The sequence below is a fragment of the Aquila chrysaetos genome, chromosome 5 (genome assembly GCF_900496995.4).
Source record: "Aquila chrysaetos chrysaetos chromosome 5, bAquChr1.4, whole genome shotgun sequence".
Taxonomy (NCBI): domain Eukaryota; kingdom Metazoa; phylum Chordata; class Aves; order Accipitriformes; family Accipitridae; genus Aquila; species Aquila chrysaetos.
This window is the reverse complement of record NC_044008.1, coordinates 34666743-34738831: the sequence shown is the minus strand read 5'-3', so window position 1 is coordinate 34738831 and position 72089 is coordinate 34666743. Positions and strand designations below refer to the sequence as shown.

General features: G+C 41.9%; 2 long non-coding RNA genes across 3 annotated transcripts; both read right to left on the bottom strand.

Annotated features, from left to right (window-relative positions):
- Nucleotides 1–36106: 36106 nt before the first annotated feature.
- LOC121233346 lies at nt 36107–45321 on the bottom strand. The gene is made up of 4 exons (XR_005932524.1): nt 45208–45321; nt 41755–42219; nt 38403–38519; nt 36107–37325 (listed from the first exon to the last, which is right to left on the bottom strand). It is a non-coding gene; the product is annotated as an uncharacterized LOC121233346 (long non-coding RNA).
- Nucleotides 45322–50639: 5318 nt separating this feature from the next.
- Nucleotides 50640–71267, bottom strand: LOC115341609. 2 transcript variants are annotated; one of them, XR_005932525.1, is made up of 3 exons: nt 55253–55769; nt 53873–54165; nt 50640–50697 (listed from the first exon to the last, which is right to left on the bottom strand). It is a non-coding gene; the product is annotated as an uncharacterized LOC115341609 (long non-coding RNA). The 2 variants fall into 2 exon arrangements; XR_003923454.2 differs by lacking the exon at nt 50640–50697 and adding an exon at nt 71217–71267 and having other exon boundaries at nt 51426–54165; nt 55253–55713.
- Between the last annotated feature and the right edge of the window lie 822 nt (nt 71268–72089).

Sequence of the window (72089 nt, the reverse complement as noted above, 5' to 3'; positions counted from 1 at the left end):
TGTAGCAAGGATCCCTGCTAGTTCCCTCTTGTACTAACCCTTCAACAGAAAAGGGATGAAAAGCACACCAAACCAGTGCCTGGCCAAAGCTCAGTTCACTTTTCCAGCCCCAGTTTTCACTCCAGACAGCTAAGGGGAGACTTCAGTTATGAAGCAACACACACAGGCTGCCTGTGAACAGAGCACAGCTAGCAAAAAAGTTGCCACACAGCGGGTTCCTAAAAGCCACAAGAATAATGTGGCACAAGAGGAAAGCAAGAGAGATTGAGGTCATCACTGCTCCCTATAACAGCAGAAAACGTGCTATGTCCTGTCCCCAGAGGGCTTCCATGTCAGGAGGGTCTGGGTTGTGTTGGGGACAGCTGGGATGGAGATGGACATACACTCAAGAACGCAAGGAAGGACCCTACTGGGAAGGGCTCCCCTGGCATACTACATCATCATTGTTATGCACAACTAATACTTCCCCCATGTAATTAATAAGCATTCATTAGTAATGTATATAACATGATATTTCCATTATAATAATCAACAGTATTAATAATTAAACTTTATTGGAATTCCTATTTAATGTAAATAGTACAGACAAGGTTACTCAATTGAGATTTTTGCATGCCTGGATAGTTGTACCCAGGACAACCCTACAACTATCTTGGTTCAAACTGGGCACGAATGCAATTATTTTTAAAAAATAACCATTGTGTTACTTGAAGGGACATAGCTGTAAAAACAGATTAAGGCAATCCTGGGTCTAGAACACATGGGGTGACTTGGCCCTCTGGTCTTCGTGCAAGACCTTACCCTGCATTATAAATACACAACTCCTGTTGCAAATAGCAGAGTTAAACAAGTTCTTTGCAAACTCTGCAGCAGCTGGACTGCGGAAAGGTCAAGCATGTGTGCAGTGGGTCTTACTGAAAGGTTACAAGAGATGCAAATACGAATCACCTTTAGCGTGGTCCACACCACTTCTCCCTTTGGAAAATGAGCACTAAGTCCCTCTGGCCAAACGTCTCCCTCTCCACACCGAGTGCAGCGAGAGCAGGAGGAGCGGTCAGTGCACTTCGCTGGTGGCTTTCCCTGTAGGACAGTGCTCTAAGAGGTGTCTCCTGCCAGGACAGGCTGTAGGGAGGGTAGCACAGCACAGCCAGGTCATTTTGGGTCCCCAAATATGTTACAGGAGTAGGCAGTGTATCTTCCTTAATCCTTTTCTGTTTTTCTTCAGATATTTCTATTGCTTACTTTTTAATTTGAAATGTGCATGCTACCTATATTCCCCGAGTTCTGAAAGACAAATACCTTCATGCACATCAATATGGAAAGATAGGGGGTTCACACTTACTGTACTTTACCTCATACCCTGCAGTTAATCATGTACCTAAATCTAGAATCTAACATGTGGGTTTAAGAGTAGAAATAATAAACACATAGGTAACTGCTTCAGGATTGGGACTCAGTTTGTTGCTGTCCATTGACCCTATTTTTTCAAACATGCAAGAATGCCCCCAAGCACTGTGCATCAGTGTATAAATAATAAAAAGACAAAATCAAAATAAATTAAAGAATATTTTTTCAAATATTATTTCAATTGATGAATTCCAGGAAATTGCATTTTGCTGTTAGAGTTCAGTACCCTACCTTTTAGGATGGGAGCTATAGGATTACCTGGCCAACAGGCTACTGAAGTCAGACCTTCCACTCTATTTAAGCAAAATTACTTGGAATTAATGGCAAATGATTTGAGGGTCATCCAGCCAAGCAGTTTATGTTGTGTAAACACCTGCTGAACCAGAGCTGAGCCTAGATGTCTGTATGGTCGGGTGACCCAGGGCACCACGCGCCGCAGTCCCAGCTGGACCCTGGCCGTGGCTGGAGGCACCATCTCCGCACAGCCATGGCTCAGGGCCGCTCTCCCCGGGACATTCTCCCAGCAAAGCTGTGCTAACCCTACGGTCAGACATCACCTTCTCCTCCTGTTCTGCCTGGTGGAAACACCACTCACCGTGCCAATTTTATTGTCCCTCCTGCCTGGCGATCGCCACCTCCGCAGCTCTGCCGGAGCAGCTCATGTGAAGCACTTCTTATTCCAGGCATTTCTTAATCCATTTCTTTGCTCCAGGGGAGGTCTGTCAGGCCAAGTCAAACCACCCTTTAGAAACGCTGAAGCTCAGTGGAACAGAGCAGGGAATACTCACGCAAATGGCACCGCTGGTGGGAACGAGTAGGTCAGGCATCTGCATCGCCAAACAACACAGCTCCGCGCTGATGGGAGACCCTGACAAAAGCCCAGAGTGGGAAAGGGTAACATCTAGGAAGGTCTTCTGTTACTGAGAGCACTCTTTACTTTGCAAAGTATCTTCCCTGTTTGTTTTACTGGAAATACTTGGTGAGAGAAAGTGCCTTTGAAAGCAGCTGATGCTTTCGGGTCTATTTAATCCTGCTCAGTGCTCTGTAAGTAGCTTTCTACCGAGCCAATTGTTTGTGCACCTATTTGAAGCTTAAACTCTATATGAATAATTGTGAACTGACTTCCTTTTTCAGGTAGACAGAATTAAATAAAATATCTAGGTATATATTGCACCATAGTATATATAAAATAAAACAGAATGGTTGCATTGAATCATAGTAAGTTATAAAAATAGACAAAAAATCAGCCCCACCCTGTTAATTAAAGAACATCACCAATAAACCAAGAAGGCAAAAAACCACATATGTATCAAATTTGTTTAAATCTCAACAAGCAACAATGTACAACAGACAAATTTATCATATTTCCAAGGAGAATATTTTCCAGCCTAGCTGTTGATCTATTCCCTAAGGCAGGGCGCTTGAGAGATTGGAAGGAAAAGGCTTCTTTTCCCTGCGGATGTAGTGGAACATTTTGAGCCTCCTCAAGGCCGGAGGCTGGGCAGAAGGCAGCTGAACTGGAGGTGATCCTTTGCCCTTCCTTCCCAGCACGGGAGCGGTGGTGACTTCAGCCATGGCTCTGCACCTCGGTTCCCATGGCAGAAGAGCCGTTTGCCCTGAGGGTCCACGCTCAGCCGACAACCACGCAGCCACCACACATGGCTCAGAAGTCAGCTGGACACGGATTTTAATTTCATGGCACTAGGTGGAAACCCAAGCTATTGCTGTGAGCTCTTTTCAGCAGCAGAGAGAGCCACCGCACATTCAATCACAGCTAGATAAATTTTTTATTGAATAAGACCCTCAAAGATAAACAACTTTGCTATAAGTGCAGTGCAATGAAAATAAAATCGATGGCAGATGGTTGCCAATGTGTCTTGTTCAGACACTTCAGATAAACATGGGGAATGGCAGAGAGACACAACAAGTGTAAAGCAAAAATCGGTGGAAATGAACAATGTTGTAGATTTGCCACTCTCTTACAGACTACTTTAACTATGGGAAAGCCAAGGGAGTTGGACATTTATCCCTTTCTGCTTCCTCCACTCTAAAAATTTTGTTGAAATGTATACAACCACCTTTACGTACAAAATAAAAAAACTTGAATAAAGTAAAAAATTTGAATATAGAAGTCTAGAAACATGAAATGGAAGTATAACATAATATGCCTCCTGCACAGAAAAGGAAATAACAGAGAAAAGTCTATTGTTGTTGTAAGAGTTTATTATTGTCATCTAAAACACTAGGGATGTGGTTTTGAGTCATGTTGTCTGATTGTATGGACATATATTTTAAGTAACAGGCCTGAAATTAGAGCAGAACAGAAAAATAACTATTTTTGCAAGCATCTCACACAAACGAAGACTAGCTCCATTGAAGGGCAGCATCTTTTATTGATTTATTTTATATTTCATTGAAAGCAAAATCCACTTACCAGTGTTAATAAGGAGATCATAAAAGACAAGAATATATGATTTAATATCCGTGTGTGTGCCTATGCACATTTAAGTGCTGATTTTATTTCAGCATTTTACCATCAGCTGTCTCAGTATTCCAGCAAGTCATGGTCAGCCCAGCCAAAAGCTGCCTGTGATAGGAATTGCAAGGAGTTCCAGGCTAACAGCATGCTGTGTAACAACACATTTTCTTTTATCACTTTTAAAATGGCTTGTTTTCAATTTCACAGTAAGTTGCCTCGTTCTTCTACTACAGAGTTGAATAGAAGTGCTATTCTTGTACCACGCGTTACATAATTTTGTCAAATCCCTTCTTTAGACTAGATCGGTCCTACTCTTTTCAGAATCTACTACCTTCATTTTCAGCTTTAATTGCATCTGTCAAACAAGTTTCTAGCTATTGATCAAAGATCTCTTCAAACAGCTTTTCTTCCTGTATCTCCAGCTTCCAGCACCGAAGAGAGGAAAAGCAAACAAGGAGATCTAGGAGTACTGCTCCTTTATTTCCCTCTTCATCACCCCGCCTAGCTTTGTGGGGGGAAATCCCATTGAAATATCCGAGTTACTCCACTGCCCTATATTTTTATGAGGACAGAGCAAGACTTAGAGGGACAGTCCTTGCACCGCTGCGGTCTGACATCTGTACAGTGCCATCCGCAGAGGTGGCACTCTGGGGATGCTATCAGCCCTAGGCTGTGGCAGAGAACATCACAACCCACTTCTAGCTTCAGACCCCCCCCCACCATGGAAAAGGATGGGGCAAGATGAGGATCTGTTGTCAAGAGATGAGCCAGAAATTTGTGGCAAGTGGTATGTTCGATCGTACGTCAATGATAATGATAAAACAATGAAGGAATGAGAATGCAAGACAGATAATTAGGTGTACAAAAAAGACAAGACACGTATTGTGAAAATTAAAAAAAAAAAATCATTACAGAGAACTGCTTATTTCTCACAAAGCACTCTGCATTCTTACCATCATTCTTTCATTAAAATCTACTCAGGTGATACAGACCCCCAGACCACCTGCAAACAACATGTGATGCTTTGCAGATGCCAGTTGTCTTGAGGACTTAACTTGGGGAGCATCAGAGCAGGGTCAGTGCCACCGTTCACTGAAACAGGGACTCTGCTGGTTGAGTTTCTACTCCATGGTTGAATAAAGGGCAGGAGTGCCTGCAAGTCCCCAGTACACCAAAAGGTACTAGTGCAATTCCCCAAACCAGAACAATGCTCTAGATGGAAGAAACCTGTTGGAAAAAAATGCATATCTTTCAGGAAGAGTTTCATAAATTTTTTTTTTCCATAAAATTTTGAGGATTTTTTTTTCCCATCCCCGTGCTACCTCAAATCCTGCAAAAGCTGGAAAAGAAGGACTGACTCTGTCCTTCCTCTCCCAGTGATGCTTTTCTTATCCCATGGGATTTTCTTTTTTTATTTTTTTACCACTGCTAAAACAAATGAGTCTAATTAAGCCAAAACTTCAAGATAAAATTGCTAATCACCTTGTTAGGGAAAGTTAGCAATTACCGGTAAAAATTTCTCTTTTTTTTTTCCCCTCAAAGAAGACAGGACTGCTTATGTTACAGCTAGTATCAGTGAATCATTACTATCTCCCTTTTGTTTATGCTACCTTCAAAATCAGTGCAACTGTTTTTCCTACCACACACTTGATTACTAGCAGGGTTTATACTGAAATTTTCTGTGACATTTCCCCTTCCCAGTTATTAGCCCGAGTGTAGCCTGTTTTATTCTTCATGATGATATCAAGTGCTATGACCTAACATGAGCAGCTAAAATAGCATATTGTACTTTTTTAATTCATTAGCACCTACAAAATGTAGTATTTTCTGGCCAGGTTCAAAACTGAAACTTTTGAAAATGTTGCAGAATCAAGGGGCTGAATTATTTCTAGCTGACCAGGATATTTTTTTTTTTTTTTTTTTTTCAGAAACATCATAAATCAGTGTGCTTTCAGTGCTGTCCATTTAAAATGATGTAGTGATTTTGATGAAATCAAAGGAGAGAAAAATCTTTTTAGTTTGCAAAGTGAAGCATTTTACTTTAAAGAATGTTGAAATTAACAATTGTAACAAATGGGTTTGATTATTGTTTCAAATCTGCAAAATAACAAAAGCTCACAAAATATCTCAGTATCTTTTTAGTTTCACTTTTTTTCCCAAGCCATTTTTCTGCATTTTTCACTCAAAACATACCCTATAACTCTATTTCTGTATTCTTATCCACGCAAATGCTTATTTTTCCAGACCCATTCTTTAGCTCCTGGCTGTTGAGAGAAGCAGAGTAGATATGGACACCAAATCAAGAGCATGGGCTCAATAATCTGATTGAAAAAACTAATTAAAATTGTTTTCTAACCTTCACCCAACACTGGTTTTTGTAAGACAGTGATAAAAGAAATCAAAATTAAGCTGATGCTTGTCCCAAATATGTTTTTATGCTAGAGCACTGATATCATCAGTTCCTGCAAGTGAGGTGACTGTGGTTTGAAAAGCCCATGGTCTGTGACAGAAGCTTTTTGGTTTTTCTGTTCTAGAAGTATTTTTGCCCAATGCCTCATTCTTCAAACTACCAAAAAAAATGATATTATGCTTTTTTTCCTCAAGTTATAAGTGTATTACAGTTGACATTCTGCCAGAGAGAACTTTAAACCCCATACATCTTAAATATAGCTCAAACCCTTTACCTTTCTCAAACAATTTTCTCTCTGTTGGACTATCAAGTCTATTTGTCTTTTGCTTTCCTAGATGATCTTGCATCTATATTGCCAGGCCTCATAACAAGGGGTCAGAGCAGACACTAAGAAGTTCTACTTAAAATTTAGACTTTCTGCCATGAAGCCCGTCCTGCTGTTGTACCCACAGAATGCAAACTTTGCAAACTGCCGTAGGAGCCTGTTTCAAGAAATGCCCCGAAACAGCATTTTCTAAGGAGCTTGGGAATAACCCTGTAGGCTCCACACAGCAGGCTTGGAAGGTGATTTCAGAGATCACAGCAAAGCATAATCAAGGACATCTGAAAGAGGTCTGTAAAAGCAAATGCCTGCATTAGAACATTTTTTATTATTATTCTGCACCTGGTTACAACAGCGATATCCTATTAAAATCAATGGAGTTTAACAAAAGAATTAGACACAGCATTTTGAATAAAATAGTGCATACTTCAGTAATATGTGAGAGAAATTGAAAGCATCAGTACATTTCTGAACAGATAAATGTGTGCTCTACTTTTAACAGACTACACTTTGCATTTAAATTATTTTATCCACTTCAGTACTTTGGGCCTGATTCATCTTTTGTCTGTTTTTATTCAATGAGATCACTTGAATAAAAATACAGATTCGGTGACACTGGAAAGTATTGTGAATTTCTATTCATTTTGCAGAATTTTGATGTCAGAACACACCTTAGCTTATTTTCAAGGTGTTTTCAAAGTGAAGCGACTGAGAAAAAACCCTTTCTAAGACTTTAGGAAGAGCAGACTTGTTCCTTGTTACTCCCCAGAGCAGCAACTTCTTTGTGATTGCAAATTCTTACCGGTTTTCTTGGTTTATTGTCTATAGCCCTATTATCTTTACAGAAGCTACAGATTTCATTAACTCGGCATATAAGACTTATCTCCTCTTATTTTTTTAAGTTGTCTGTCTGTAAATATTGCTGTCCCTGGGGGAGAGTGGAATTGCTTGGGTTGAATTTAGTGCATCCATAACACCTTCAGCTTTGTATTGGAACAAATATGGAAGTAAAATTCATCTTTCAAGGCCTTTACTGCCTGACCGGGCTGGGAGGAGAGGGCATGGGGAAGGGGGGGATCTTCCTCACATAATTTTTCCTCTGCTCTCTTTTTTTCCTATATTTGTCCATTTGCTTTCTCCTACTTTCTTCAGGCAGCGGGTAGGTTTTGGAGGCAAAGGTTCACCTGGTGCTCTGAGGTAGCAAAGAAAATGTCTCGAGTGCTCGGCTAGTGCAGTTTCTTCCCTGATCAGGGCTGAGAAGGGCATGACTTTGGAGACTGTGGGGCTTCCCAACGCTCCGCAACCTTGGTTCACCTCACTACGTCCTCCGGGCGAGGGCATTTCAGCCATGCAGGAGGGGCTGATGCTGGCCCAGGAAGATGTCCCCCAAGATCTGGGAACACGGCTGAGTGCCTGGAGGAGACAGCTCTTCCCCGTGGTCCCAGTGTAAGGAAGGGAGGAAGACAGGCTCCTTCACATGGGAAGGTGTCAAAGCATCTCAGCTGGGAACCTGCAGTGAACTGCTGTCCCAAGGCTCAGTACCGCCGGACGAAGCGAGGAGCCCAGGGACACCGGGGACTGGACACCCAGAGCCACACTCTTTCATTTGGGTACATGCATTTTGACCTAACCACTGCTTTTAGTCTTGATATGGTGTTCCAGAAGCCTCCAAGTGGGTTTGCCAGCTCATTTGTTTCAGTCCATGCCACACGTAACACCAGGGGCTGTTTTTAAGGGTCAGTCTTAAGAGCGCTGGATACATCGTTTGGTAGCACTTAGACTAGGCAGATAACCTACAGGCATGTTGCACTCTTTGGATGCAAAGTCCTCAGTGATGTTCTTCTGTGTCTTTAGTGAGAACAGGTTGAAGGAATTGGACGGGTTGCTCAGCCTGGAGAAGACAAGACTGCGGAGGCAATAGCAGCGGTCTTGCAAAGTGTGCAATACCCCTGAGAGGAAAAGTGAATAAACTCTGCTCGGTGACCACTGCGGTGAGAAGACACATTAACAGGATTCTAGGGCCAACTGTCGCTGAAGTTTTGCTTAGATATCAAGAAACTCTTTCTAATAGTAAGGATCATTAACCACTGGACATGTTGCCAGGAACAACTTAGGTACAGTTAAGTCTGCCTAGGGACAAAGAGACAGAGTACACAACCTCTGAAGATCCTATTTTACTCTGAAGTCATTTGGACTAGGCATTATGGCTTTTAACGTACAGGGGTTCAGACCAGATGTCTCTTCTGACCATTCTGGTCTTTGGCTCTATTTAACTGTGGAAATGAAGAAATCTCTTTCTCAGTCTGTAATGAGACATAAAACCTGCTTCAAAACCTCATGTCTGCACATAAACTACAGCAGCACCAAGGCTGCTCAGCCAGAGCTCCAGTGCTGGAGACGGTGGCAATGAAAGAAATAATCAAAAGAAATGTAAAGAGGATCTGAAGTTCAAGGAGAGACTAATTTGTATGAGGCTGCCACAAGTGTCCTGCTTACTGCATGGGATCAATCAACAAGATTTAGCTGTGATGATATCATGTTTCTAAAGATACCTTTCGCCAGCTGAATGTGTTATCATTCATTAGCCTGAAGGAGAGTGAGATAAACTTAACTGCTGTTTCAGAAAACTTTCTCTTTTCTGAGAATGCAATTATTTTTTTTAATTATTTTTTTATTAAATGGGCTTCCTATTTTTTCCTAAACTTCCCAGGGGCATCATTAAGAAAAAACCAAACTAAACAGAAGCCCTTTACTTGAAAGGAAATCTTGCTCCTCATCCAATATTGAATGAACCATACAATCAGCCACTAAACCACAGTATCTGGCCCAGGGATATTTTATGTTGTATATAACACCTCACTGCAAGAACACCTTCCTCTTCCCCATCCTATTAACACACTAGATGTCCACAGAGATTTTTTAGGAGTTTGTAAACCACTTACAACTGAAATGACAGAATGAGTTCCTAAATAATGAGAGCTGGTTGCAAAAGAATACACAACAGTTCCTAAAGAACAGGAAGAGGATCCCAAAAGCATATAGGAACTTACAGGAAGCAAGTCCTTCAGACAATCCCTTTTTTAAATTAGGCAGGAATGTTTAATTTTCTTACAAGGATAAGACATTTTTCATGCTGTCAACCCAACATATGAGCTATAAAAATAATAGATATTCTGTCATCCTATCTGGCTATGCCCCAAAACAAGGGTTTTAAGAAGAAAGGTACTTGGAACTAAACCACATGTTTGATATGAGCATCCCTCAAGACCCAAAATATGCTTATGAAAGAAATCCAGAAGGAATTAAAATACTATAGAGCATTTTATAATTCCATTTCTGCCCTCTTAAAAAAGAAAAAAAGTTCTGAATTACTGCTAATTCAAACCACTCCTTAACAGAAAAGCTTTATTATTTTGAGAAAGGAACATTCACCCATAAAACAAATAAAACATCTGCAGCAGGGGACTAACCAAGACAGCAGACAGCAGATTAAGCTACTCCCTGAAGAGTGATAGTGTATTTGAAATTATTTACCAGAGCCCTCTCTCTCCATCCTTCCATTCTGCTCCTGTGTCATCCCCCTCGCATGCCCTGTGTCCCAGCTCAGGCAGCTGGGCAGAGCACACTCACCACTCCCGGAGGGATGCTGGCGGATGGGATTGAGAAGGGCCCCAAGAGGCAACCCGCGAAGGTGCTCAGGACACGGACGCGTGTTCCCCGTGACCCAAAGCCCTCCAGACAAGCTTTCCTCAGGCAGCAGCTTGGCTACGCCTGCTCGCACAGTTCCTCCAGAGATCCCCTAGCTGCAGAAGGGTAACGTGCTCCTGCGTCTCCGCAGAGTCCCAAGCTGGGAAAGGGATCTCCTTTGGAATAACTGAACTCTACCCAATCGTTCCTGGGAGCTGCAGTTTCTCTCAAGCCCCTGTTTGCGTTGGTAGCTGCCTGCTGTGTATGCTTTTCTCTCCCAAGTGCTGCAGCTCCCACAGAGACTGTACTTGGCAATTTAGCACAAACAAATGTGAGATTTGCATGACCACATCGACAGGGCAGGTGGGATTCGTCTTGCCAAAAGCTAGATATATATAATATACGACCTCTGCAGTCATCTAGACTTCTTTTGTAATTAGAGGAATGTATACTTCTCAGACATGAGCTACATAATGTATTTTAGTCATCTACATTAAGATGAAGTGAATAATTTCTTAGAAGTCCCTTTTTCTCCTTTACTTAGCATAGAAAGAGTCCAGGTGACTAAGTCAGATGCTAAGAAGTTATCTGAGATTAATCCCATTCGTTCTATCTCGCTGGAGAGTTAACAAGTCTTTGTATACAATAAACACGGTGGCTACTTACATATACATTAATATCTTCCATATCACTCCTAGTGAGGAAAAGATTTGCTTAAGAAAAACAGGAGGGGCCGTTCGTTCTTTAGCATTCATTCATCCATTATCACTAAACACAATCACTAGCCTGGCAGCCATACATTTGTCTGAAACATTATTTCTTATGCAAATGTGTAATACGTTTCTGGAAGGGCAAAATTAACCCTGAGGGAAAACACATAGTTTATGCTTCATTTGTATCCAGTGACAGCCCTCCAAAAGACGGGGCTGTGTAAACACAGTGCGTTAAGTGGATAGGAGAGGTCACTTTGAAGAGCTACTCTCTACTCCGGGATGAAAGGGCCACTGGTATTATGCAGGTCATTTCAAGCAAATGCCAGTAGAGCCAGTCTACACTGCAGTATGTTTCCTTATATGTCACAGGCAAAGTATTTTAGGAAGGTTTCTGGCATTTTTAGCATTTTATTATTGGAACCCATTTTGCCCTCTTTGGATTGTGGAGTCAGCTGCTCTAGCTACCATCCATCAAATGATACAGGTTTTCAGCAAAAAAATCACGGTGACATTTTTATATTTCATTGCCCAATATTTCAGACTCTTCCAGGACAGGAGTGAGTCCTCGTTGGTTCCAATGACATACTCTCTCTTCATATGATCTAGCTTTCAGTTTCAGTCCTGAAAGGGCTGCCAAAAATTTAACATCGTTTTACACCTTTCTATCTAAACGTCTCAGACCAAGACTATGGCGTGTGAGATAGCAGGCCTATTTAATAAAAGGGTTGGGAAAAGGAAATGGGGAGAGGAACAAAAAGGAAAATTTTCTAGAGTTATTTTTAAACTTTGCATGTTTCTGAACACATTCAAAGTCTGGGTGTTACCCTGGACCGCAAGGAGATAGAACACAAGGATGCGCTCTTCTGGCAGGATGACTGAAGCCACAGAAATTCTCTGCTCAGACACATCCACAAATACAGAGCAGAACAGCGTGCCCACCCACTGCATTCAACTCTACAGGGAGAAAGAAACATTGCTCTAAAGGAGCCTTGTCTTGTTTCTTAAAGTATTCACCCTGCCCATACCTCACACTCAACAGCAAGGGGAACCGAGCTACTTCACTCCTCCACAACCAATAGACAAACTATGGAGGTAAGGCTTAATATAAGGCAAACACCTTCATTGGGAGTGGTATGAAATCACAAGCCTCTTATGCACACACAGGGAGTCTGCTACCTATATGTCTGACATAAAATAGAAAGGACATGGGTGAAATCCGGGTGCTGCCGAAGAGATACCACCACCACCAAACTCCAGAAAGCCATGCTCTTCCCTAGGGCGTGGAAGTCACTTGGTGACGCTACTCTTCAAGGTGTCTTCTTCCCCACATCCTTATTTTCTTGTGATTGTGTTCACCCTACCCATTTCATTGGCAATAGCATACCCAGAAGGTGCAAGAATTCTGGAAAACTCATTCACTTCTGTTTATAGTCTTTTCAAAAACACCCACTGGCCAACCCAACCTGTTCTGGCGGACTTTAGGGCCCTCTAGTGGCTTCGGAGAGCGGACATGATGAAAGAGGACTGACAACTCTTTTCAAAAACTCAGCAACGTTTCCTACCGCTTCCGAACAAAAACACAAAGCATAAGCAGAGTTCCTCCACCACTTCCAGTAGAAACAAAAGTCTTCATTAGCCCGTGTCCCTGCTTTGCTCTTCCACTCAACTTTTCTTTTGTGAAGTAGGACTAAACTGGACGTTCTACATTGCCATCATTTTTCTGGAGCCAAAGGCCGGTTGTGGTCCAAACATAAATCCTGAACTCCTCCCATCAAGGGGAAAGACATTCCCAGGCTGTCACGGATACGGCAGTCTGTAAATTGTACAACCTGTCAAAGTTTGTGCACCAGGAGTGGGACACAAAATTGGCTTCCATCTTATTCTGCTTAAGTACAGTGACTGTTTTTGCAGGGTACTAATTTACAGCACAGCTTTTCTAGTTCCTGTCTTATTCTATAACTCCAGTACCTGGGAAACAGGTCAGTGGGCAGTTTGAACCTCTTAGTCCCATGCATGAAAATGTCCCATCATGTGAATGGAGCCGTAAGGCTGCACGACAGCCAGGGAAGCAACACTCTTTATCACCTCAGCCCTGGGGGGATGCTGCAGCGGGCCAGCACTGTGTCCCCTCAGGTGTCACGGCCTGAGGGCTGTCTCAGACTTTGCAAAAAAGGCTGCAGCTGGACCCCAAAACCATATTCAGCGGTAAAGATGTCACTCAAGTGTTTTCTCTTAAAAACGCTGTGCTGTTTTGCGAGAAATTTGGATAGCTGGCTGTTCATCCAAAAATTTTGGAAGCCAGATTAGAGATTTTTGAAATCTCTTTAAACACCTGAAACTGTTGTAAAACAGTAGGAAGAAGACTTAAAAATACTTAGTGAGCCTGAGGTAGTTCCCATAGAGGCAATTTCAGTATTGCTAACCCAGAATGTTTGAAATTTGGGGCAAATGCCTTCTACTGCATAATCATAAGATATTTGTTAAAACGTTGACAGTGTAGGAAAGGCAGTCTGAGTTTCTTTTTGCTTAACTTCTGGTCTTCAACCTTCTGTATAGCATTTCCTGTACACAATTTTCTTTAGATCCCAGCTAGAAACCTATTTTTATGTAAAATTAAGATTTCCACCTCTTAGAGCCCCAGAGAAAAGCAGCTTCTAGGCAGGACTTGCAATAAAATCACAGCTGGCAGCAGAGCAATTTAGTGCGGCTGTCTTATAAACATCTACTGCGGATAATCTCAGGTCTTTTTTTAATAAAGGAAAATTTCATGCCATATTATTGTCCAGTTTCAGAAGAGATTTTAGAGCACACACAGGCTGAGAGACAAACAAGAGGTCATGGTTGTGCTGCAGCTTAGTTTATGGGCTGTACCTGGGCTGCTTTCGGCAAGTGTGCCAAGATCTAAGGGCCAGGTACTTGAGGAGACCCCAAAAGCCCTGCTGTGGACACTGCAAAGGGGAAGGGTTAGGTATGAACAGAGAAATATCGTCAGCTGACCAGTGCTGTGATTGTTCTGTAATCATTATAGGCTCTTGAGACCTAAATATTTGGTAGACATGACCCCATTTAAAGTCGGTGCCCTCTCTCGTGAAAGCCTGATTTCATGACTTGGCGATCCTGCAGAGAGGATGCTGACTTTAGCAAGCTGCAGATGACGGCAGAAAGTACATCTATACAACACAACAGCATGTCAGGCAAAGATACCTCGTCCCTGGAAGCAGTCTAGCTGCACGAGCACAGTGTTTTGTTGTGTTCAGTAGCCCAGAGGAGGCGAGCCCTGTGGCAGGACAGCAATACTGCCTCTGGTAACACTTACCTATGCCAAGCACTGCATCTTGCTGGTCCTCACACCCGACGTGTGAATCAGCAGCTCAGGTCTCCCACTAGAATAAAACAACTGTTTCTTTAAATGAATCTCCTGGTCAAAGCCTAGTTTCCTTTTTGTCTTGGGTTGTTGGGGTTTTTTTTTTTTACTTCTCTTTGCTGATTTCACACCAATTATCACCTTTACATACATAATAAAGCATTAGGGCTAGTCCAGACTTGAAAGTTAAAGCAGATTTATGTTGAGTGTGAATTGGCACTACCACAATAGCTACTACTGAATAATTTTCTGCATAGACAGGCCCACTGCTATTATAGAGTACAGGGAGCAATCCCCAAATCTCTCTTGAGCATCGCCTCGGACTGCAGTTAAACCAACTCGGTCTACCTCTTGTGGGCACTCAGGGAAGGAGTCTCCAAGTGCCCCAGCCGCCTTTCTTGCACGAGACATGGCTGAGAAAAAAGGGCAGTGGCCAGACCACTGAAAATGCCTGAAATATTGGCTGGACATCTCAGGACTGCAGTTCCCCAGTGCCTTCAGCACCAATGGTGGTAGCTGTTCTCCCCCTTCCATCACACTCCACTCCTCTCCTGAGCAAAACCTGAACAAAGCAGAAGATGTAACCTTACATATCTTATATTTGGCCTGCAATCTGAATGCGCTTTTCCTCCCACATGCTGTCATACTGTATTAACAATTCATCCGTAAGTTCATTTTCCCTTGTACTCTGGTAGAACATTGTTTCTAAATGACCAAGCTGGAATAGAATGTACAATGAAGAGCCCAAAAGGATCAAATTAGCGGAGAGTGGATTATATGTGCAACATTTTCCATTTCTCTAACACTCACAGGGGAAGAAATGAATCTGTGGGATATTAGGAAATGTTGCACTAATTGACATTTCAACCTGCCTGTGACATTTTCTTTTGAAGTCATCCATTAAATCACAACGTGCCTGGTCAGTACATGTAGCAATGTATTGTTATTGTCACAGTGCTTCAAGTACTTCATCCGGAGTATGCTACAAGGAAAATTACTCCATCTGCTTACAATCTTATTCTGTATTGTTTCATATTTTTTCCAAGAGCCTAGTTTCCTTAGTTTCGCAAAAAAGATGCTGTGGTAATTATTCTAATTGGAGACCTACAAAAGTTACGGTTTTATCTTGCACTTCTCAAAGCTGATTGTGCCATTTAAAACTAAAACTCTTCAAGTGCTAAATCAAAGTAAAGGGAAAACTTAGGAAGTAGGAGAAATTATTACTAGATAATTGGTATATTTTTTTAATAATATCCGCTCTGTGTTTGAGTTTCTGGTTCAGAGGCCATTGAAGTAAATGGAAATTCTCCCTTTGACTTTCTGTTTCTTTTCTCTTCTTCAAGAGTCCTTGTCCAAAATATCTAGTAATATCCGTTGTCAGAGAGAACATATCTGGTCAATGGTCCGGTGTTTTTAAAGATTCCTTTGTTTCTAAAAGTGAAGTCATTTGTATTCTGCTAAGCTCACTACACAGCTTCTTCAGATGTGGTTTCCTGGTAGTTTCCGAGCTTCAGCACATCTGCAACACTCTGCTGGAACCCTTAGCCCACAGTGCAGTTGCAATGGAAACACAAGAATGGTAAGGGAATAAAATGGAAAATAACTCCAAAATATATTTGTGTGCCACTGTGCATTCCTTGGACTAGCATTTCTGCAACACTGGGCGAATGTCTGTCAACCTCACCTTGGTAAGAAGTTACTGGTTATACCTGAAGTGTGGAGAGGCACTATAAGAGGAATCAAAGACAAAAAAAGATGTCTGCGGGAGGGTAAAATGAAGCAACTGTGAGAGCTTTCTTCAGAAAGAATTTAACTGAGGCATTAAAAATAAGCAAGAGTCAGACAAAAAGTGAACCAGACTTTCCTGCTTGCTCTTATTTATAATATAAAGGCTTGGGGAACTCCAGTGGAATGCTACAATTTACAACGGACAAAGAGAAGTATTTTTTTTTATTTATGCACTGTTTAGTGCTAGAATTCTTTGTCAAAGGCCTATAGCTTCCTTAGCAGATTGGGGAGGGGGAAGGATTAGCTAATGGTTCTGGTAATGAGAACTTCCCAAGATACTTGTGACAGGTTATTAATAAAGGGATAAAAGGGCTTATGTCTCAGGACATAAAGCAACTGATGATTTGTGTGGAAAGAACAGCTACCTTAATGGGAAGTTTTTTTCTTTATTATGCAGTGTTGTGCTCCTTGTTATAAAGGATGTGGCATGAGCCAGCACCAGGGCCAGAATTCTGGTGGAGATGGCCACGCTGCGGTCTTCTGACAGGGAATGACAACCCCTACACCTTCAGGACTGAGGTCCTCACACAAGCGCAAGGTAATCACGAGTGTGTATCTTCACATTGCCTCTCTGAAGCCCAAAGACTGACTTGACAAAACTACCAAAATACCTTTTGCAGAGCGTTGAAAGTCTGTCTCACAGCTCAGGTCCTCAGAGCCCAGTCTCCTGGTTCCTCTCTGTCCGCTGCCCAGAGCAGAGGCAGTAGCTGCAGAAAATCTGAACGTCATTGTGCTCCACGGGAGGACTTACACTCCCCTACTCACCCGGACCGGGGACCTCTGTATCCCTTCTTTGTCCATGCATCCATGTTTCCTTTCTGTGCCACCAGGTAAATCCAGCAAGTGCACCAGCAACCCAGGAATTGGGAAGCCCAGTCACATCCCTGGGGAATAAGCTCTGGATCACTTGCGACACAGAGTCGTTTGCACATGCGCAATACAGCTGACGCACTGGATTTACATTGTGAATTTGGAATACAGGGGGCCAGGACCTTCCCGCTTTCTTAAAGCAGTCCTGGAGCAGGAATCTGGCCTGGACTTCTCAACTGCTAAATTAATGTCTCTGTTGTTGGAATATCTGTTTCCTACTGTTTCTTAAATAGGTGGTTGTTCTCAGCGTGGAAATAGTTTCACCAAAATGAGCATGGGGCAATGCAAACACTCAAGAACTGTGAATGTAAGCTGTGTTTCTCCTGTGGTTACATTTTCTTTACTCAGTGAAAATACTTGTTTTCTTTCACTCCACATCTAGTTAACTGATTTGATTTACTGTTCCCTTATTCTGCACCACAAAAACACAAATAAGAGCTTCACCTGGGATGGCTTTTTCTCCCTTTGGTCATCTGTCAATCACTCTCAGACTTAGGCTTCTCCTCCAAACCCTCATAAATAAGTCATGAACATGGTAAGGTGAAAAGAAAATAACCTGGTCTGTGTTTAAAAAGTACTTACCATTATACCTTGCCCAGTGGTGTTTCAGCTCAGGTTTCTCTTTCCTCTCATTTCTCCATCTTATGGTGTTTTCCTGACAGCTGTCTAGGAACTATATGACTCACAATACATGAATAGAAACTTTTGAAGATTTAAGAGAAATAGGAAATGTCTTACTGCAGACACGTGGTTTTTAAATCACTTCCCCAAAGTTAAGAAAAAAGCTCGAAATACAGGCACATGCACACACAAGCATAATTTAAAATTTTTGAACAAACAACAAGTTTTATGTTTTGTGCCAGGAATGTAGACTGGAGCAGAGAGATTACAAACTTGAATGTGTGACTAAAAAATATACGTACAGATGGGAGGGTATTAGAATCTATGTTGCTTATTTGCGAACAGATGGAGACTATGCTGTATTAGAACTAATATTTTGGGAAAATACTAAGCTGTCCAAATCCCAAATTAAATTGTAAGTACAACAAAGCAGGCAGCATTTTTTGTGTCAGTAATGAGATGCTTTTAGAGGCAACATGTTTAAAAAAAAAAAAAAAAGAGAGAGGGGCAAAAAAGCAGCTAAACCACATAAATAGTTCTGTTGCTTTCTCACAGGTGCTTAAGCTTTGGCAAAACAAGGACCTTAATCACCAGTTCACTCCTTGTAATTAATAAGAGAGTCTAATCTACTTTTTCCTTTCAAAACCACTGTTCCCTGACTCAGAGCTTTCCTATTAGCATTACATTGTGATTTTAGGGCACTCAGACCGATATGATTACGTTAAGGTGGAAAAAAATGACAAATAATTATTTGGCCAAATGTCAGGAAAAAACTTCCTGGTAATGAACTCTTTGTTGATTATAAAATAATGCCTCATTGGAAGAAGTGGGAACAGCATCTCTTGGGACTAATTTGTCATGAGGCTAAGAAATAAATGATGTCATAGGTTATTGCTCCCTCTAATTTCTGTGACTCAGCAGCTGCAATTTCAAACTGAGTTTCAGTGCAGAGTGCTGTAGAAGTATTTGAACTCTCTAAAGATTTTATAACAATCTCTGAAAGAAACCAAGCTATAGCAGAATGAAGAGCACAGATTTGTTTTGGCTTAAATCAGTATAAAAGCCTCTTTGAGCCAAGGCCAACAATTTAAGCGGGGCGAGTTCTGGTGTTTGTCACTCAGGGGTAAAAGGGTCTCATGGAGGCGTTAAGAATAAGTAGCTCAAGTTGCTTGTCTACCTGTCTTCTTGGGAAGAGTAACTCAGATTTCCAAACTACCTAAAGCAACTGAATGTAATGGGAAAATCTGACAAAATTAGTGGAGGATTTCCAAGGTTCCTCTCAAAGAAAGAACTGATGTAGTTTCCATTTTCATCCGCCATCTCTCCCTCCAGCCAGGTGACTCCGACCACCTGTGTGGTCACATCTTTTCTCTCCTGCCAATAACAGTACTTAGCTCTGAGCCACTACGAGGTCAGAAGACACAGCTCAAGGATGTACTAGCCCACAAGATTTCTTTGCTTTCTGTCCTTCTGCTTTTCTCCCTCTATAAGAGAGACAGAGATGTAGTCAATATTTTGGTAGTGATTCCAGAGTTTTGGTGTCACAACATAAGCAGTTGGTTGGGAATGTGCTCTGTTAAAACAGACAGTATTTGACTTGTATTCAGTCAGCTCACAGAGTAATGCCAGCAGCTCGGAAAGATCCTCCGGAACTGATGCACTGCGGCCTTCTGCTGCAAGATGAGAAGGAATGTAAGAAGACAATGGCGAACATAATTCAGGATAGACACAGTGAATTAGACAGCTCCCTGGCCATTTTTAACTGAGATAAGATAGTTAATGATGACTAAGTTATATTATAAAGGTAATTCTTCTCTCTTAAAGTCTTCTGGCTAGCATACACTAGCTTCACATTGAATACATTTCCAGTCTTTAAGTTTCATACCATACAGACTTCAAAGGTTATACAATCTTCTACCTTATTCTCCACTTAAATTTTTGCCTCTGTACCCCAATAAACTGAAAATGGTGGTAGGTTTGGTTGCTGTCGTAGTTAGTGGGAACTTTGTTTTCTCCCAGTGGGTAATGCAGGACAGCCCACCCCACGCAGGTTCACTCGGTTACCAACCAACAGGTATTTAGTACCACAGAGGTCATCCCCGGCTCTAGCTGTGGTTGTGTGTCAGTTCCTTGCAGGTAATGGGTACAGCAGTTCTGTTTTACTGTGTTGTCTTCACCAAACCATGGCTGTTACCACAATAACCTCTGGGGACACTAAGCTCTCATCCACCAGACTGAATGTGGATACCTTGGAAGTATAAAGTGTCTTGTTCTTCCATTTTTTGCAGTTTCAGTGGCATGGACAGCTGTCTGAGACATCTCCATTATCCAGGGCTAGATAAAGGTTCATTCATTAATCAAATACTCTGTAAAATATATGTGATCCAACAATTACTGTGCAACACAGAAGATTTTTCAGAAGCAAATGAAGAATGCTAGTGGCCAACCAGAGGAAGACAATGCAAAGGAGCAATAGCAAAGGAAGCATCTTAACAGTAACTAATCAACATATCAAATAAAAGCTAATAGGTACATGTCAACCTTAAACATTGAAAACCCTTCCTGTTTTACAAATACTTTTTAGTTAAAACAAATGTGCTTTGGTTATTTAATATGTTGCTATTATTGGCATTATTAAAAAAAAATTGTGCTTGAAAACATTGAATATACTTAGTCCGTAGCTTTTTTTATATGACTGATATTGAAGTGTCAGTATTGATAGGTCAGCTTAGTCATGTACTGGAAATATCTTTAAAATTTAATAAACTTCAACCAGAGCAATAATCTGAAAATGTACCAAAAGAAATTATATGGCTCAAAGGAAATATTTTCTTTTTATTCTAATTTCCATAGAACTATTTTCTATCAGGTGGAATAAAACTCAGATAAAACTTACAAAGGCCAAACTTTCACTTGTTACCTTCCAATTTCCATCCTCTGTGAGTGTCTTACAATTTGCAAATCTCAGAAGCATTTTATGAACAGTATAGTAGGCCGTTATTAACAGTTCAATGCAAAAATTAAACACGATTATTTGAATTTCTAAGAAAACTTCCAAGTCTTCCACTCCACTGGCTTGAAATTAAAACAAATCCAAGACAGCAGAGTCAAGTCAGTCTGTGAAGAGGGACTATTTACACATTTTCTGAGTTTCATAGGGTGGGACCCAGTCCTGTTTTATCAATCTGTCTGCTGCTATATCTAAACTCAGGTAAATACCTTGCCAAATGGAGCTTTCAGAGCAGAGCTGGAAGGACAGATCTCCATATCCCTGCTCCAAGGCTGAGCGATACAAGCCCTCATGTCTCCAAAGGAAACAACCGTTGACCCATTCTCATCTTAATAAGGAGCTTGATGACTTGCTCAAATATCACTGCATATACATTTCTACATATTTGCTATATAAGGAGGCCAATATATTGATTCCCATTTGTTGGGAGAGATATTTATGTGACATACGGCAGCTGAATTTGCTACCACTTCTTGTTGTCGCCAGCTCTTCTACCTGTGCTTTGTCAGGATCTTGCTGAAGGGATCTACCTTAGATTTTGACACAGCTTACTGTCTCATTAGTGCCGCCTTTTGTAAATTAAGGTCTTTCTGGTGGTGCTACATCAGTGCCACAAGCAAAGACTTTATTTTCCATCAATAACCACACTCCTTGTATTGCTTCCAGGAAGAAATCATGCCTGTGTTGAAACCTTTCCCCTGCCCCATATAATGTTTTGTGCAGTGTATTTATCCTGTTTTTTCTCCCTGCAGGAACTTCCCAGTACCCAAGAAATGATTTGGACTGAAAAGTACCAAAGGGGATCATACCACAGCTACTCTTCTGTTAATGCAAGGTCTGCAAGCCTGGGCTGTCAGCTCTGCAGCTAAGTATGCTACAGTACACATCAGCTAAAGTCCTATCTACTTTGCCTACATTACTATCCAACAAATTTAAACTGTCAGCAATATTTCTGAAAGATTCTTGTCCTTCGGAATGGTTCGGGGTCCTCAGAAATAGGTCCTCATTCTGCTGTTGACATTGTCACTTGCTGTTCCGGCCTTTCTCACTCACCATTTAATTGCCCCTTTTAAAAGCACACTAAAACTAGCGAGGTGAACAGTTTCACATAAAAACCTGCAGAGTAAATGAACTGCCTGTATGAACTGAGTTTGCCACAGAAATGAAATTTTCCCCATCCCTTTACAGTGCCTCTTTCCCAAAATGGCTCTCCCAGTTTCTCTTTTTCCCATCCTGCTCCTTAGCGAGTGCGTGATGGAAGTAGTTTCATACAACAGATCACAGGTATTTAGCATCCTTTTCTATTCCCAGGCTCAGTTCTACTATTTGTGAAGCCAGTCTCCTACTCCAGCCACTGCTGGAGTCAGGGTGAGCAAATTAAGTTCTGCAGCTGATGGAAATGGTACATTCCTTCTGGGTACAAAGAGATAAAAACAAGTGTTTCTCCCCAGTTTTCCTTTCCCTGTGGAGTTTCACACCTGAGACCTTTCTCAAAGCCAAATTTTCCCAAAGCAAGGTTCTTTTCTTCTTTCTTGTCATTTGTTCCTTCTTTAGTTAAATCAGAAATGACTAGCTGATCAAAATTGCTTGAAGTCTTTCATGGCCTGTGTGGCTGAGCATGCTGCCAGCATAGCTATTGAAACTCTGGGGACTTTAAATTAACTGATGACAAAGGCTTCAGAGAGTGACTGGCTGGCTGTGCTGGGACTCTGGGCTCCATGTGACAGTAGTTTGTCTCTTCCCAACAACCAGTAAATAGTACCCAAGTGATTACTATCTGTAGCAATAGTCCGTGTACCTAGCATATTTAAAGGAATAAAGGGCATGCGAGCTATTATAGAAGGGAAAATTATTCTTAGCTATGCTCTTATGCTAGAGTGAAACAAAACCCCGACATTACATACAAGTGTCACCCATGCCCTGAAATGCTTTTTCACTGCTTTCTCAACTCCTATAACTGCCCTAACCCAGCTCTCCTCCCTGGACATTTTAACATTCTTCAGACTGATCAGTTGAAGCCCTTGGCTGGGATGAGGTTCCAGTCCCACGGCAGCTCAGTGGGGAGGTGATAAGCTGTCCCTCAGCACCACTCCCAGGCTTTGCAGGGAAGTGAATGTTCCCTTTGCAGTGTTGCCCCCAGCAGTCTACGGATCAGTGCATTACAGGGCAACTGCCGTGACCCTGGCAGCCCACCTGTGCTGCCCAAAGAGGTTTCTGAAATCCTGAGAACCGGAAAGTTTTGTGGAACAGACTGAACAAACATCTGCCGGGAGCTCTTGAGGTTTCATTGATCCTCCGTTGACGTGCGTGCTCACCGAAGGCCCATTGTCATATAGACAATGCCCTCTGAAGTGCCATTCAGGTTCCACTTTTTGAGATTCCCTGATACTTGGATAAAAATAGATAGTTTTGTTCTCCTAGCCTCACAAAAGGCCAGGCTAACACTGAAAGCAATAAAGCCTAAGGTGGTGAGCCGCAACTGAATCTATACAGCAGTTCTCCTGTGGTGTCCCAAAAGTTGTCCGCACCCTGAGCCAGCCTCTGCTCCTGGAGAACCAAGTGCAAAGTCTAAGAATTAATGATCATGGAGCAGAGGGTAATGGACTGTCTTCTTCTACTAGATTACTAAAATCAGCTAGCAGAAAAATTAGCTTGTGTTTGTATTCTGGAGGCATCTTTCCACTGAAATTATGAAATACGATTTAAAATTAGTTTTTTGGTATACCACTAGATGGCAAACTAGCAGTGTGATACACATCAGACTTCCTATCATGGCAACCTCTGATTAGGCATATTGTAAAAAACGCAGGCTATCTGTATGCAAATAAACAGAGGCTTGATGTGGCGCATGCTGACAGAGAACAAAGAATACTTCAGCTTTCATGTTTCAAATTAATTTGTGATGTTTTAAGGCCGGACAATACGGATCTTGTTGGAATCACAAAAGATTTCTAGGGCAAAGGTTTCACACGGCCTTTGCTTTCCCTCTTGATTGCCCACAGCCACGCACCTACAGCTCCCTTGCCTGGGGCTGAGCAGACCTGAATGTCAAACAACGCTGTAGTGCCTTCCTCTGGAAATAAGTGGGGGACTTTGAACAAGACTATCACGAGGCCCTTGAAGAGGGGCTCTAACACCGGACTGAGACGGGGAAATCAGAGGAGTGCAGTCAGGGTCTTTCCAGTGTATACATTTTGTAGGGGCCTCATCATTAATATAAGCACAAGGATCTTCTAGAAGCCAGCACAGCACTCAATCAGAATACACTTTGCTCCTTTAGATAACATTATGAACGTACAAACATTTATTTCAAATCTAACAGCCCCGGGAGCAGCGAAACAGCGAGGAAGCTGCAGGGGAAAAGCCATCATTCAACATTTCATTTCCTCTCCACCATACACCAGCGACCACTTGTTATCAAAGCTGCAGGAGAGTCATTTAAATTGGCCTTTTTATCCCTGCAAAGGATTTTTCACAATAAAACCAGGAAGATGTCTTCTTGGTACCTCTGGCCAGGACGATGGCGTGGCTGGAGGGGCAGCTGCCCCGCATGCCTTTGGGAGCAGGGGCAGCTATGGGGACAAGCATGACAGGTTTCACAGCCTGCTGCCGTTAAAGCTGCTGCTGCCGCCGTGGCCACTTTCCTGGGAAGGTCTGCAGGGGCAGAGCAATTAGAAAAAGTCCACTAAAGAGAGGGGAAAGGCACCAAAAAGTCTCCCAAGTGCTCCCAGTCATTTCCTCCGTTGCTAAAAAGAAGTCAGCTACAGGCATAATTGCTAACAGTTGGTTTTCCAGCTCTGAAAATCTCCAGAATAAGCACTGGAAGTGCAGAATGCTCCATAACCCTACTAAAATGTATGGAAAACTGGGAGGCGAGAATGTGCTCACTTAAGCCAAAATGCAACCACATAGTGACTCAAGGACCAAACAGAAGTGTACGCTGGGAGAGAAGCAAGTCATTTTACTTGTTCGTACATATTTAGTCCCTAGCATTTGTTTTATATCAGGATAAGATGACGATGGAATCGGGTATTTCCTCGGACACAAGTGAGGATCTGCAAAGTATGGACAGAGCAACTTTACTTTGCTGTGCACCAGCGAGTCAAAACCCAAGAGAGAGCACTCCTCTTGTCACAGCTCCCAGCCTGCTTTTTCCATAACCAGCAGGCCCAAACGTTTCCTGAGCTTTCTCAGGGCCATAGCTACGAACAAATCCCTTTTGGGCTCTCTGCCTGACACCAGTTCACAGACACAGCAGTTAATCCCCAACTCTTATTTTAGTTACAAGCTCCCACAAGAACCCCAGTACCCACGTGTCTCAGCATCTGTCTGGGCTTTTGTACAGTGCTGTTTTTAGGGACTGATTTCCATTATTTCAGCTGTCACCAAACATACATTGAATCAAGACCTCCTTTTGCAGAACAGGGTTTGGGCAGGCTTCCTGTTTGTCTTGGACAAAAGCGTCCTACCCCCAGCATTCAGAAATTGCCCTATGGCTCTCTTCATAACAGCAAAATTATAAAATATTGTATTATGGTTGTTGATATTATTAGTAGTAGTAGTCTTGGAAGTGTTTATTTCTGTTTTCTTTTTATTCACATGTGGAGGATCAAGGGAAAAGCGGTAGACATGTACACAAGTTTTGGGGTATGCACTTTTTTTTTTAATGTATTGCAGTGTTTGGACTGCAAGAAAACTGCTCAGAAGTAAGCTACAGCATTTGCTTGCGATGCATTTTTTATGCTTAGCCTGTGTATTTAAGTCTTAATTCATCAAGACTAGGTCTTACACTGCAGAATAAATGCGCTTTTTTATGAACTAGGCTCTCTATTGTGTTTAATAAGTACCTAAAGAGCTGAATTAGGCAGGTATGGAAGGCTGTTGGGGGCAGTTTCCACTGCCTATTTTACCTAAGCCCAAGCTCTGGAAAGCTGGGAGTCCTGGGGTTACCTGGGGCGACGGGCAGAGGTTAGGCAGACAACGCCGTGGTCCACCTCCGCCTCCAGCCAGCGGAAGCAGTAGCTGCAGCAATCTTAGCTCTCCATTTTCCACCAGTTCTCAGCCCTCTGTTTTGCTCCTGTCCCTTTCTTTTCAGTAACAGAAGCACCTTAGGCCCTGCCAGGCTCCCGTCCCTCACCTTTGAGGCAGTAAAATCGTTGGTTTACATATTTTACAGAGAGCACTCAAGCTAACTCAAGTTGTCACATACACATAAATAGCAGGCTACATTAACTGAGCTTCAGCTGCATTTCTGAAAGCAATGTGATTATAACAGCTTTAAAAGACAGGACAGTCTGTAATTAGCGGAGGGTTTTTTCCTGGTAATTACATTAACCTTTAGTTGAATGTTACTCAACCCATCACGATGTTATTTTTATGGTCCCCTACCAAAGGATGCCTCTATAGGATTGCAAACCTGTCTTGGTCAGTGGAAAATTCCACGTCCTTGCATAAATCCTACAAGTGCCTTGCTCTGGTCGAGTGCCACCCTGTGCTGTGCCTGGTAAGGTTTTGCAAACAATGGCCTTGCTGGCTGGAGGGAATCCAGCCGTGCTAGTAGCGTTTTCAGTCATTCTTTCCCTGCACAATGAATGAAGAATGAAAAATGCAGCTATTCACAGAAGCAGTTTTGTCAGATAGTAATGACCTGGGTACTAATGTAACACAGTTTGTCACACGATATGTTCTGTATATTGTTATTTTCCATAGGGTTTGTTTGCCTCCATGTTTTCCAGGCACAGAACTATATATAGTGCTCAACAGAGTTCTAGATGTACAGAGAAAATAGGGGCCATAGCAGAAAAGAATTAAGCTGGATAAATATGCAAACATTCCTCATAAAAATCCAATGAAGAGATTAACTGCACAAATACACAAAAGTTCATGAGAGGTGGTCTGGCACCACAGATTCTTCCTTTGCTCATTTAATCTGATTAAGTTAATTCCATATAACTGTAGTCTACGATGCAGTAAAAGTACCACTGTAACTTAGCTTAGTTCAAGTACCAGTAAAAATTTCATGAGTGGGGTTAGGACAACAGAATAAGACCTTGGAACAAGCTGAGTGGGTAAGGCATGAGAAAAGTTATTTTTATTAAAAATAAAATTATAAGAAGTAAAACTTTGTACAGTTTTGCCTAGTTTTCTTTCAGAATCCTTAAAATTATGATCCTGATGCGGATCTGTGAGTAAGAGAAAGAAATATCAACTGAAATTATCCTGTAAGCTGCTGAGAGTGGAAGTAACCCTTGGTGACTCAGTTCACCAAGCTTTGGGGACATTGTCTAGTTTACCTTGGCCACAGTTCCCTCCCAGCTAAATGGGCATATGTCTTCCTTTCCCCCAGCTTACTTTTGTGTTGAGACCAAAATGTTCTTGGGGCAGAAGCTTAGTCTGCTGTAGACCTCTGAGTTGGGGTCTTGGCAGGACTTCCAGGTGCCACCATACCCCTGTGATAGCTGTGCCAAAGTAAAAAGGGAGTTTCTCCATAACGTTCATACCAGCATCCTTCTCTTGCTGTTTTCTCTTTCTTTTACAAAGGCATACATTTGCGAAGTCTCCCACTCTAGGTGTCTAACATGGTCCTGCTTCAAGGCCAGGTGGCCCAGTCCAGGCACCCAGAGCTGAGTATGCAGGTTCGAATGCTGCCAAAGGAGGGATGATGGGCAGCTGCCCACCAAATTGGGGTTTCCTCTGAAAATTAGGATACAGGGACTCTGCAAAGCGATGCGCCTGGTCACTTACCTGCTTCATTTCTCAGCACAACCAAAAGACTTTTGTCACACAGTCCCTTGGTCCATGAATACAAATGCCACTTTCGATGAACGGATTTCGGTAGTGATAGTATTCCTTCTCTACTAATCTTTGTTTCTCCACTGATTCATTCTCTGGCATACCATCAACTTTTTCTTCAACTGAACAGATACTTTAACCATATTTCCCTCTTTCAGGAATATTCTTCACCTATTTTTTGCCCTGTAATGTGAAGTCTTCCTGGATGAGCTTGCATTACAAATCATTCCTATTTCCTCCATTCAATGCTTAACATCTTTCAAAGTGGCAGAAATATGGTAATGAAGGGAGTAGTATCTCCATCTCCCATAGCAAGGTATGCTGAAGTTAAAAGAGAACCTGATAACTCCCAAGTGGAAATTATATCACCTAATACCAGACCTTGAAGTTAGGTGTCTAAATTCATGTTATACTTACTGGGGAGAACTGGACACTTCTGGAGGATGACTCAAGTCTCTTATATTGAACCTCTACACTAAGATTAGATGAACTGCATCCTAGAAGTACTTATTCACACTTTAATGACTATAAAAGGAGTCTGGATGAGTAGCTCACTTACTGCCATCTTCATCATGGGCATCCAAAGTTGATTAACGTGAATCCCATGCTGAATGTCTTAACTTCTGGAAACTTCAGGAACTCCTGGAGTGTGGGAAGACTTACAATCCAATACAAACATCTCAGGTTATTCAGCAGCTTTTTGAAAATAGTTTTGTTATTAACAAGTCACAAACTCATAGTCTTCTGCTTCAAACTTATGAGCTCAACACTTGAAAGCTGCAGTATGGCAGTTCTCGTTCCTCCTGTGTAGTCGCACTCCTTGAGATGGAAAGGACCTCATACTGCTTCACTTTCTGAGACAAAAAAGGCTGTTCTGTGTTATGATGACTATGTGGTACAAGAGTGAAAAGCTGTGGGGGTTTCCCATGCTGTGGTACAGCTGGGGCATGGGATGACAGCTTCCATCTGGAGCACTTCTTATATCCTACCTTTCTGCAAACTGTTTTCTCCACCAGACTGGCTATGTACAAGGGTGTTCTCTGAGGTTAATTTTAGCTCCAGATGAAACTCCTTCCAGAGCCATCAGAAGGAGGTAGACTTCTGCAGGGACCAAGTCAAACCATCTAAATTACAGTCCCTTCTGGGGCCCTAAATTGGGCTTGCCCAGACCATGGATGTGGCCCAGAACCCATGGAGGGTAAAGAGATTGGCTTCATGAGGCTGAAGGTGGTTTCTCACCTCTGTGAAAAAAGGCCTTTGAAGCAGGAGTAGCCTTTGTTCAATTTATCAGCATTGTGCCTACCAAACCAGAGCCCCAGAGCTCTGTAGCCCTGAACCCAGCTGTTGGTTAGGGCAAAAGAGCAGCAGGGTGAGCTGTCATCAACACCTCTGAGCAGAACCAGTATGAGCAGTAACTTCTTCCCCAAATCTTCCATGGCTAAAGAAATGGTATCCACTCTGACGAACCATAGGGGACCTCTTCTTGCATTTCCAGAAGGCTGAACTATTTTGGAAGGGTTTTGGTAAATGTGTATTTCTCACCACCGTACTTAATCAGATCCTTTTTAAAAGTTAAAAAGACCCCAAATCAGCTAAAGATCAGCTAAGATAGCTAGATAAAGTACCTTCACTTCTCATGAATGCTTTCTCAGAAGAAGAACAAACTTGAATCCACAGCATTTAGATTAAAATCTGGAAACTTCCAAAGCAAATACAAATCAGTCTGTGGTGTGGCTGAGCTTCCACAGGACATCTGGCTGCCCCAAATTATCTACTTAATGTTCTTACAGAATTTGCTACGGCGGTTTATCTTTGGTTTCTATCTTTATGTGAAAATGGTAAATCTTCACCCAAAGCTACATCAGAGAAAGCCTTCAAAAGACCATGAGGTTTGCAGAGTTTGTATACAATACTTTAGGATACGCACTGCTACAGCAACATCCATTGCAAGACTGGAGTCATGGTGTTATGGTATCCTTTATTTTCCATCTCTACAAAAGTTTTATTGTGACTGTAAAGGGCATTGGACGTCATGGTTTATATATAATGCCATGCATAATTAACATCAAGGCTAGAAAAGGGCAGCCATGGGATAAATTTGGGCTTGACAGGACAACAGAAAAGTGCATTTCAGATACACCTGGCTGATAATAATAGATCTTCACATAAGGTTCATATGAGGCCTGTTCTTGTCTTTCCCTTCATCTTTTCTAGAAGCAAGAAAATATCATGTTCTAACTCTCTTAACACTTCCTGGGGTAAATGCAGTTCTAACATAAATGCTTAGCTCCCTTTTGTGCTCAGTTTTTAGTTTTCTTTATACTTCAAAATAGTGTGGAAGGAGTCCCACAACACCTCAGCTTCACCTAAAGCTGTTTTCATAAAAAAACCTTTTTAGACAGTTTGTCACTCAGGAAATTTACATCAAGATCATAAAATAAATGTCGTTATTTCACTTAACAACCACAAGGATACAAACTTCATCTTCTCCAATGATGTGTTTTACTTCTGGCCAAAAAGTTTAAAAACCTTTTCCTATAGGTCTTAAGTTGTTCAAGCCATACCAGGGAGCACTACAATTTTACAGCCTTGTTTAAAATACAGCATCACTACTCTCTCTGGTTAATCTTCAAAATCTAATCACCATCTGATATGACTACAAAAGACACAGTAAAAATATTCTTTAAATTTTTTCCAAACCTCCTAACAGATCAGCGTTAGGTGGTATATTTGCTTGTGTTGCCAAAATACTGAACTTCACTGCTAAAATAAATGCTTTGAAATAGAACACGGGAACTCTTACTGCCTGTGGAAAGAAATGCTTATTTGATTGTCAGTAGATTTTTAAACACAGTTACTGACATCCTCTTTAACGCATCACACAACCCTCATATACTTGTGATGGCTCTCCACCTTTCTGTTTGGTGCTCTATTGTCCATGTGCAAACACGCCTGACTCTTTGCATTTGAGCAAGAGCCCACTCGGATGGCTCTGTGTCATCTCCTTGTCCGGCTCCAGGGTCGGAGCCCTCAACTCGGTCTTGCAGCTCCTTACAGTTTCAGTGCCAAAGCTGTCTGGCTGCCTTGGAGCAGGGGGAAGCCAAACCCACAACTGTCTCTGCTCACACCAACGTAGCTGTAGCCTCATCTGTAGCTGGGTTTCCAAAGAGAAATTCGTATGAAAAACATATTTATCAAAAACTATCTGTAAAAAGCACAACTTGAGTGATTTTTTTTCCCCAGGATATTTCTTATTTAGCATTATTATCTTCAACATTTACTAAAAATAAAGATTCAATTTTGGTGTGCCTAGTTAGATATTTAATATTAGTATCTTTCTCAATAACATACTTTTTCAACAAAGTCAAAACTTACCACTGAAAATGTTAGTGAAAAAAAGATTATTGAATTGTTTTTATATTTTTGAATATATTTTTATAGTTTTAAGAAAGAAAGAAACATATTTTTTCCACAGAAGACAATCATAATCGTGGTGATCTTCATTAAAGGAACAATGAAAATCCAGAAAGCACAGCAAAAAATGAGTAGGGATCAACTTTGAACATCCTTGAGATAGCACTGACTAAGAAATTAGTTAAAACAGTCATTTTCCTGTTTCATACTGAGCCTTATTTACAGCCCAGCCCTTGCTAGGCAATGCCAAAGTTCTCCCAGTTTTGTCCACTTTTGCTACCAATCCCGTGTTTATGAGTGTGGTCATTGTCGACACCGATACGGCAGGTATTGCACACCTCCTGAGGGACCACCGAAGTAGGAAGGAATCGTCAGGACCTCCGAGGCAGCAGAGCAAGAAATGCGGCCGTGGGAAGAAGGGCTGCAGAGCTTCTGCATAGACTCCCAGGGTTGGGAACATCACCAATGCAGCTGCCAAGCTGTAGCTGCCCACACAAGCACATGCTAAAGGGATCCTTATCTCTCCATTCTACCAGGAACAATTATTTGTTTTCTCTTTATCTGTATTTTTATCTCCACCCTAGGACTCATTCAGCTCTTTTACAAAGACAATCCTTGGACAGGGTTCAGATTCAAGCTTCTCTCTTTTTTTTTTTTTCCTCCAGACAAAGCCTTTTTATAATTGTGCAGGCATTACACAAGATTCCTTTTTTTCTAAATTTTCACTCAAGCCAAATCTCTTTGTATTGTATAATTAGGCAGCATCTGCACTTCAGACAAACTCTGAGAGTATAACTCCCTAGCACCCAAAAGTGAGAGCAGGATGCTACCATCACTTATGGAGAATCAGATCACAATTATACCTTAGGTCTTGAATGTATATTCCAGCTGAATTAGATAAACAGCTTTAGATAAATAATCAACGTTGGCCAGGATCTGCTGAGTAAGATGTGCAGTCTCAGGTAAAAGAAGGTAAGCAGAGATTAACCATTTCTAATTTGGATTATCCAAAATTTACACATTTTCACTTCCCACGTCTGTATGGTGGGAAACCGAGTTCAGTCCATCATATGTCATCCCATTCCTGGTTTGGGGGTTGGTACAGAATGGACTAGTAAGCATCTGCATTGAATTTACTTGATCTTGCTGCATTTTCTCTTTCGAGATGGACCCTCTCAGAAACCTGAGGGTAGCAAGGGGTACGAAGAGGCCTAAAATGCATCATTATAAAAATGATGTCTCCCAGCAATAGGCCCTTTCCCTGATCGTGTACCCTACTGCATGTTAGAATGGCAGCAGCAGGAAAGGCAAACGTCAGAAGAGCCCAAAAGCCACCTCTGCGCCCCTGCGTGCCCCCTTGGTGTGGGGCTGCTGTTCTGGTGCTCAGCGTGCAACACTAGCCTAACAACCAATGTATCCGTGAAGTGTAGCACTCAGCAAATAAAGCTTTGAAACATCACTTTTTTTTTTCTTTTTTCTTTTTTTTTTTTTTCAGACGGGAAACTATGTATTTTACTATCACATGAAAGACAGCAGTCTGCTGCTTTTTGGGGGTTTTGTTTTCTTATAGCAATGGGTTTTCTAATGGCTGTGCCCAAGTACAAACTAGGTTATTCCCATGCTTCTGAGAATACTCTTGTTCTTTTCTAAGTCACTTGTTTATTAAATGGCGTAGGAATGTCTCAGAAGTATTGAAGTTGAAAAGACATAGAAAGATTAGAAAAAGCAACAGTTCCTCAAACCGAGTTTTCAGTTTATGTAAATTCCATTAGTATAATTTTAGCAATTTAAATTAAAAGACATTTTGAAAAAAATAACAATTCCTTTGTGGTCAAAAGCACCTCCTTCAGCTCCTCCAACTAGGTGATAGCATGTCTGTTTCTTCATGTATTTGTTAAATTAAGGCCACAAGGAACTGTTTGATATACAGAAAATAACAACTTTTATAAAAGCCGTGTTGGCCAGAAACCTATCCAGTCATGAAGGTAACAATAGATGAGGAGTCCACCACTTCCTACGGCAGATCCGTCCCAGTCGTCATCAACAATATAAATATCTGTCTGCCATTTAAGGTTCTTACTGGATACAGGGAGAAACTTTTTGCCTACAAGGACAGAACTGGAGCAGGCTGTCCAGGGCAGTCATGGTCTCCATCCCTGGAGTTTTTCAGGACCCAACTGGCTAAAGCCCTGAGCAACCTGGTCTGAGCTCAGAGGTGACCCAACTTCGAGTAGGAGTTTGGACTAGAGACCTCCTGAGGACCTTTCCAGTCTGAATTATCCTGTGATCTTATGACACTATAATCCCAACATTAATTTTCCTGTCTCCAGTTTCTAGGCACTAGACTTCATTAGGCCTTTGTGGGCTACCAGGCTTAGCTCTGCTGAATTGTATCTCCTTGGAGTGCTACCAAGGAACCCGAAAGCAAGACGTGACAGAGCGCTTCGTCTCCCTGCTGTGAAACTGAGGCATGAGGCTCTGGCAAATCCAGCTTGCAAGGAGTTTCCCACTCCTGGCTCTGCAGCAGATCTCCAGGCTCCCAAGCTGCCTGTTGGTGAGCCTTGGGAAAATCTCTCACCTGCATCGCAGAACAGCCCAGAGCCACAACTGCAAGCAACTAATTGCAAAAATATTTTATTATATTTTTTTATTAATAAAGAAGATCAGATATCAAAGCTAATAGACACAGAATTAAGAATAAGGGACTTTTCAAGACATGATAGACAATCATGCTAATACATGATGTGCTTTCCTATTATAATAGAAATGGTGAGTTTAGAAATTGGGATGGTAGAGTTGTTTCCCATGTGGAATAAAATAATATATTTTTCGGGTTGTTTTGTTAAGAATTACAACAGAATTCAAAATAAGGGATTTTTTTCAATTAAGAAGGTAGAAAAAACATAGTAGGAAAAGGGGAAAAAACCATGAGAAATGTTAATATATTCTCTTTTATCTGTAAGAGACATTCTTTATTGTTTTGGAGACAGCATTTGGTCTAAGTAAATTAAATCAAGTGTTTAATAAGATTTTTAAGAAGTCAGGAAGGCTGGAAAGAGATAAATAAGTCTAGACAAAATATCCCTGTTTAATGTGGTTATTCATGCCACCTATGAAGCATGTGACTTGCGGTGACCAAGCTCTGTAATCATTTTAGCATGATACAGAGCTTCATTTGAATGAAAGAACTCAGTCATTTGAACTTCAGGGTGTATAATAGTCCCTCTCATAGTGGAAGTGTGTTTAATGCATTGAAATTAGTTTGAAGAGAAAAATTGTCCCAGTTCCCATTTTTTTCTGCAGATTCTTTTTAGCCCTGGACATTCCCCCAAGATATTCAGGAAGCTCCACTCAGGAAGTAGGAGAAAAATCTGATTACACTTAAAATACATACTGTAGCCAGTGCTTTGCACTACTTTGATTACTACTGTGTTACCTTCGGCATTTCCTGCTGACAGTTTAGTTAAAGCATTCCATGCGGCTATTACAAGGCACAGACTTTCAATATGAAGTTTTACATTTCAGTCACGGAGAATTAAGAAGTAGAAGCTGCCGTACGTCATCCAGGATGAGATCAGAAGTGCCATAGAAACAGGAAGCTGATATATCTTTGCCAGAAGATATGGATCAAAATCCAATTGGGAAAAACCCTGAGTTAAGTAAATATGAATGAGAATTTATTCATCTACTTCTTCCCACCCCATTTCAGTGGTTTGATCCACCATTTCAAAAGAAGTGCCATCATTATTTTGGAAATTTTGTGACCCCTCAGTGAGATTTTAGGCTCAAGATCGTAGTCCCAGATGACAACACAGTGCTTACCTGACTGAATCTTTCGAAACATGGTGAGTGTCTCCTAGGCCAGAATGACAATTCTTCTTCCTGTTCTTCACTTTAGATTTACAAGATGCATCTCACAGTACGACATGAAAAAGATTTGAGAGAGAAGAGCTGCAATATGGCTATCATATGGGGACAAGGTTCTGCTCCTGGTCTTTCATCATCTCTTCAAATGCTTTGCAGGATACAGCAGGCAAACTGGATTTCATATAGAAAATGCTGATTCACCTCAAACCAGACAGAAAACACACCACTTTTTGCTTTCAGACAGTGAGTTACCGTGGGTATCCCTGAAGAGCTTTGTGCTTCATACAGTGCTACAATACTACACCACTGACACCACAATGCAAATAGCAAATGATAAGATAAGAAAGAGTAGGTACTGTGGGCATGCCATCCAGCCACCAACCCTACCCACCCCCCCCCCCCCCAAAAAAAAACCCAAACAACCCCAAAATCAATAGTTTGCCCCTAAATTTAAAAGATCACTATTGCAAAGAGGAAAATAATGTTCACTGTGTAGTGAATCAGAGCACATTTTGGCCACATGCTAGTTCTTAGTGGGTTGGAATTCTGGATAAAATATAAAACACAAAAAGCTCATTAAAACAGGAACAAGAATGCTATGTCTCATTTCTCCTCCTTTTATATTTCTGATTGGCAACTTAAGCATTTCCTTGTTTTCTAGAACTGAAGATTACAGCATCTTGAAATTTTTTTTGCTGACTTTCTCCTGGTGCATGAATAAAGCTTTTTCATTGCTTGACTTGCTTATCAAAGAGTTTTCACTGTGGTTGTTTGAAATCTTATTTCCTCAGTCTATCTCATTAGGATTCTCCCCCTGTACTCGGCACTGGTGAGGCCGCACCTCGAGTCCTGTGTTCAGTTTTGGGCCCCTCACTGCAGGAAAGACCTTGAGGTGCTGGAGCGTGTCCAGAGAAGGGCAACCAAGTTGGTGAAGGGTCTGGAGCACAAGTCTTATGAGGAGCGGCTGAGGGAACTGGGGCTGTTTAGTCTGGAGAAAAGGAGGGTGAGGGGAGACCTTATCGCTCTCTACAGCTGCCTGAAAGGGGGTTGTAGTGAGGTGGGGGTCGGTCTTTTCTCCCAAGTAACTAGTGACAGGATGAGAGGAAATGGCCTCAAGTTGTGCCAGAGGAGGTTTAGGTTGGATATTAGGAAAAATTTCTTCACCGAAAGGATTGTCGAGCATTGGAACAGGCTGCCCAGGGAAGTAGTTGAGTCACCATCCCTGGACGGATTTAAAAGACGTGTAGATGTGGTGCTTAGGGACATGGTTTAGTGGTGGACTTGGCAGTGTCAGGTTAAGGGTTGGACTTGATGATCTTAAAGGTCTTTTCCAACCTCAATGATTCTATGATTCTATGGTTCTATTGTCAGGACAGGAGAGATAGCTTTGGCAGCAATCTGAATAAACAAGACAGAAGAGACATCAAAAAAGGTTTATTCACAGGGCTTTGTCATTAATCAGAGTCCTTTTAAAAGCCAGTAAATGTTGCCCTGTAGTGGATTTACTCTTGAGGCTTGCAGAGTATCACATATGGCAAAGTCCATACAATAAGTGAGGTGACAGGTAGGAGGCAGCGTCTTACCTGGATCATATAGAGTCTCACCATGGCATTCAGATTTTATAATTTTTGTAAAGTGCATATAAAGTGCTGATCTGGAACACATCCCCTTTTATTGAGACATGACTACTTCTGAAAATCTGTACAAAGCTCCACAGTTATGGTCATAAGAACCACCAAAGACCAAAAACCCAGCTTTGACCTCCCCTGCCTCCCACCGCTGTCACAAAGGGACAGACAAATTTTGCAGGTCACAGAGAAACAAAACCAAAGCTTAGCAAAAGTCCAGGAACACAGTGAAAAAATGTACAGTTTCAGCCTCAGTTCCAACACCATGCCACGGCCAACGTTTCTCGGTTCAGACAGGCTTCCAGGGCGCTGAGCAAAAAGCCAAGAACTGAATACTCACCTGCAAAGGTGGCTACCTAAAATAATCAAGACTTCAAGAGAAATTTTCTGGCTGATATCTTTTGAGATCCTCTGGATGAAACTAAGGAGTATTCACAGAACATGAAAGGTATGAAGGATGTTCCCAAAAATCATTGTCTCTGTTTTTTTTTTTACACAGTCTGTAGCTTTATGCATGCAGAAATCAAAGCTGTGCAGAGTAAAAGGGTAAAATATTTTGAACTTGAAATTCAGCATGGGGTTTGTGCGGCAAAAAAGAATGTTGCACAAATTAGGTGTAAGAACTGGTATTCCAGGAGCCCGTGCCCCAGCACAAAGGGACTGGTTAACACTCATAATTAAGGCTATGAGGGAATTAAGACGGTGGAGATCACTGTTTCTATAACTTAAACCAACAACCCAGCAGGCAAGCACCACCAATGAACAAGCTTTGTTAGCATGTGGTTCTACTCTTCCTAGTGACTCCAAGTGCTCTGGCATTGTGGTGATCAGTGCAAAGGCTGCATGGGTACTAAGGTCCTGGGTGGTCCTCAGCCTTACCCTTCTCCAGCCCAGGAACCAGGCAGAGGACAAGGCAGGGCCAAGATGGTCTTTTTTCATTGATTCAGGAGTGCCTGAAGGAACACAGCAGAGCAGTGGCTCTCAGTGAACATCTGCAGCCATTTCCCCCTCCAAATGTTGTGTGATGATGCTTCCAGAAAAATTAAGGATACAGCAAGTCAACCCATCAAGAGTACAGGATATGGCTATATGATCTCATACTTTGTGTCTTTATTACAGCCAGTGCAGAAACACCTTGCTTGCCCAACTGTATCAAGTTAAGTTCTACCTCCTCCTATTTAAATGATATGGATTCTCTGAAACCAGTGTTGCTTCTGAGTCATCTTACACTCCAATTGGGCTGGAATGAGAGTAGACAAGCAGAGATAGTCTGACTCATTACTCAAATTTGAGGAATGTCTGCATTAGAGTGACAAACAAAATGCTTAACACTAATGACTGTTATTTACTCTCCTCACTCTCACCAACCATGTGAGCAGGAATAAAATTCAAATGCTAATACTCAGCTCATGTGAGTCATGCTTCCTTATAATATTCAGATATTTTTTTTTTTCTACTTGTCCCTTGGGCACCCCAGTGCAAAAATAGCTGTTTGGAAGGGAAGGGGAAGAAGGGCAGTTGAAAATAATTGATGGAAACAGCTTGTTCTTCAAATTTGAATAGAAAAGCTAATTTTCATGGCTAAATTATCTAAATCTACTAACACGTAAGTCTTACTGTCAAAAATAATGAAGAGGGAAGGGGACTCCAACTATCTTTTCTTTAGCAACCCTGCTCTTGAAAACCTTAACTTTAAATAACAGAAAAAAAAACCCTTCTTACTTTAACCACCCTTACTGAGCCAAATACAGTTTTCTCCAGCAGATTTATTTTATCCTTCCACACCCCCATTTTCCCAACTCGGAGCTTAAACTCTGATACCTTTATTCACACTGAATGGCCTTAAAGTCATACCTATTTCAGTGAGCCTTCAAGAAGATACCTCTGTGTCAGCTAAGGTTTCTAAAACTGGCCATGCATGGGAAATTCATGTGTGAAACCAAGTCATTAGGCTGGATCTCATCATGTATCAACAAGACTGTCAATTCATTTCTGGTTTTAGAGATATTTTCCAGTTGTGTCATACCTACCCTTTAAACATTGCTTCAGAGTTCCAACTCAAAATGAAGTCCACAGATACAAAGCAAGATCTTCATCTAGATGGCATTTATTTTCAGTATGGACGTTGAAGATGCCAAAGAGTTTGTCTAAAAGGCACAGAATTAGGGAAAACACATTATTTAAAATTGTGTGGTCTAAATTAAAAAAAAAAAAAAATCTATTTCAGGCTCTGAAACATAAGAAAGCCTTAGCAGTTTCAAAGACGAGAAAACAAGTGTCTATGTTAAGCCTCTTCTTGGACTGAAAGAGCCAGGGAGATTAGGTGTTGGTACTGTACTTTTGCATATGTTCAATAACAAGTTCATTCTAGTCATCTAGGCTATATCTATACTTGTAGTTAAGGTTGAGCTTATAGTTGCCCCAAGCCTATGGCCCCAAGCCTGTTTTAATCCCAGGACTTGTGCCCAAGTACACATGTATCTTAACACTAAAATTTCCACTGAGCTCCCAAGAACAAAGTGCAATTCTGCCATTTACCTCTTACTCAGCATTTTTGCGGGATGTCTTGAATTTACTGATTAAGTGCCCAGCCTTAGCAGAACAATTCATCTAGAGGCAAACCTATAGTTCTTTATTTTTGTCTTTCAGATTGTCCACTTTCATTTTTCCACCCAATTATTAGAAAGAAAATTCATCACGCTGTCCTTTTTGCTGGTAAAAGAATTTTCAGTATTTGGCCAAATCTGTGTAAAACTCCACCCCTTTCACTAAGCTATTTTTGGAAGAATTTCCCATTTTCATTTATAAAGCATCTTCACTCCTGCTAGACCTAATCAATTTCTCAAGGTGTTTAGAATATTTGTTCAGATAGGGAAATTCTGAAGGTGTTCAGTTTGCATCTATGGTTCCAATTTTAGTTCTGCATTACCTTTTTTCTCTGAACTGATCAGGAGGAAATCAAAGTCAAGACAGTTTTCAGAGCTGGTAACAAATGGATTGTTAGAATAGCTCTTTGACCTCAGAATTTTGCACTTTTGCCCTAAAATCTGTGGCAGTCTTGGGTAATAACCCGGGATGGTGAGCAATTCGGCTGTCTCATTTCACAAAAGCAAAGTGTTGGAGAGTCATGGTATCACAGCACCATGATATTCAAAAATCTTTACAGCTACTATGAGGCAAAATTTTCAGCAGCATGACTCAAGGTAAATAATTCTCTGGCACAATATTCTGGCTAAATTTTTTGGTGCTCATCCACGTCAGCTGAGAGAAAGAAAACACTTCAACCAGTGGGTCAAATGTTAGCTTAGAACAAATACAGACATGCTCCGAAAAACTGCAAAATGTCTTACGCAGCAGGTAAATCCTTAAGGACCAAAAGAAGGTCAGCCAATTGACTACATGTTGTTCAACAGCTGTTTCCTTTGACCTGCCAAAATCTTTCCTGTTGTCATGCTAAAAGAAACCTAGTACTTTGTATTTGTGATTGCAATTAGTGAGGAAACTAAAAATATTGGATCATCAGAACTAAAAGTACAAAGTATTAAGCACTTTTGGGAAAGATTTACATATATTATAGATAGTCTCTAGTTCTGAAGAGGGCAAAGTCTAACGACACCTCCAAAGGAAAAGGAGCCTGATTGTCTTGTTATGATTGGGAAGATTAAAGCTGGAAAGTAACATTGCTGTCACAAGCCCTGTCCACCAAACAGGACAAAGAAAATCCAGAGCACCAGCAGGATGGAAGAGAAAGAAATCGTAGACTGTGTCAGAAAATCACAGTGGAAATTGGCTTCACTTTGCAGTGTGTAACTTGTGCCCCATTCCTCACTTCCTATCAACCAGACAGTGTTCTGCTTTACATTCTTCATATATCATCTTTATTAATAAATTCTTTTTAAAGTAATCATTAATTAGTGATTAGTCATGTTTGCATAAGATCTCTTGAATGAATCTCTTGCTAATTTCTCCTTCCTTGCAATTGCCATGACTTATAAAAAGTTTGATTACTTGCTTCTTATAACTTTTTTGTTCACAATTAGAAATCTGTCTCAATGCAAAATTTGTCTGAAGTGTAATATGACAATACGTCTTACACTACCTTAAGTAACCATGAGAGACAGCTAATTTGGTTTCTTAATTTAAAATGATTTATGGATGTGGATACCCTTCATCTGGAAGCTGTCATAACTGTGCACATTAAGCTGCCAACACTGTGTTATCAGGGGCACCAATCTTTCAACTAAGCCAAAACCAAACTGCAGACTTAGACTTAATTAAGAGCTAGCTAAAAATTTGCTCATATTTTTGAAACTTTTGAAATACAGCAAACTAAAAACTCAGCACATGTTCAAGTATTTCCATTCAATTTAGGATTTATTTATGAAAAACAGAAAACAAAAACCTTTATTAAAATTTTATAGAAAGTTTTGTTTCTGAAATTCAGCTTACTCCTTTCAGATACTATTTTCAGATTTCAGGGATCTTTTGAACCACTCTAATAGAAAAAAGTAAAACCTAGATTTAAAATACATAGGTTAAAAGGACAAAGAAAAAAAAAATTCAGATTAATTTTCTGCTATCAGAACATTTCATGCTATTTAGATATTCCCTACCTCCAGAAGAGAAATTATATCTCACAAAAATATGTATCTTAAAGGGATAGTGAGAACAGAATAGAAACACAAATGCAAAAACCATTCTGCAGTCCTAAATAATTCATGCAGAGAACAAAATAACTAATTTCTTGCTCATATTGGCTTGTTGGAATGCAAAGTCAGTAGGTAGTCTTCCAAGAGTAAATTGTCATTTACACAGCAAAACTTGACGGTTAAACTGTATGTTAGATAACAGCCTAGGCTCTCATTTCATTACAGCTCCCTAATGAAAACAATCATGTTTGTCAGCATTCCAATGAGAGTCTTTAAACAGACAAGTTCATGAACTTACGGGACAACAGAGAAAAAAGTCAAAAACCTACATACAGCAAAGAAGACCTATCATGAAGCAAACATAAACTAACCTACTGATTCTGTGCCCAGTTTAGAACAGCAATAGAGCAAATTCTGAGAAAAACCCATGATGAGAGCTGCTGTTTAATCATGGAAAATTTTGTAGAACATCATCAGTGCATCATATCTCATTTGGATAAAACCAGAGATTTCTGACCTCTCCTGTCAGTCTGACTTCGTTCACCTTCTCCCCGTCTGTCTGATTAACTGTTCCACAAGGACAATAAAAAAGGAAATACACAAAGTTTAACTACATTAAAATATCATGTCATATTGAATTTAGGGATGGAAAATATATTTAATATTATTGTACAGTTTATAACTGTTTTAAAATCAAAGTGTTTCAAAGGATGAGTTAATATGAAGTTAATACCTATAAGAAAAGGAAGTATTCATACAGTTCAAAAGTTATTTTCTTGAGAAGGTCTTCTGGAGTGATTTAGGTGCATGCAGTCCTTTGGTAAGCTTTGCCTCAACATCTTCTAAAGACCTTGAAAATCTTCCCTTCGCATTTTGCATGCAGGATTTTAACAACCTTTCTTTATTCACTCTTCCTTAGGTCAGGTTTCTTAAACTCTGTAGTCTCCTCCTTGCCTTACAAGGGCTTTGGAATAGGAGCAGCTATACTCCTTCACTCTCTGGCTTGCCACACATGAAGTCAGACCAGACAATCTTCAGGCCTAAGAGTCCTAGTAATGATATTCTCCCATTTAATTCTGAATTTGCAAAATTCATTGTCTACTGTCAGTAGTAGAGACCAAGCCACAATTCCACACTCAAGCTTGCGCATCCTCAGCTTTTCTCTGCTTCTCTGCCACTCTCGCCTCTGAGCAGATTTCTAGGAAGAACAAGATGCAATTGAGATTTTAATAGCTGTCTTTCACTATAAAATTTCCTTGGGGAAGTAACAGAAATGATAGTGACTGGTCCAAACTAATAAAGGCCAGAACACAAGCTGCTGGCTTCAGCTGGGGAATCTGCAAAAACATAAGTTTTATTTTGATACCATTGGCATTAAGAGATTAACTTTCCTATAGCACCATCTAGAAATCGTCTAAGACTTCCTACTGCCAAATCCTTAAACTGAAGTGTAAAAAAATTACATAGACAGTGGGACAACTTCTCTCCTAAGGCAAATGGCACGCGTTAACCTCAATGAGGTTTTGTACAGCTAGGCCAACAGAGAGGGAGGTGCAGGTTTTCTTACTAAATTTTTAATAACTCCACGGTATGGCTGATGCACACACTCTTTAAAGACCTGTGGCTTCCAAGGTTTTTATAATTTTATCCTCCAAGGTTGAAATCACGCCCAACCCCAGATCTGGTAAACATTCATGAAAATGAAAGTGGAGGGCATGAGTATAGCCTCCAGGATTTTCAGGTCTCCTTGATTCCAGCAACATGTTTACCCTGCTTAAGGAAGCTTCTGGATTTTTGGCTTTAATGTTTCACCTCCTTTACGGGAGATGAAGCAAAGCTTTCCTTCATTCTGCTTTATTTTATCACGTCTTTGATTATTGTGTGTTTTGTAATTAAACAAATCAATTGCAACAGCCATAGCATTTGATGAATCTTCTCAGGACTTTGACATTTCTGTGGTGTATTGATTTTTATGAATGACTGTCCTCAAATCAGCTCCCTCCAGATTCTTAATTATTCAGATAATAGGAAAGACTGGACAAGGTGATTTCTTGGAAATATTTAAGATCCACTGCACTTTATAAAAATCATGCAGAAGCAGTCTAGTGACACAGGTCTGTAAATATTTCTTGTGATTAAGTTTCCTTTTTCCCTGCCCACCATATTTTGCGTTTATTATAATTATTGTTGAAGGTCTTTGCCAAAAATATAAGTATTATTGTTTTCAATTTTACACTAAGTATTTCCACATCCCTTAAGTCATGCTGGAGGTATTTTCAATGCCTGTCTGAGCAACCGTAAGGAGAGTTGTACAGTGGTGGTTTTCAATGCGACCAATGGGGCACAGCTGCTTCAGGTGATACAGCAGAACAAAAAACCTTTGAAGAAAAGAAAAGAAGCCCCATCCCCACCTTCAAGGGGGAACCTTATTTTAACACTCTAGGAGGTAATGAAACTCCTCAAATATTAGGTCTCTAAAAGCTTCTTAACATATTCTACATTTTTTTCTCAGTGATTAATTTCTTAAAGTAAGAGAACAGCACAGTGAAAATATTGGTGCTGTCCAAAATCCTTAGCATGGTGATTTGTCCTGGCCCAGCTACAAATAACATTTAAAGGCAGAAGAGAAGTGAAAACACAGAAAAGCTGGGACGGCCACACTGCAGTAGCACCAGCAGCACCAGCAGCAGCACCAGTAGCTCCTGGGGGGGGGAAACTGCGTGTGGGAGGTGAGGAAGAGCCTCCACGCTGGATCCACACAGCCCCAGGAGGCTGTGGGCAGCAGTGAAGAGGTGATCCCGCTGTGATGCGTGGGAATGTGGTGGCAGAAGGCAGCGGGAGAAGCTGTGTCTCCCACAGAAGAACAAAGCATTTATGTATGTAAAGCTCAAACACAAAAAGAAATTGAAACAAACCACAGTTTGGGAATGCTCCAAGATGAAAGAGCCAACTTTACCATTTGGAGGGGGACTAAGTCCCAGCGATAAAATCCTCAGGCTCTAAAAAAATAACATCTGGGCTTGTCAGAAATTTCTTATTTGCCATCCAAGAGAACATAAAAATAGGCCCAAGGCGAAAAAAAAATATCTCAATCTCAAAATCACAGTCCGCAAGAGCAGATGTTCCACAATAAACTCTGCAAGTCAAGACAAAGAGAAGTTGGAAGATGATGCAAGAATTGGAATGAATTATCAGCTTTGCAAGAGACTGCAGATACCATTTCAACATTTGGAGCATGGAAAAGAAGATGGGAACAATAAGACTGCTGAAGTCTCCCTAAAATCAGAGCCTAACGAACAAGAGTGGAAAGCAGAAATAACAGAGGAATGTGTCAATGCACTGAAAGCAAATGAACCATGTATTCATTTAACATGTCCAAGGCAGCATAGCACAAGGACCAGTCATTTTAACACCGAACAATCAGTGAAACATTCAGATCTTAAGAAGTCTGATTCATTGGAATGCCATAGAAAACAAAAGCACCCCATAATTGGCTTAGAATGGATCAGAAGGTCTCATTTCCACCAAAGACAAGAGCTGGAGAAGAGGAGGGGACTAACCAGGCTAAGAAAGAGTTTGCAATGTCTTGTAGAGGGCAGTGAAGCTCTCACTAGAATAGATCTGGAAAAGCATGTCTATGCCTCCAAGAAAGTGCCCCTCACCCTGAAGATACAAGGCAAGCTGCAGAGGTTCTTGCTTTGGGATATCGCAGCATGGAGGAAAAGAGGAGGGAGATTTATACCGTCTTAAGTGAATTGCCATCCAAAAGCAACCCCTTCACCGACCAAATAAAGAACATAAGGCCCCTGAGTACCCTGGTTTATAGCTTAGGTAGCTACCTCAGGTAGCCCAAAAAGTTGAATGCCCACAGTATCTCCCCCCATCTTCCATGGACATCCAGGCATGGCAAAGGTGGCTCCATCATCATTTTAAAATAAGGCATCTACAACTTCATGAAGCATTGAGCCCAATCTTGGCAATTTCTTTTGATGCATTTTGAGAACCGCAGCAGGACTGAGCACGAGGCAGAGGCAGAGAGGTGCCTACTTTCTGGCTCCTGATTGAGCTTAGATTTGACTTAGATGTCAAATTGTTCAGACCATTCAGGAAGATGATTCAGAAACATGCAAAGGTTTTATTCTAGGCCATCCAGCCAAAATGTGAGGTGCTCTTGGAAATTACTCACCCCAAGAAGTCAGGCAGCAGCTGAGCAGCGTCATCACACATTTTGGACAAAAGCACCTAAATTCTGCCTAGTCAATTACTGGAATTAGGCCTGATTAAAAACACAAAAGGGGAACATTTTCAGCTTTCAACAAAGACAGAAATGCCAGGACAAATGATCAACATCCATGGTTTTTCCATGCCTGATGCATCAGCATGGGTCTGATGGGTGGGTTAAGAAAATAATAGATCATACTTGTTTTCAGTCAGCACCTCCTTTGGGAGACACTGTCTGCATCTCCAATAGCAAATGCAGACTGTGGAAATTCCTAAGCCCTGTATCTATTTCCCTGCTGTTGAGCCTGGAGACCTGTGAGAAACCAAGCTATGGACGGTCGAGGGGAAAATGTTGACTTTCCCTTCCTCAATTTGATATGAGGTCAGAACAAAGCTGGAAAGTGCACCCGGACCAAAGGTCTTCAAAGATCTCCCACATCCAACTGTTTCAATACAGTCACTGTCTGTGTCTCAGACTATGGTCTGGGTTGGTTCAGCTCCAGGTGTTTCACCCAAAACCACAAGATTTCTCTGTATTTATATTTTAAACAGCTCAATGTGCTAAAGTTTACATAGATGACATTTTGATTGGACTACGTATTTGTATAGCAAAAAGCATGACAGATGGCTTAGAACAACTTGGGGGAAAAGCCCAGCCTGATGGGTTAACGCTAAATAAAAAAGACAAGAAGTTAAGGTTAGACAGATGAAAGACAGTAGGAGAAGTTGATACCGGAAGATATGCAAAGAGGGGTTGCCTGTCCCAGGAGCACTGGAAGGAAAAAAATTTCCTTGGAATGGTAAAGTACCCCAGGAAAATACATCTCATTGTGCTGCCTCAGTCAACAACCCGTAAGCGCTACACGACAAAAATGTCCGAGGAGCTGGGGATGGAAGCGATGGCCAAACGCCTAAGACACATTACAGACGCTAACAAGAGCTGAGCATCAACGCATTCACCGAGAAAAAGAGGTCCTGCTTGAGTCAGGCGTATAGAGGCCTTGTGTATTTATTATGGGAAGCATAACCACAAGACAGGCTCAGGATGACAGTAACAAGTCATACAGCTTTTAGGCTGGAGTTGGCTCATGTCCTGCTGGTCCGGAACTTGAGCACACTGCGTTGGCAACGTCCTGCAGTACAGCACTTCGATATTGTAGGCAATGCCAGCATTTCTTTTTAAGCAGAAAAGACCTGAAGTGCATAACAATATGACATTAGTAAAATATTATCCTCATTTTAAACATGGACTGTAGATGTCACTGTGCTATAGGAAGACATGCATTAGCAGTAATTATCCAATGCAGCAACATTGGGGCAGCAGTTTATACAACCCATCCATCTGAATTTCCAGACTAGATTTTCCAGGCCAGACTGCAGAGGGGCTCTCTCCGTTTCTCCCGCGGAAACCGGGCCACTGCCCAGCTGAGACTGCAAAAGCAGAGAAGCCAGCAGGAGGGCGAACCAGAGGGAAGCTGACTTGAGACACACTGCAGGGGCTGGGAGACCAGCCTCCCCTTCGGCAGCTGTTTAGGGATGCTGCTGTTTAATATCTAAAGCTCTCAACTAAAACAGGTTGCTGCTGGGTCCGTAATGAGCAGTTATACTATAAATGCTGTACTCTTCTGGGTGCCTCAAGGAATTTAGTGTCCAAGCAGCCTGATTTCTCCTGACACCAAAAAGACCAGGAAAGAAAAGATGCATTTGTGATCTGGAGCACAGGCAGATTTAGGGTAAGCCTCCTCTGCAGTCAGATTGATGTGTGACTGCAGCACAAACAGACTTTCCTCATCCGTTCGGGTGCCAGTAGCAATGCCACTACTAGCCAGGCTTGGGGAGAGGTCTATGCATACAGCGTCCCGCAAGATTTCCCATCTGGCCTGGAGCTTATGGTGCTGCACTTCAATTGCTTTCAGCAGCAGCAAATTGAAAGCTGTCCCAGGTCTGCCTACGGGCCCTGCAATCATAGCCTTTCAGTGCAGACAGTCCTGCTGACTCATTTGAAGTTGCATACTTAGTCTTATTTGGGATATTTGACGTGGTCAAGCCTGAGCAATGGAAAGGCAACATGTTCAGCAGCACGTTTGCTACCAGTGGTGACTGTCTATCTGTACCAAGGACTACTAATTTTACCCCTACACTGTCTTCCCAAAGCCCCCCATAACAGTTAGTTGTCTTGGCTGAAATCCACTTCCCTGGCAATATTAGCATGTGGACACAGCACTGCTGTTGGGCAGCTTATCCAGCTAACCGATGGAGATTGTCCTGTAGAAACCCCACGGAACAAGGTAGCCAACAAATGACGCAACTAAAAATATGGAGCACTGTGACCTGGGGTAGCAAGCAAACATCCAGATTTGGGTTGTCAGGGAGAGGGCACGCAGGAACTCTTCAAGCCAGCATCACTGTGGTCCCCATGTGATGTAGCTGTGGTGTCACTAGCAGCTGTGGGACAATTTGCGGTGTCTTGAAACCTGTACTCATCACGGACACATGCTGTTGCTGTACTGTTGTCCTGGAGGGAATATTTGGGCAACACAGGATGACCAGCCCAAGCCTGAGTAATTTGGCACGTATTTTTTGCAGCATTTTGGCACATGAACCCCACCCTCATTTTCCTCTGGAGTCATGCTGTGTTGGGAGAACACAATGCGGTGGAACTTCTCTCATCATAGACCTTTTTAATGTCCTTTGCTTCTGCCTCCTCTGTGGGGGTTACAGATGCTTTATTCCCTGATGCCCTTAGTGTCATGCAGTACATCCAGGCTAACATCTGTAATCGCTGGACCACTTCTGTTGTTTTCCAGTCGCCAGTAACAGCTGAGTTGGGATGAGCCTGGGAGTATTTATTTCATGACAGGAAAGCACACACACCGGATGGAGAGTGGACCTTAGCTGGACATGGTGGGTGGTGGAGCTGTCAGATGTACACCGCACTGCAGTCCTTGCACAGAGGGTCCCAGGGCTGAGCTATGAAGAGGGGAAAAGACGGGATGGAGCAATGGTCGTTGATGCTCGACTCGATTTCCACTAGAAACTGGTTCAGCTGCCTGCTGAACTCTTGGTCGAGAGCACAGTGTGACGAGACTTGGACACTGTGAGTCTAATTTTCTCTTGTGGATGCTAATTTGGAAAAAACATATCTTAATTTCCATTTCTGCCAGTGTGACAAGGCAATGAGACTTAGGGGTCAGAACCTCACTTGCCCTAAATCAGCATTGCTGATATGTCAGTCTTTACCCATATTGGTTTCTACCTACCTAACTCCTGGTCATGGTGCCAGTCCAACTGCAGCTGACCAAAACTCAGAAGAAAACATAACATAAGCTGAATAAACAAGCCCTGCCAGCCTGCTACAGCTACTCAGCCTGGTTCAAACTAGCATTATACCTATGCTGGGGTACTGCTGTCATTCCTGCAGCTGCTGTGTTGATGTAATAGTAGTGCAACCTAAAACCATTATTATGTTAGTCTTGGTATCAACCTCCCTTTATGGTCATTGTGTTTGGTGTTGGAGTTAAATATGGAGACGTGTAGACATTTGTAGTATAGATTTTGTCTGGGACATGGGGGAAAAGAGGGGAAAAGGGACATTTCTATGGAAATAGAGCCTTCTGGACAATACTTTTCAGACAATTCCACAGGTAGTTCTGCATCCCTTTTTCAATGGCACTGCATTGACTGGTGGCAATCTTGGATCATTCATTAACCACAGTTTTCTGTCCTGCTATTGACCTGCTGTAGCGTAATTGCAACGGTGCATGTGTGGTCTCCAGAGGGCCCCTCTATGGGAAAAAAAAAAAAAAAAATCACAGAAGTGTCTCCCATCCATCTTGATTGTAATTGTGAGCAGAAGGCTGCGCAAAGTCACACAGTCTGGGTTTGTTTCCACTGACGCGCGGCTGCCTCTGGGAACTCTGAGCAAATGCAGCTGCTGAGCAGTCTTAAGCTGCTTGGTTGCAGGTTGATCATAATTGTTGTCAGAGAGCCAAGGGATACAGAGCTTTTATGCAGAGTTCATATACAATATGTTTAGTAGCCCAGGGGGGAGATTTCTGCCCAGTGATTTTCTCTGCACATCTGCTCACTTACCACCTTTTTTGCATACCTTTTGCTATTACCAAGTCCTATTTCTCCTGAAAAAAAGAAAGAAGGGAATCTCAGAAATGCTGCAGAACCAGATCACTCTTTGACACTGTGTCATTCAAGGAGGGAGGAAAAAGAAGAATCAAAGCTGTAATTCCCCTCTTGTCTGTTTGTTTGTTTGTTTGCTTAGTTGTACCTGTAAGAATCAAAGGCAGAGCAAATGCTAATCCCAGAGTCAGCAGTGCTATGAAACCAGATAACTCCCGTGCTGATAACACTATTAGGTGGGTTAGTGCTACCACCTTTCTTCTGAGGCCTCACGTAGTGTCAGACACTCCTCCATCCTTCTGGGACAGAACACAGAACTAAGGGGTCATTTCTCTAACACAGTATCTGGTTCTTTGCCACTGGTAAGATATTCGCTATGAAATACCAGTGTAAACCAAAACACAAAGGGGGATCAGGAGATAGAACCCTTGGCAGTGCCATTTTTGCTTCTTATACTATTACAAAATTCATTCATTTTCTTTAATTTTTACTAATTTTGTATTAAACATTATGGATATAAAAGATGAACATATGTTACCCATGCTATTCTAGTCCTGGCTTCCATTTAAAAGAAAACTTGTCTCTGTGACCTTGCAATCACTGTAAAATTTAATTGACGAATAACTAGAGTACTGCCTCTTGGTCGTATGTTGTCATTATACAACAACCCTTAACTCAGCTACAGGGATGCTTTAACTACATTGACTAATCCAGTAGAGATTACAAGCTAAAATTCAAATAGCAAAATTTGAAGGCACTTCATGCAAGAAGTATGAAGTAGAAAGGGCATAAAGAAGGATGCTCTTAGTCCCATAAGTACTGCAATTCCTCTTGCATTTTCAGAGCGACAGGAAAATTCTGCCCCAGAAAACCCCACCACAGAAGAGCAGTTCTGCATGCTCGGAAATATAGGATGTGGCCTTAGCAGTCTTAGCTGCATGTGCCAATGGGTACCGGAGCACAGCACACAGCGAAGGCAGTGTTTCCACCCAGGGTACATTAACTGGCATGTGAGCATTAACCTGTCTGCATCAAGTCACTGTAGAGCACCTCAGGTCACAACTGGGGAAAATGAGATGGGATTTTCAGTAGGTTTTCTAGTTTCAGCCATCGATGGGAAGGGGATCCAAGGAGTTTTGAGCTTCCCATTGCATCACTGGCAAAATAAATTTAAGACATGAGGAGGGCTTGGATCATCCCCCAAAACATCACCCTGGGCTTGCATAGAGAGCAGAACAGGACTTGGCAGACCCTCTGAGGAAAGAGGAGGACGACTTGCCAGCTCAGACCCAAGCCTTCTCCAGCTCTATGATGTTGCAGCCTGTCAGGTAAAATGAGACAGAAACCTATGACTATGATATGCTATCTAAAGTATAATGAAAAACTGGAAGAAATTAACTTAGACAAAAATAATGCATCATTCAGGTGTTAGTCCTTTTGGACACTGAGTGAATTACTCAGTTATACATTCCTGTGAGTTGATGGACACCAGCCCGTGACCCAGCCCCAAGTGCTTGAGTATTGTCCTCCTTTCAGCTGGGATAGAGTTAATTGTCTTCCTAGTAGCTGATACAGTGCTGTGGTTTCAAGTTAAGTATGAGAAGAATGTTGATAACACACTGAGGTTTTCAGTTGTTGCTAAGTAATGTTTAGTCTAAAGTCAAGGATTTTTCAGCTTCTGATGCCCAGCCAGCGAGAAAGCTGGAGGGGCAGAAGAGGTTGGCACAGGACACAGCCAGGGCAGCTGACCCAAACTGGCCAACGGGGTATTCCATACCATGTGACGTCATGCCCAGTATATAAACTGGGGGGAGTGGGGTTGTGGGGATCGCTGCTTGGGGACTAACTGGGTGTCAATCGGCAGGTGGTGAGCATTTGCGCTGCGCATCTTTTGTATATTCCAATCCTTTTATTATTACTGTTGTCATTTTATTAGTGTTATCATTATCATTATTACTTTCTTCTTTTCTGTTCTATTAAACTGTTCTTATGTCAACCCACGAGTTTTACTTCTTTTCCCGATTTTCTCCCCCATCCCACTGGGTGGCGGGGGGAGTGAGTGAGCGGCTGTGTGGTGCTTAGTTGCTGGCTGGGGTTAAACCATGACAAGTATGGAGATGGGGCTCCTTTAAACCAGCACCTCAGTGACCTTTACTGAACTGCAGTACCACAGAAAGTTGCATAGATCCATCTGACTAGCATTATAAATGGCTGAACAATTTTGATGTTGCCTTTCCCTCTAGTAAAACAGTCAGTTTTAGAGCCACAAGAATAAACTTGACCTCTTCTTTCACACACTAGTAACTAAAGAGATGATCTCCAGAGGGCTTCTTCCTAGCACTTGTCTTTTTTAAGCCCTGTCATGTGTAAGAGTTTGTGGTAGGCTTAAAGAAATCAAAGTGCAATGTGTACTATCTTCCACCAGTCCCTGGTAATATCGCCAGGAAACTTAGCAATTCTTTTCTCCACCTGGAGCCTGAAAAATAAAAGACTCTCAATTTCCATACTGGCCTGCACTGTAAGTGCTTAATATTAGAAAAACAGCACTTATAAAGTGAGATCCAGCTGTCAGTCCCTTACATTTTCCTTCAGAAACCCTAATTGTCCAGTTATATTTGGTGGCAATTTTGTTCCTTAAATACTGAATTGGAATGGAAGTCTATGAGCTGCATCATCTCACAGTCTGATCAAGGCTGCTTAGAGTATGAAGCACATGAGAAGTAAGGGATGCAGGTAATTCACAAAGTTTCACCAAAGAGTGTAGCAGTACCAGCTCATTACAAGATTATTCAGCTTCAGTACGGATTTTAAGAAAGTACATCATAACATGAAACTAATGACTATTCTTGCTGGCTTGACAGCAGAAAAGTATTAATAGGCAAACCACAGCCTCTGAATACCTGTAGAATACAGCGTCCTAATAACCAAAAAGTGCCGAGTTATTTAAAAATTCAGTAAGGTTCAATAAAGATTAGACATAGATGAGTTATTCCACCTTTAGTAAGTCTTCTAGTTGGTTCTTCCATTACAAACTTTAGGGTCTGTACCCATAAAATGCTGAAAGCCTTCATCTCCCAGGACTAGGATGGCTTTGGTCTACAACCAGAAGAGGACACAAGTCCTGGCGGATTACACATCATGGTGATCGTGGTGCTTTCCTGGAGACACTCAGGCCTCAAGGAGAAGGTCTGGATGCATTCTTTCTAAAACTGAGCAGATGTCACTCATTAAAGTGTGTAGGGCACCAATGCTTCTCTTATTTATACAAGAATTCAGAATTAGACTGTACAGCTAACATATACGAGACCTCATTCAGTTGTCTTCTCCCCTTTGGAAAATTTTAGCCTTCTCTGTGCCACATTGACGGAGGCTGAAAAACTTGAAGGCTTAGGTGTATAGGTTGTCCTTGCTTTTGAAATGAGAATGCAACAAGGTTGCAAGAATGGACAGGTTAAGGCATGATTTTGCTTGAAGCCAACAGTCCCCATCACAGGACCTCTCAGTCTGTCAGCCAACCCCAGCCTCTGGAAGGAAAACAGCTCAGAGGGAAATTATGTTGCTTCAGAAAAGCAGTTTTCTGTTAAAAGTCCAGTTTTCTTTTAATCAAAATAAACTCTTCGTGGCCTTCACAACTCATTATCAATTGGATAACGGGCGAATAACCTGCAACTCAGCTAAGCAGAAATAGCTTCTGTTACCACTAGAGCAAACAGACATGACAATGGAGACAGTGGGTAGAAGGACTTCCCCCGCTGGCTAAACCAATAAAACTACATAATGTGAACATGGGCTGGGGTGAGAACTTCTCATCTCTGGAGAGTTCTTCACTCGTGCATGGTCATCCTTTCCTCACCACGCAAGTGCTCCAGCCCCTAACCAGCCTGGGGCTCCTCCACTGACCTGTCTGCAGCTTACTGAGGTCCTTCTTGTGCTGGGTCAGTGCTGGGGACAACTGGATCCAGTATTCTGGATGTGGTCTGATAATCCACGTCCCTCAATCTACCGGCTGTGCCCCTGTCTGTGCAGCCCGGGAGGCTGCTGGCCATCCTTGGTGCCAGGGCACAGGGTTGCCCACCGAGGCCCCAGAGGTCTGCTCCCCAGCCTGTCCCCCCAGCCCGGGCTGCTGCAGGGGTGCCTCCTTCCCAGGGGCAGTTCTGGGCATTTCTCCTTTGGCAGAGTGTCCGTTGTAACTGCCCACTAGATAAATGGTTGAAGCATACAACCACGAGTGACAGGACCGGATTGAAAGTTTTGTCTGAATGACTTTACAGTGACATCCTTTTTCCCCTACATTATTTATGAATAACAGTATAAACCTGCTGAGCAATTCCAGGTTTATCAGAAATAACTAGCAGAAATCTATTTCTACATCTATAAACACTGATTAATTTCTTTATACATACATACAGCTTCATAACAGCCCTCAATTTCTTTGAAGCAGCACATAAGCAATGCAGTTGGCATGCCAGAGTGTGTCACGTTCCCCTTTGTCATACCTAACAAACGTGTCGGTGGTGGAAGACCCCCTTGGGCCCCCAAAGGTGGTGCAGGAAAAGCCCTTCTCCAGGACTTTGTCACTGCAGTCTTATTTTCCCTGTAAGAGCATAATACAGGTTTAGAGAAACTGAAGTCCATTTTCCACTGTCTTCTACCAACCCCTGCAAGATCTTCTCAAATCCAGACTGTGCTTTTCCAGAGCTAGGTGTTGTGGACTCTATATCTCAGCAAGGTCTCAGACACCACTTTCTGAAGGGTACTGATCTCAGCTGGCATGAGTTCAGTCTTTATCCTGGACAAATGAGAAAAAAAGCCAGTGACCAAACTTTTGAATGATGCTAACCAAGCTCAGTCCCCACAGCCATCTCACGAAAATCCCTTTGAAAACGTTACACGGGCAAAGGTGTCTCTTCAGTAAATCCTACTTGGCATCATCTGGAAGCACATACTGAACATTGCTAGCAAGTATGTCTTATATGACATTTGGAAAGAGATAAGTTATTACGTGAGAGGGAGGTCAAATATTCAAACTCTACTCAGTCAGAGTGAGTCTCCATCTAGTCTAGTATCTGGTATCAGAGATGTCAGCTTAAGAAAAGCTAATTAAAAGCAAAGCAATTACACAATGTTTCTTTCACAAGAACACCTCCATTTCTAGTAGTTTCAAGTTTAGGAACATGCTTAGCTGGAGTTTACATTTGGATCCAGATACTTAACATGCACTGATGAGCCTCTTAGTCATAAATTTGACATTATTAAGTCATTTATATTTGTGGTTTCTGTAACTTCCTATTAGAACGAGTTCCACAATTTGACTGTGCTTTAGATACACGAAAAAATATTCACCCATAGCATTAATACAGAAACATAAACTTATGCTGCAGTAATATTGGTAATATTTTCCTCCTTTTTATGATGTGGATAACTGCCTGTGTTTTATAATGCTAAAAATGGAAAAGGAGGCAGTCAGTGTATAATTTCTATCAGGTAGCTCTCTTTTATGCTTGATAACACCACACTAGCAGGTTTGTATCTATCTAGTTGGAAAGCATCCATTACAAGAGGCATCCAGATGGAAGAGGGGCTTGTAGTCAGCTCACCGGCAGCTGTGGGCAACCGATGGCCAAGCAGGGCTGCTACAAAAGCTGCAAAGACTCTGGGAGGTCATCACCCACTGCAGAGGCAGCCCCAGGCTGAAGCTGCTGAGTTGCTCCTATAAATGCAGCACCGCGCAAAAAGCACCTGACTTGTTTCCATATCTGGCTTAGATCTGGAAGCAATTTGGCTGCTTTTATGTGCCACAGACTGTGATAAACATCCTGCAGAAGTTCAGTCAGATCCCACTTCCCCACCCCATAGGCTTATCAGCGAACTCCCACCAGTTCCTTATCTCTTCTTCTCTGAGCAGCTGATGTGCTTCACGGGGACGCTCAGGGACGGCCGGGGACATCCCAACCCCAGGTGATACAGCGCAGCGTGGGCGTATCGGCACCATCCCATCCCGGTGACTCCAGTGACCCTTTGCAGCCCACGGCGTGGGGTACCGCAGGGCAGTGCCCACCGTCCCCCATCTGGGTTGGTTCCTTGGAAACCCTCAAGCATCTCCCCACGCACACACGGGCTAGATTTCAGCATTTCCATTAAGCAGGAGATCCCCATTCCCCATGCAGCAAGTACCTGGCTGTCTACGCTCCTGTCAGAAAGGTCATGCTCAAACCATTCAAAAAGAGCTGGAGACAGAAATTTTAATCCTAGCGGTTGAGCCTTCTGCCACTGACTTCTGGCGTGGGCTTTGGCTTGTTCTGTAGACCTCAACTGGACCTGAACAATCAAGGCAAACCTGAAGAAAATATGTTTGTGAAATGGTAAGACTGTAAAATGACCGTTTCTGGTAGTTTTTGCATTGTGCACTCACGATTGTATCATTTAACTTATTTCTAAGTGGTTACAGTGAAAAGCTTGTCTTTGGAAGACCTATAATTCGCTTGGAATAAGCAAAATACCAATTTATAAGATAAACTGATGGAACAGAACGGCCACATTTTAGTTCAGGCACTGACTCAAGTGCGGTCTGTGAAGATTTCTCGATCTCACTCGATCCAGACTGCAGACAGAACTTCTCTTAGTTTGCTGAGCCCTGCTCTTTTCTGGTTTTGCAACATTTGTGGTTTATTGTTATTTCAAATGTTTTTTGTTAAATATTGAGAATACCGAGACAGAATTTTCTTCCCACTGGCACATGACACATGGTGGTTAAATCTGCTAAAAGGAATGTGTACATACTGCGAGCAATCCAAATGAGGTCAGTGACAGAAGTATGGGTGAGTGTGCAAAATAGACACACAAAAAATTCGTGAACAGTTATGTTAATTAAATTACTGCACTAATTAGAATGAAAAGCAAGCCAAGAAGAACTGATCAGAAGAACCAGTGGTTGGTTACCATTGTTATTTTCTAGAGTCCTTCTGTTAAACATTCACATGAAAAGAAAGTGATCATGACTTCAATTCAGCAACCATTCTTTTATGAGACCACAAACTCCCTTGTCAATTAAAGAAAACAAGTTGATTTTTCTCAGGGATGGACCAAAAGAACCAAGTGCACCCTGGGTCTGGGCATGTTCCTGTGTTCGTCAGTCTATGTGCACCCCTCGTTGTCTTGCTATTGGCAGTGTCCACAGGTAGCACAGGGCCGTGCCGTACACGCAGAAGTGTTTAATTACCTGACACGGGTCTGGAAGATGGCTCAGCACTTCATCTGGGGACTCAGCAGAGCTAGGCATAGGAGTCTGGGACTCAGAGCAGCTCACTGTCAGCGTTATACAGCCTGGGCACGTTCTGATGTCTTGTGAGCTTTAACCAATAAAAGCTTTAGAGCTTGTCCTTGGCCCAGATGAATATTACCACCGTTCCAGGAGTAAGGCATAGAAGCAAGGGATGGGCTCTGGTTGAGAGGAAGCTGGTGGCTGAGGTAAGATCAGAGCAAGGATTCTCTGAGGGAGTGGTGTCCCTTTTCACTGTTTCAGAAACATTTTCAGGTCTGAGGACAGCTCTGGGCTTGACCTGCCAGGCTGTCCGTCTTCCCTCACTACTTGAGTCTTACATCACTGCTCGAGGCTATTATTACAATTGCAGTGCCAGAAGGAAAATTTTTAAAATAATCTTCTGGATTTTCAAAACCTTTATGCCTTTGGATGGGAGGAAAGATAATGAAAATACCAGACACCGATGCATTATTCAGCAAAGTGGCTGCTACATCATAGAGACCCTTGCCAGGGTTTGTGAACCACAATGGAAATAAGTGAATGTAGATCGACTTAGGCTGTGTTTCCTCAGCATGCTTGGTCACCATCCCAGACTATTACCATTCCACAGGACATAGCAATGATAGTTGTCCTACAAGTCTACCTATCTGTACATAATAAAATTTTTTATTTTAAGGATTGCAGGAGTGATCCAATAAAAACCACAAGCCTATTTGGTTTCTCTCATAAGTAGTGCCAGAAAGCAGGAAGGAACTGAGGATACCTCAGTAGAAAACAAGAAGTCCAACTTCTCTCTGCTGATCAAGCACAGCTTGTCTCTAGACGAGACAGGGTTTCCTCATGGCATCACCAGGAGCTTATGCAAAATCCAGTAACAAATGTGTATACTTTTCAATAACCTTTTTACAAAAGAGCAAGTAGGGCAGAAACACCAGTAGCTGCCTGGTGAAATAATAGCATTAATTTTTTTTATGGTAAATGGCATCAAATCTCAAGGCTAGTTTTATCAATAAAATATTCTTCTGTATTCAGTGCAGTGATTTATTGCATCCTTTTACAACACGAGTCCCTTAGTCCTGGTCATGTGCAGTATGTTTTAGTTTTAGTGAGTGTTTGGGTAAATAGATCTGGAATTCTCCATTCGTATGGTATTAAAAGCATCTCCTCACCTTTTGCAAATAAGGATTTTGTGAACGTTGTCTGTCCTCAACTTGTAATGGCCATGTCCCAATCTGAAGAAGTAAGTCTACTGATAGTTTTCAAATAGCTGTTCATAATGGTCACATCCTAGATTTTGAAAAGTCCACAGAAATCCTATTACCCTCACACAAGTAATCAGAGTGTTCTTCACACCCCTACGTCTGGTAACAATATTTTTGGTGTAAACAGGTGCCTGGACAAGAGATAAGTACAAATTGTACTTACGTCTTTGCTCCGAACTCAGGTCATTAGGACATTACTAGCACAACAGTTTACAACTGTTACCCCTTCCAGTGTGGCCAAAGCACTTCTATTAGAAGCTGTGCTGAGAATAGCCGTGATTTAGCAGTAGATAACCAAGTTATTTTTAGTTTGGTGCTAAATATGAAAGTTATAACTCATTTGGTGTAACATGCTGAGCAGGCAAAGTGGTTAAATGTTTTATTGTCCAAATCAGAACTAAGAGATTTCCATTTCGCACCATCTACTTTTGGTATTTCAATGTGAAAATGAAACAATCTTCATTTCCAGTAGATTTGGGTGAGTTTGGTTGTTTCATTTTCTATGTGCCATGTAGATTTGAATCTATCACAGCACAAATATAGGTGTCTAATATCCTTTACTCAGGTTTATAAAACTAATTACCTCTTTAGGCTGTAACGTAGTCAACCGTATCTTCTTTGGTCTTTTTGCTTATATTAATTCATTATATATGATTAAGCTTTGTAAAGAAATAATTTGTAACTGAATTGGCATAACAGAAACTGAGTGTAAAAAAACCTTGGCAAAGTGCCTGTTTCAGTATATTAATTCTGCCAAGTGAGTTGATAATAAGATTGAACTGGATTTGAAAGATTAGAGAGACTTGGCTTAGAAGGACATGAAGGTTAGTTCCATACAGTTTTTCAGCTGCTTAAAGGGAGCCAGTATTTGAATTTTTGTACTTTTGTGATGAATTCTTTCTATAATCTTCTTTTGTGGGGAAAAGGGTGCCAAAATTAAGAAATTAAATAAAAATAGCTGAAGATTTATTTCCATTAGCTTTGGATGCTGAAATTGATCCACACAGTCCCAAGGTTTATTAACTCAGAAGCTTATGTGTCAGGGCCTGCCAGATAACTGATCGGGTGACCTACATGCTACGAGAGCATACCCAGACTGCTCAACTTCAAATGTTTTTAGTTTATGCTGCAGACTGTAGGCAGAGCAACATGGCAAAATTAAATCAAAGGGGTCAGTGAGAGCTGCCTTGTTGCTTCTTTCACTGATTTTGCAGAAACTGTTTCTGCCTGTTTTAACTGCAAGACAGACTGCACGAATGGTTGAAAATAGAAGTGACTGCCCACAGAAAGAAGTAACTAGGAAAAGCAGACAAACACAACCCTGATGAAATCAGCAGCCTTCTCAGGCCATCAGGTTTGTCTGTGTGATGGGCGATCAAGCCCTGTTTGCAGCTTCTAATGCCTGTTTCATGTTTATCATTCATAAATCAAAAACTCTTGGCAAATTCAAATGTATCTGCAATTTTGTGAAGACAGATGAAGAAAATCACTTTTTGTGTTTGTTTGTTTTGAGCCACACTATTATAAGGCATTGCATGAACCCTATTAAAAATGTCTTGCTGCTATTCCATGATTGCATCTTTATATGCCTGCAGGTTTTCTCTGCGCTTGTGACACCCAGGTTAAACATTTCTATAATAAGCCCAAAGCAATGCATGAAAGCAAGGAACCAGAGCTATCAGTCCAGTACATCCAGAAATACAGCTAAGGTGGATCAGACCTTTTTAGTCAAAGGTTTGGGGATAGAAATTGTGGAAAGCCATTTTGTAATGGTATTTGCTGTCCAGATACTTCCTGAGGTGAAGATTTTGTTTGACTCTTCTAGCAACCTGAGCCAGTTAAACAAGCCTGGAAATTCATGCTTGTTTTTGGGGGTCTTCTGAGGGCAGGTGGCTGGAAGGAGACCTCCAACAGAGGTTGGATGTTATTCCATAAAAGTATCATGCTCTGCACGGTGTGAAAGAAAACTGATACGATACTTAAACAATCAAAATCGTGTTAGAATGGCAAGAATCTGCTCTGTGGAGCTGGGAGTAAGTTACTGCAGTTGCTTTGTAAGACATTGTTATCTTGCAGAAAGAGGACTAGGTTCTCTGCCTTTCACTTTCTCCTGCCCTTCCTCGGCTCTAATTAGAGCAATGCTTTAAGTAGGTATTACCCAGCAGAAGCATCTCCTTCTAATGTGGCTGGCAATTCAGTAAATCTGGATGTGGAGGGCAGAGAAGAAAAGAGACAGGAGTTCTGGGAGCTGCTGGATAATCAGTCTCTGCCCCCTTTCAGATGCTGCATAAAGCTCCTGCCCCTTTCCCCTGCCAGAAAGATGAGCCAGGTGTGCGCGGGAAGGAGAAGAAACCTGAACCACGGCAGTCCACGGCCTGAGGTGCGGAGCGTGGAAAGGAGCCCACACAGCAGCTCTGTTTTCCCTCCAGGAGCCTTGGAGAGCCCTGGCCTTTCCTGGCAGCCCCACGTCCTGGCATGACCCAGCCCAGGGCTCACAGCCATCCCACAACCTGGTTCCCACCGAGCAAAGCAGGGCAAGCTTAGCACGTTAGCTCCCATTTCCCTGCCCAGCTGACCAGACCCAAACCCAAGCAGACTGGAGGGAACGTGTATCTGTACATCCTGGCGTGAGCTGGACTGGGGGACGTGAATCAGGCGTCCCCTTCTCCCAGCTGTGGCAAAGGGGCTCTAAACTCCCACGAGAGAGAAAAAACATGGCCAACGGGGCAGTAACTGCATAAAGCTCCTTTGCCAGACCTGCCAGAGCCGTCAATATTATTTTATAACTAGCTTTCTTGTCTCCAGAAAACATGTTCAGTAACCAAGGGTTGTGGGTACGTACCAGCTGTGGCCTCAATCCCAGGTGTCATAGACCTCCTTGAGGTTTCCTTAGGTGAGGCATGACTAAACCTCTGGATGGGACAAACTACCCAGCTACTACGGGGCGAAGGACAGGACGAGGACGAAGGACAGAGCGAAGGTCTCTCTGTTTCCTTTGGGCTTCTGGTGCAGAGAAGGTGCAAGGTCAATGTATTTTACCACCTTCCTCTAATATGTACTGAACGTACAAAAGAAAGGCCACAAAAAAGGTGACTTCTTACAAATAGAGTTTAGTGGTCTACATTTTGGTCATGGAGAGATTTTGTGACTGTAATAAATCTTGAAACACATTAATATATCTGCTGTTCAAGATGGAGCACAGTTGTAGAAAAAGGTACAAAATATTTTATTCATAAGTCTAGCAAGACTGGGAACTCAATCCAATTGACTGCGCTGACCTACTTTTCACGAATACCTGATCTCACATAGCTGTGCCGGTTGTCTCAAAACTGATAGTACAACAGGTGAACATGCCTTCCTGGCCACTTCAGAGTAGTGAGCTACAGCACGATTTTAGCTCCAGTATTTTCTTCTTTGTGTTTTATTTGAACTGATTGCAGTGATAGAATGATTTTTCCTTTATTTTTAGTATCTGGGTTTGGTCAGGCTTGCTGGCTTAGTACCTGCTGAATGTAGAAAACCTTTAGCATGAGCATTAAAATAATGTTGCTGTCTTTCTTGCAGCCTGGAATTGTAGCTAGATTAGCATCACTACAAATAATTTACAAAATACATGTCCTTGTTCACTGTATTGTAAAACTGTGTCCTGTCCATGATACACTCTTTCTGTGGCAGATTTCATCTATGGCAATTCAATATCCTGAAGTGGAAATTTCCAAACAGTCTTTTTAATATTAATTTATGGATACTCAAATTACTGCCACTTATTTGAAACGTCTTACAAAATAGACTTTGATATTCTACAGACCTTTGTATAAAAGATGAAATGGAATTTGGCATTCCTCTCCATTTTTCTTTTCCTTCTTCTAAGTAATAGGGTTTTTCTGTATGTTTATTCCTCACTGAAACATAGCACTCTCCCTTTTTTTTTTAAGAGCAGCATGCTACGTGTTACTTGCGCTAATGAATTGGCATTTATAAAGCAGAATGTATACCGTATCTAAGACGACTGCTGTGAAAATGCCTGAGTTGCTGCACTCTCTAAATAGAGCACAATTATGGCATACGGTTGGAGTGCTTTTATCTGTACTGCCACTGCTGGAAATTTAACTGTGTATGTGACCTGAATATTTAGAGCTCAATGGAAAATTCCATAAATGTAGTGTAGCTTCAGAGAACCTAACAGCTGTTACAAATATTATACACCTTATACAGCATTGCCAAATGATACATATGAAGCCCCTCTCCCATCCTGGGTGTATTCTGTCACTTGTATCAATGCAGTATTTTAAAAGTCCCTTTGAAGATTGCAATGATTCTAGGTGCTAAGTAGCTTGCATAATAATTCAGTGGTAGTTTTCCCTGTCTGTATATTCATGCTCCTTCCTGGCTGTGTGCAGTTAATGTTCAAACCTGAAAAGGGAGGAAGAAACTATGTCATATGTAGACCATGCTTACTGTGTGCTTTTTTTTGCCTAGTTTCATATACATGCTAAAAGCCACTACCTAGCTGAGCAAACACAAAAAGAGAGGGAGCAGCTCTTCACACTTTTAGAAGGTTTCTTACAGTGGGACGAAGCAGAGGTGTAATATAGCCATAGATGCTCCCTTTCACTCTAACTTACTACAGGAGTGCACCAACACCCCAGAGCATCATTGTAGTAGGAACTGCAGAAACAACAAATAAGAGAGTTTATTAGACCAAAAGAAAGAGTTTGCAAATGCATTATGTTTTAAAAAAAGCACAGTAGTTTAACCAAGATTACACAAGCTGCAGACTGGCTTCCTAACTAATGATTCTTCCTGTCTCCTACTTATCGTTTGGTTCCTCCTACTTTTATGCTGTGGGAACACGGTAAAAGACTCTTTGCTGTAGAGAGGAGAAAAGTGCTAAAGGTGGTGCACCCAGCTGCCCTTGACAACCTGCCGCTGTGGCACCGCACCGGCTGCGCAAAGGGACGGGGAAGGAGAGGAGGTGTTAGTTGACATCCACCTGGGTGTTCATGAGTGCCTGTCCCAATCTCAGCAACACGGAGGTGTCAAAGTTCACATAGAAGTAACGGTAGTTTACCTACCTAAAACCAAGATCTGTGCGGCAAAGTAATTTCTCTGTGGAGAGGACCCGGAAAGGTTACAAATTCCGACCCTTTATCTACAGCTGAGCAGGACCAACACTGTCCACGTCAGTCCTGGCAGTGCTTGTCTAGCTTGGTTTCATGGTCTTCCATAGGCACCACCGTCTCTCAAGGCCATCCGTTTCAGCACTCCCCGTCCTTGTCCTTATAAAGTGTTTTTTTACTCCTAATGTCTAACTTGAATCTTTCTTGCTGCAGTACATGCCCACCACTCCTTGTCCTAAAGCAGCAGAAACAGAACAGATTGTTCCCTTCCTCTCTGCGATACTGCCTCTGCATGTTGCTCCTCAGAGTAACCCCTCGTTAGCATTAATAAGAGTCATCTCCTCAATCTATGCAATGGCAAGAAAAGGAGATTGCATGTGAACCTCTTTCAGTAAAAATGGGAGAAAGAGAGAAGACCTAACCAGCTGTCTAAGTCAGGGTAATGGCAACCTGCCCCTGACAAATCAGTCAGCATACTGGGACATGTAGAAGTAGAGCTAAGATTAATCCTTGTTCCCAGAAGGATGTTGCAACTCATGAGGATTCCCACAAGGAAACAGTCCTTGAGCACTCCTCGGCACCGGGAACACGATTATAGGAGACCCTTCTGAAGCTCAGCCTTGGGGAAGGCATTTATGCAGGCCAGATTTGTTGCAAGCACTTGAAAGTGAGCACTTTTAGGAAGATCTTTTTCAATCAAATGCTGTTAAACTAATAGAAGTTTAAGGCAAACTAATGCTTAAAATAGGTGACGAAAATAATTTTATTTATTGGTTCACAGTTTAGTACTGTGACCACCTCAGATTACAATACGATTGCATCAGGTAATCACACCTTTGAAGCCTCCGCTCTATTTTCCCAATCCCTGGCTTCTTTGAATAATGCAGAGGCATCAGAGCAGGTTAATGTCATTGACTATCTCTGGTTTTGTAATACTTCGCATCTTCTCCAGGTGTCCACCAAATTGTCTAACTGACCACAAATGTCACGTCCCATTTCAAGGATCAGAGTCACAACACAGGTAGCACTTAGAGAGCACCATGCCCCACAGCCACGTCAAAATAATGCAGTCACATCCAAGTGCCTTGTGGAGAACTGCTAATTCAGCCAAAGATGAGTTTGACTGAGTGCTAATTTTCTGAGTGCTAAATGAGAAAATTGTTTGGGGATATGACAGGCGTTGTTTAACCAAAAAGATGTTGAAAAAAAAAAAAAAATCACTGTTTTTTAATATAGCAAAGACTCTCTGGCAGTGAAAACCCAACATATCCCTAACCCCCTAGGTACGACTTGTAATTGCCCTCATCCTCTCAGTAGCTTTTTCAGTTCTGTGAAGTGAATTATTACATGATGTCATTAAAACTACAGCAACTCGCGCAACTTGCTGAAGCTGCATGTAATTAAAATGCAATGGAAACGCCTTCACGCAGGAACTTACTTATTGTCATCCCCCCTTCAGGAGAGAACAGTGTGTTCGTGTACTGACAGAGAGAAGCAATCACCTCCTGCACACAGGGAGTGCTGCTGGTGGAGCGGGGGCTGAGAGCAAGGCAAGGGTCTTGGTCTTCCCTTTACTCACACCACTCCTGGGGTGCCATGGGAAAGGAGCCCGAGCGCACCGGTCATGCACACCCAGAAAAACCTTCTGTTGCATCAGCAAAGCTGGTAACTCTGTGCCCAGCAGCTCACCGGGTGCCTACATACCTCTCAAGGAGGTTCATGGGCAGCTGGAAATCTGTCCAACCCTCTCATGGTCTCAGGGGTGTAGAGAGCCTGGGCCAGGTCCCAGCACGGGCCTGGGAAGGAGGCGTTGTGCCAGCCCCAGCTTTGGGTTAATGAAAACCTCAGTGACTTCTGAGACATTATTTGTACTCACTGGGATTGTAATTTAAAGGCCCAGATCTCTTGCAGTCCAAAACAATTAGCGTCATCTGTCACATACTTATTTCTAATTTACAGTAGTAAAGTTACCTCTCACAGGACTTAAGTGAGTTTTCTAGATTTCACTGTTACTACTTTTACAAAATAATAACAATTTTGAGGCTGACTGTACTTGTTAATTCATACTCAAAAAAAGTTAAATATTTTCAGTGTTCAGGCATATTATTGTCTTTTCATCACACTAAGTTAATGGCTACACTCTCTTGAGAAACTGAATACAAGTCCTGCTCTTACAGTGCAAAGCATATTAGTATTCACAGGCTTCCCTGGGATTAATATCTCAGCTTTGCCTTGCATTTATGACCTAAACTGTTTTCAACATTGTACCCTCCTGATAGCCTTTCTCCTGAGGGAACCCTACCGAATTCATCCAGAGTTAATGGAAGTCATTGAAGAATCATAGAATCATGGAGTGGTTTGGGTTGGAAGGGACCTTTAAAGATCCACTAATCCAACCCCGCTGCCATGGGCAAGGACACCTTCCACTAGACCAGGTTGCTCCAAGCCCCATCCAACCTGGCCTTGAACACTGCCAGGGATGGGGCAGCCACAGCCTCTCTGGGCAACCTCTTCCAGTGCCTCACCACCCTCACAGTGAAGAATTCCTTCCTTATATCTAATATAAATCTACTCCCTTTTAGTTTAAAACCATTAATAGAATCAAAGCCAGAGACTCCAGAAACCTGACCTCAGCAACGACATCGTTAGTTAGCATTATCCTTCAGGAAGGCTGGAGCACTGTTTTGCCAATTCTCTAAGTTTAATTGCAAATCTCTTAAAAGCCCAGATCTTGGATTCATGGGACTCGGAATGAAGCATTTTATGAGGAAAAAAATTACAGGATTATGGGTTGTGGAGAAAAGTTTGGAAAAGGGAAACTATAGTGGACTGAAATACCGCAGCACAGATAAAAATTATTCAAATGTTATTTTAAAGCCTTTCTGATTTTAAAAACAACCTGAAAATTTTGCATCTCTCTGACTCATGACACTTAACACAGGTAGCAAATCCCAAAACTGGGAATAATTGTGTGCTTAATTCCAATGCCTGGTAAAGAGAATGCAATTGACAGCTGCCATAGTTGTCTTTGGATCAGTACGTGTGGTCATTTTGTTTAAGTGAAGGATTTGCTTTCCTTTGAGAGAGGAAACATAAAAAGTTGTCATGTGCTGCACTAATGAGATAAGTCTAGGATTTCCGCAGAAGCTCCCATGCTTATCTTCTCCCTGATGTCTGTTATCATGATGACCTCATCACAAAGAAAATCTTGTTATCTAAAACTGTTTTATCCCACACAATTGTTTGGGGTGAGGTTAAAAGGGAGGATGACTGGCAAGAGCAGGAAGAGTCCAGGCACCCTGTTTAATGACCTGTTTAATAACCTGTATGAAAGGAGCTGGTGTCTCCCAGCCGTTCTTTCTTGCAGGTCCCAGTGACACCGAGTGGTGACACCTGCCCAGGCGACTCAGAGTGATCCCCATGCTTGTGGCCAGGCTGGCAGCCGACATTCCTTGGACTGGTGCTGCTGGGTCCGACTGGGAGCAGGCAAGGCGGATGAGGACACAGTATTCTTGCAGTGTTGCCAGAACCCCATCACCCTGCGGTAGCAGCCAGCTCTGCCAGCTGTGGATTAGGAACCAAGCATTTCAGGGGCTCCTGTAGAAATGGATAACAGAAAAGTGATCCCTGTACTAAGGAACTTCCAGGCTAAATACCCACCCTAAACGCAGACAGCTTCATTCCTTAGGCCACCTATCTCAAGCCCTTTCCTCACTGAAAAGCATCAACAGTCATTTAAAACGATAAAAATTCAGTTTCATTTTTGTTGTCAGCTCCTTACTTCATGTGTCTTAATCCCATAGGAATAGTTACTGACCCATGGAGGTTTTACTGTATCTTGTGATTTCTATTAATGTTTCCTTGCGTGAAATAAAACATGGAATTGAGACAGCAAAAAGCACACAGGCAGCAATTCCCTGCCCTGTGTTTCATGTATATGGTAAGAATAAACAGCAGATGTCAGCACTAATCCAGAACTTGAAATGTTCACATGGAATGTAATCAGACCCCACTTTACTGTCCTCAAAATGCATATGCTCAGACTGTGAAGAAACTCATCAAAATCTCTGCTTGGAAACACAAATATATTTCTATTTAAAGAACCTCAGCAAATTTTAAGCATCACTTCTACATGAATACTCCTAGCTAGCAAGGGAGCACATCTGTATGGATAGGTTTTTGCCTTATCCTTGCACTGAAAGATCACGAGATCCATGCACTTCCCTAAAAATGAAAATTATTTCTTAAAAGTGGCTTCAGAAGAGATAATAGTGGGGAAAAGGGCAAGTGCAAAGGTTCAAGAGAGACCTGAGGAGCAACAAATAGGCCTGAAGCTGAAGGACAGAGAACAAGAAGGCTCTTGGTGCAGTTGGCAGGTGGGGCCTGTGGCTCAATTTTGCTTTAGTGTAGAACAGGATGGGGCAAGTGAGTGAATCATAGAATCATAGAATCATTTAGGTTGGAAAAGACCTTCAAGATCATCGAGTCCAACCATCAGCCGTGCCTACTAAATGGGTGTAAGAACATGGCTTCTGCAGCCAGGGGTAGAAGTGGCCTCCATATCTGCTGAACAAGTTCTACAAACCACTGACGATTTCCTGGAAATAAAGCATGGTTTAGCAGTACAAGTACACACAAACCATGTGCACCTGCATGCTGAACTACATAAAGATGTGGGAATAGGAGAACAGCATCCTCCCTGCCGGGTCACCACGACTTTGAGGTCAATGGATGCTGGAGTCCTTCTGGAGGACATGCAGCATACATTAACACGCTGCTTCCCAAGCCCTGGAAACTTTTTCAGCTCTTGACAAAGATTAGGCCAAAAAGAAAATCTTGAAATGTGCCACGGATTGCATGGACATTTCCTGCCAGCACAAAGCACAGTGAAACTCCTCGGGGTTTTGACCACTGTCATGGCTACTAGAGATAAAAGAATGTAGTACCTATGATAGAGCCCAAGATTGTTCTTTCCAATTTTTGTGGTGGGATCTCTCAAATCCTGCAGCAATCTGATGTCTGCAGCAAATCATCCCTGATAAGACTGCTCCAAACAGGAATCTTTAAGCCAGGATTTCTCCAAAAATAGGAACAGTTTTTATACCAATACATAGGAATACATGGGTTTATTCTGTTGGGATTTTTTTTTCTAGTTTTCTGAAGCATTTTCCATAAAAACCAAAAAATGGCAGGCTTAATGGCTTTATTATCTACAACCATAGCTTGGTCTCCAAGGATCACATGTTCCCTAACTGACATTGATTCAAAAAGGACAAGAAGCAAGGGTCAATTATAAAAGTAAAAATAGCTTGGCTATTTAAAATCATATTAGTTCTGGTTACAAAACCAAACCGACATCCATTTACATTATGAACTTAAAAGACTCAGATAGTTCCTCCTGAGCTGAGAGCTAAGTCTCAGCCTGAACAAACTGGCAAAATGCCCAGAGCCACCTTCAGTTTTTTAGCAAACACCACCACCAGACTACATCTAAATGCCTCCCCTGTCATTCCACAATCTTTGCTCCCTGAACTCCTTTGCTCTATGCTATTTTTGCAAAAAATAAGTAGGCTGGTCTTATTAACTAATAAAACAATTTGCTTTGATTCATCTTCTCTGACCAGAAGAACATAAGAGGTCATCAATCTTAACTTCTCTGTCAGCACAGAGATGTCAAACCAGAATTAAGTGGTGGAAAAACTGTTGAGGGAGAAAGTGGAAAAAAAAAAGACAAACAGAATGAAAGAAAGTGAATACCCTTTCTCAAAAGAAGGGAAAAGATACTGTTGAGCTGCCTTGCTGCTACTGGCTGATGCTCTGTCAGGTTAGAAACTTCTTTTTCACACAGAATCAGAGACATTATGATACCTGAGAAGAGCTGCGGGCTTTTCATGAATTCAGAGAAAAAATAGAAAAATAAACAAGTTCTCCTGTGAATGAAGAGTGCTTTGATCTCCAGCTCTTACAATAACAATGACAATTGCCCTTTACACCATACACCTGAAATTAGTTACATCATTTTTTCTTTGCAGGATACTCCAGTGCGGGATTACTGTCCTCTCCTGCCTTCACCTGTGAACTGCTCTCCCCAAGGTGTCTTCTCCCATCCTACATGGTGACTGGCTTTTTTCCAAACAGAAGCACAGAAGACTGAATTTTCTACCCATTTCAACACTTTCTTCATGCACACCAGATGCTCTTATGCATAACCCTGAGAGATAGGATGAGCTCTGTATCACACTCTGAAGATGAGGGAATTCCGGTGGCTCCACAAGTAAAGTGAAATGACACAATCTGTCTACCATAAATATCCCACATCTAGACTTTAGATACAAAAAGTATTAACAAAAACACTTAAGCTGTTCCGTATTACTGCTCCAGCAATGACAGAATGAGAGCTGCATTGAAGTATATTGGCTCTATAACCAGTGCAATTCTCTACTCTTTGAAATCTCTGCCAGCCAAAGAAACTTTCAATAGCTGATGAGTGACCTTTCACGTAGCTCAGTGGCAGGCAAGGTTAGCTCCAAACCGAACACAACATAACCTGACCACACATACACAAAGGTGAGCTTTATGTCACATTGCAACTTTTGTAAATACTAACAGGTGAGTAAAAAAAAAGATATTAGCCACTGAAGATGTCTAGGAATCTGGGAGCCGTTGAGAACAACAAAATAAATGCATAGAATGTAGAAGGTACTGTCTTGCAGCATATCTTGATATCCAAAGCCATTTCTTTTCCCCATCCATCAGTATCTTTTCTACCCTATCTGCACCAGACTTCAGCCAGCCCTTTCTCATTGGAGATTTACCTCATCCAGACACCAGGGAACAAATAAACTGTATCATCTGTCAGTTGGGGAGGGGGGGGGGGCATTAAAAAGGGGGCAGAGCTGCTTATTATCAAAGTAGTGACGACTTTGTGTCCCAAGTCAGTTTGCCCCCTCCAGTCATTTCACACGAGGGCAAGCAGCAGCCAGAAGCTAGACGCTGCAGAGCACCTTCCTCCTGACGGCCCTTCCTCTGAGACCTCCCAGCGAGGGGAGGACAGACATTCCTGGGCAACCAGTGCCCACAGGGACCTTCAAAGGAAGGGACCCCAAAGCCCATCTGACAGGAGGCAGCTGCTGACAGTTCTCAAAGAATGAATAAAAATAAATATACATATGCCAATGAAAACATTATTCTGATGAAATGTAACAGGGAATCGTCTAATTTATTGAATATGAAATTTTATTAGATCCCAGTTTACTGCTTGCTTACTGAAATTGGTATGGGCTACTAGAAAGTACTTACTGGTATACTGTAAATACAGATATACACAAGTGTGCTGGGCAACGTCTAAAGGGAACTTTCAAAAAAGAGAGTTCATGAATGTAGAGCTGTGATTTGTATGCAAATAAGTGAGACTGGTCAAAAATTTTCACTTCTATAAACAAGGTAATTCATGAAACGCTGAGTATATTAGAAGTGGGTGGTTACCTCAGCAATGCTGTCATACCCTTTCTTAAAAGGAGCTTCTGACCATTCAGTAGCTCCTTTGTGTGCCTTTTATTCTTATCTGTGATCCCATCTGTCACAAGACCCTCCACATCCTTAAATATTACCTCTTATCTGACCACTCTAGTCTAAAAGCAGATAAAATATTTATGTGTCACATAAATATATGCCACATGGCAGAGTGAGAGTGAATATGAGAATGCAGGCATGTGCAGTCACATAAAGACATGACTTCATACTGAAAAAGATGCAACCTCCATCCGTTTGCGGGGATACTATAATTTCCTGCTTGTCACTTTACATGAGCAGTTTATCTGAAAAACACATTGACAGGATTGTGCCAGCCAGCCTTTTTGGATATGAACATGGATGTATTTTTGAAATTTCAGGACGTTTGTCTGGTTTTAAATATCAATAGTGGGACATATTCTAACAGAGGAGTCCTTAAGCAGCCCTTTCAGAAAAGCAGAATTTAGCTCATTCATCCATTCAGAGATATGAAGTGCTAAAGAGAATAGTCTCTTCTGTCTAGTAAAGACTTTTGTCATATCACACTCTTTGTCTGCAAAGACATGAGCAGTTCTTTAATGTTTTGTTTTATCCTTTCTAGCTGCGCACTTATTCGGTGCCTTATCTAAAGACAGATTGATTCATTTCCTCCCAACCACCGCTATGGAAAAATTCAGAATAGTACCTGAGAGCTTCATTCTCATTCAAGAATTTATTTTCACATCCTCGCTGTGAGAAGGCAGCTATTATTGTCCCTATCTTCGTACTTGGAGAATTAAGGCATTGAAGGACTGAAATCAGATTTACTCTAAATGCCTATTTAGGTGCCTATTTTAAGAAAATGAAGGTGTGAACATTACAGCTCTTGCTCTAAGCACTGCTTTTGCAATAATCCCAAGTGAAGCACTTGGGATACAGATTCCAGGTCCCTCTTGTGTCACCTCTATTTATTCCTCTCCTCCTGGGCCAGTGAAAAGCCATCATTTGCTGCCAGATGTCACTGCTTCAGCAAATCTTATAGAATCATGAAATGATAGAGTCATTTAGGTTGAAAAAGACCTTTAAGATCGATGATCTTAAAGATCTCAAAGATCTTGTTCAGATCCCCTCTGCCCTTCAACTCCTTTTGCAATGATTTATACCCAGTCATCAGAGTAGCCTTTGGGCAGTAGTGGATTGGGTTTTGGACTGATCACAGCTCAGTAGACAGCCAGCTAAGCAGGGATCTGAACTCAAACTTCTCAGTCCTTATAAAGTCATTATACCAAAAAAAAGCAATCATCATGTCTGTCAATACTTGCACTTACTTAATTTTGAAAGAAGCTTGGTTTTGTCAGGCAGGGTAAGTTTGACAAGGTACTTAACAGAGGCTCACGGCATTTCTGGAGCCCAAATGCTCTCAGAAAAGGGGTAGGTGCTAAATTACTCAGCAGAGAAAATTATGGGCATGCCCAGAAAGAGGACTATGGACACCCAGAGATCCAAACCACACAGGAGACTCCTACTGAAGTTGAGCGGCCCTAAGGTTGGGCGAAGAACCTGAACCATGTTCTGCATG